The sequence below is a fragment of the Notechis scutatus genome, chromosome 1, assembly GCF_049901735.1.
Source record: "Notechis scutatus isolate UNSWTSFEM ecotype Mainland chromosome 1, rNotScu1.2, whole genome shotgun sequence".
Lineage (NCBI taxonomy): Eukaryota > Metazoa > Chordata > Lepidosauria > Squamata > Elapidae > Notechis > Notechis scutatus.
Window position 1 is genome coordinate 41761979 of NC_142009.1, and position 60638 is coordinate 41822616.

The 60638-nt window shown below is 38.4% G+C and overlaps 1 protein-coding gene across 3 annotated transcripts; it reads right to left on the minus strand.

Annotated features, from left to right (window-relative positions):
* Positions 1-9896: 9896 nt before the first annotated feature.
* Positions 9897-39812, minus strand: MAL (mal, T cell differentiation protein (MAL blood group)). Of its 3 annotated transcripts, none has more exons than XM_026684271.2 (4): positions 39620-39812; positions 16647-16814; positions 12598-12723; positions 9897-10265 (listed from the first exon to the last, which is right to left on the minus strand). In XM_026684271.2, exons 1-4 carry the CDS (start codon positions 39704-39706, stop codon positions 10191-10193), a joined length of 456 nt encoding a protein of 151 aa, XP_026540056.1. In that variant the 5' UTR covers positions 39707-39812; the 3' UTR covers positions 9897-10190. The 3 variants fall into 3 exon arrangements, with proteins under 3 accessions (XP_026540056.1, XP_087818098.1, XP_087818092.1); XM_087961972.1 differs by lacking the exon at positions 39620-39812 and adding an exon at positions 26329-26440; XM_087961966.1 differs by lacking the exon at positions 39620-39812 and adding an exon at positions 21679-21752.
* Between the last annotated feature and the right edge of the window lie 20826 nt (positions 39813-60638).

Below are 60638 nucleotides of genomic sequence, written 5' to 3' on the forward strand. Positions count from 1 at the left end.
AGAATCCAGATAATGAAAATGCCGTCACTGAATATCAAACAAAGGACGGATTTAAGAGGGTAAAAGGTAAGAAAGCTGCTACGTCAATATGATGATTTCTAGTATATGTTGTTGCCAAAAATAATGTAGTTATGGGTTCAGTGCAAAATCAAAAGAACTGATGGAAAGATATGCTATATGGACAGCCCTGATTATATTTCTAATGGCTTAAAAGAGAAGTTGCTGTACAGTAGGTCAAAATACATAGTAGCTAAAATGGTATGATCAGATAAGACTGCCAATTAATTCCAGTTTTTTTAGGAAGTCTGTGGTATCTTCTATGTAGCTGAGAGTGCTCCTGGCATAAAGTGACTCCTTTTATGTATAAATGTGACTAAAGTATTTAATAAGTTAATGTTATACCCTGAATAAATTTCAAACATTTAGTACAATATAGTTAACTCCTATTGCATAGCCATCTGAGAAATGATGCATTTTTAAAAACTGCATTGAGAAGGTATTTTCTGGTTAAGGAAAAATATTGATGTACTGAGGAGATAAATGACTAATAATTTACCATTAGCTAACATAAAATTCATTTGTATTTATATGTATGTATGTATGTATGTATGGTATGTATGGTATTCCGCTTTGTTCGGGTATTTTCCCACGTCATTATAGTTGTGCTTTTAAAGTTGTAGCAACATTTTTGCAGAATCTCATCTGCCATCATCAGGCTCCTGTATAGTATTTGTCTGTGAGTCAGACTTTTACAGTTGTTTCAGTTTTAAATTTGGGGCTAGCCTACTGCTGTGCCAGAATGGTTTTTTCTTCATCCTGATTGGTTGGGAGTCTTGGTCTGTGTTTATTGGTCTTGGAGTTTGCTATGTTCTGCTTGATTGGTGTTACACAGCAAACTCCAAGACCAATAAACACAGACCAAGACTCCCAACCAATCAGGATGAAGAAAAACCATTCTGGCACAGCAATAGGCTAGCCCCAATTTAAAACTGAAACAACTGTAAAAATCTGACTCACAGACGAACACAATACAGAAGCCTGATGATGGCAGATGAGAGATTCTGCCGAAACATTGCTACAACTTTAAAAGCACAACTATAATGACGTGGAAAATACCGAACAAAGCTGAATACCGTACATATAAATACCCGTGAAAACTTAAGAAAACAAAGATAGATAGATAGATAGATAGATAGATAGATAGATAGATAGATAGATAGATAGATAGATAGATAGATGATAGATATACAGACAGACACATTCAAAGGAAAATCTAAACATTTGCTGTATCTAAAGAAGCATGCTTCCACTTTTAATGACAACAATTTGATTGAGAATTCTCTTCCATTAGCCCAATAAAAAGTCATGTTTTTTTTCTTAGAGGACACAGTGTGTGTGTGTGTGTGTGCTTGTAATTGGTTTATCTGGCTTTAAAAGCTAAAAGCAACCCTTTCGTTCTTCCCCTTTCCCCATTTATTTTAGCTGAAGCAAAGCTGTTTTAAATATGTCATTAAAACAGTGAATGCTTTAGGATGTTACTTGGAAAATGCAGAGCTTTATACCAGATTTGGAAATAAATTCATCAAAGTTACCAGCCTGCCCAAATTCATTAGTCTTAACAAGCAGAGATGAACCCCAGTTCTCTTGCTACATTCTGTTATATTTCTTTGCTAGACTCAGAAGAGACAGGTTCTCTCTCATTCATAGCCTGCTTCTTCAGCATTCATGCAAAAGCTTCAGGCTTATGACTAGTATTGATCCCACCATATTGGCCTTCTCTCTGTGAAGATTTGAGAGGTGCAATAGAGATACTGGTGAACACTCCCCCTCTCACCTGCACATACACACACAAAAGCTCTTGGTTTTTCCTACTTTGAAGATGATAATACCTCTTATGAACCAATGCTTTCCTCTAGTATCATATGTTCATATCCTGAGCTTCAGATACTCCTTGAAAGCCTTGAGTGCAAACCCACCCCCTGCAAATTACTCTTTAATAAAATACAAGAGGAATTTGTTCATACATGAACATTGATCATATTTAATTAAAATTCTCCCCCCAGCCGCATTTTACTTACATAAGAGAATGTTCAGGAATACCATTTTTCCATCTGTCATCTAACTCTGTTCAATCCATTTTAGCAATCCATTCGTTTCTCATTCAGTTGCAGGGTTAGGGCACCCCAAATCCTTGAGTGAAAGCAAGTGTGTCTGTGTTAACTATATTTCAGAATCGTGTGCCTGGCATTTTTGGTTGCAGGAGATATTTATATTTAAATACTCAGTTTCCCTTTACTGTAAGCTGCCAAGAGGACTTTGATTGTAAGTTGTCATATAAACATAATAAAATAAGTAAACTTTTAAAAATACAACTGATACACATTTCAAGTTACCATAATTGCTTTTGTTACATAATTTATTGCAAGTCCTTTCTGTTTTAATGGGAGGGGAGGGCATTTCCAATCGTGCTCACAGTACACAAGGCAGAAGAATTTTAACTTTCTTCCTGGTGGATCCTGAGAAAAGGTGCCTTGTCCAGGAACTGCCATGAATTGAGGAAGAAAACACTCATTGCATGATGGGCCACTCCACATTTAGCCAGTACAAAAAAACTTAATTATGGAAATTATAAAAAAAACAGGAAATGGTGTTGTTTCACAGACAAAGAGGCATGACTTTCTCAATTACCAAACAGTTTGGTTAACCTTGAGGTTTTTATGATCTTAATTGCAGGAAGGGGTTAAAATGCTTTTATGGATGCATATCTTATCCAAGCTCTACACTAGAAATTCTGAAAGACACATATTATAAATCTAAAAAAAACAAGAAGACATCTAATTACACCTTCCCTTTAATCTGTGTTAGTAGTTATGTGGATATTCTTAGAATGCTGTTCCCATCAACTCCAGCCTACATAAGTCAAGGTCTGTACAACAGATTCTAGAGATCTACAAATCTCTACCAACTCAGCTGTAGGCCAACTATGTCCAGAAGGTGTCAGCCTACCCTTTCTCAAAATTGTGGACGAGAAAATCAAGCACAATGAAGCTCACTGTTTTTTCTTTCCCAAACTGAAATGTTAGAATTGGTTATCCTTAAATTATGTTCATAAATGCTACTTTTGTAAGTACAGTTACAGGTTTAATGGGAATAAGTGTGCACTTACAAAATTCAATTGGGTTAAGTATTCTTGGAAAAGTATTATTTTCCAAGAAAAATGTGGAAAGGACCTACTTTCTTCTCATTTTTTAAAAACTAGATATAAGTGAGTTGTCCTCTATCAGAGATTCTATAACTATCTCTCAAATTCTTTAAAAATCTTTAATTTGAAAAATAGATTGCCAGCCTCCAAACTTTTATTTATTCAAAAACTCTTCCTCTGACTAGATATCCAAAGCAAGCAAGAAAATCGTAATGAGATCAATATATTAACTCAAATACATTTCCCAGCTTGAACGCATAACACCTTTTTCCAAAATGTTGCATTTTTCCTGCACGTCTAATATTGTTTCCCTGAATTACAAACCTGCCTTTTTAATGGTGCAGGTTTCTCAGCAAGTACTTTGGCCATTTGTTAATTGATTTTGATGGTAGTTGAATTGGCAACAGCATGATAGATCTATGTAGTGCTAGTCTAATTGGATCTGTTTTCTGCTGGTTTTCTTCATCGCAAAAGTTTGACAGTTCCCAATGCCCAACCCTGGAAGGTTTCGATGCAGGGGAATGTATGTTACAACATACAGTAGTGCTTATTCTCAAGCAATGCCAAACCCATAATGCAAAAATATGTGACAGCTGCCCAGTTATGACTTCTCTTCCTGAGGAGCAGCATTCCTACGCTATGGTCATCGGACTCTAGTTACATCATATCAAGGAGGAAAGTCTTGCGGGGAGGGTAGAGCAAGAGAGTCTGATTCAATCAATCAAAATTGGTTGGCGTGACACAGAAAGGTGAGGCAGGTAAAAAGCTAATCATAGAAGCCCGGTCCCCAAATCCAAATTATCAGCGTTCCACAGGTCCACTGAACTTTTCCTGTTGTATAACATATAATGACAAATACAGCATATTTGATGAATCTCTAGTAATGCACACTATCATCTACAGAACAATATTCCCTATCCCTCGCCATATTTTGTTGTTGGGAAAGACTTAAATCCAGTCTGAGCTGCTGGAGGAAATACGGGAAATGTTGTAAATGAAGGATTGTTTACAGCACAGGGCTTTTAAATGTTGGTTGGGCAAAAATGGAGGTTTCCTGTGATTTAAGGAAATCAATGTTGGCCATAGAGTCACATTTAATACTTTGCATATTCAAATGAATGAAACTCACTCTGGGTGAAAAACAAAGAAAAAGAATGCTTAAAACGGAAAGTCAAAACAAGCAAAGGAAGAGAAAATACCTTCATGTGAAAGAGAAAATACTTGTCTTAAAACATTAAGGTAGATACTTCAAACACAGCTGGCAGTCTAGCAACTTTCTATCTTACCTGTTCTCTCCTTTTTGACCCTTCCACCAATGAATGATTGCCATATATGGTGCGAAGCTCCCACCATTCATATTTATCCATTTTCAAAGCTGTATTTGGAATTTTAAAAAATAAAAATGAGGCACATGTTCTATTAATATACAAAAACGCAACATACCCTGCCAAGATATTCAATGACTGTTTCCAATCAACACAGGTGTAATAATCTAAATATGACTTTAGCCACGGCATAATTGCTTTTGAAAAAGATGTAGTGGAAAAGTAGACCGATCCCTCAAGCCCCCAGTCTGTTTTATGCAGCTCCCCAAATCATACAATTCAAATTCAGCTGCAAATTGTGTGTTTTCAACAGACATTTTGCTGTTGGGAACACCAAATGGAATAAAACACGTGTTCTAAGCCTTTCCAAAGCTTAATAAACCTATTTTCCACAGCCCTTCTCCCAAAGCTGAATTTTATTTTTACCCCGCCTCCATCACCCCAAAAAGTGAATCGGCCTGTATCTACTCAAAATCTGTCCAAAGCATCAACTGAGTCTTCAGGACTGCTTTGATGCATATTGATTACACACAGCATTGAAAAATTCCTTTGACTTAGTAGAGGAACACAAATATTTCTTCATAGGATTGTTCTATTTATGAAATGTAGGCGCTATTTTCTTGAATAACTACTTTCCTGAGGCACCTGAATGGTCTCTGCTGGACAAGCTGATGATGAGTCCTAGATAGGAGGACAAATCATATGGCTACATCTTCTCATTTTTATACAGAACTAATCGCTGTGTTCTGAAAGTCCAGGTCTATCCTTTCAGCACATTTGGAATGGATTTCAATAAGGTAGGATAAGGGAAGCTACCGTATGGCCTTCTAGATGTTTTTTAAACTAATTCCCAGCAGCCTAAAACAGCATGATCAGTGGTGGGGAATTATAGCTCATCAATATCCAGAACCCAGCGTTTCCCTACCAAGCATTATAACAAACTCACAGTGTATCCTTATGAGACCACTAGCTAATATATCATTGCTTGCTTGCTTGGATGCTGGCATTAGCTTAGCTTACTCTACTACTTAATGGTTGTAATTTTAGTAGCTAGGTTCACATACAGGTTTAACCATGACAGTGAGACCTCATAGCTGCACTTGGGTAAATATGCTAAACTTGGTTAATTTTAACTTTGATTGGATTTTATGGCCTGGTTTTGAATACAAAACCATCTATTTTTGTTAACATAGCACATTGTGTCAGTCTAAACCAGGGGTGTCAAAGTCAATTTCATTGAGGGCTGCATCAGCTTTGTGTTTGATCTCGTGTCGCCTGGGTGAGCGTGGCCAGCATGACATCACTTGTGCTGCAGGGCACCTGTGGTGGCCCGAGTGCTCTGCCAGCAAAAATGGGCTCCCAAGCTCCGTTTTTAGCTGCGATGGCCTCCTGCAATCCTCTGCCAGTGAAAACAGAGCTTGGGAGGGGCTGTTCACAGGCCGTTCCTTCGCTATTTCCAGGCAGCCCCCTGGACCAGATCTAAGCACCCCACAGGCCAGATCTGGTCCCCAGGCCTTGAGTTTGACACCCCTGAACTAAACAATTGCTTAACTTGGAAATTAACCTCTTGTATTTTATTGTTGGCTTTGACTCTCTTTATTATTATACTAATTCTGTTTTTCTTATCTGGGTACATTTTGATCTCAAACAGACTTGAAACATTATCCAGTCGAATTATAATACTTAGTAATATAAAAGTGATGTTGCTACAGTATCCACAATAGGAAGTCATCCACAAAACTGTTCTTAAAAACAATGCTCCTAATTATAGAGAACCTGCTGCCTCAAAAAACTTATATTGTAGTAAATTCATGTCAGATATCCTTTAGTTCCTGCTTCATGAAAATATTGGTTCATGCCTATCTGCCAGAGCAACCGAGATCAAATTTACTTTACCATCTACGTATCAGTCTTTCAATCATCACAATAAAAAGTTACAGAAGAAAGCCTGAATAAAATCAAATTCTATACTGGTTTATCATTAAACTGCAACTGCATTCAAGGCATTTCCCTGATCATCTGCTTTAATCATATTCTCTACCTTTCCCATATTTTATAACAAATAGCGGCTTATTAAAACAGAATGTCAGAGGAACTGCATGTTACTGGTACAAACCTGTTCTTAAAATTATTTACCAGCCCTAGACACACCTTGCTACGGAACCACTCATCATTATTCTTCACCTGCCTCTGCCCCTTTACCTCTGAACAAGTACCTGTGCAGAGCAGGTATTGAGGTCCTGGACCTAAATGAAGTATTTTCTCTCACCAATGCTGCTTTATTTCTCGTTGTTCATAAGAACAGCTAGCAGTATAGCAAATATATCATGTACTTCTATTGAACAATTTAGGACCATATATCTCAACTTGGCAACTTTTGTTGAAGTCCACAACCTTCAAATTGCCAAAATTGAGAAACACAGATTTAGGAAAATAAGTATATGTGTGATATACACTTACTTCAACTACAGATGCTGCAATATCCTTTGTCCCACCAATTTCCCACCATTGTCTCTGCAACGATATATCTATAGTCATTTCCTAACAGAGGCTATCATATAAAAGAGACATCCCCTTCCAGGCTTATTAAAAATTCTGTCACATTCATGATGGGTAAGATATACAACTCAGCTAATAAATTCCACATAGAAGTCCTTCCCACAACAGGAACAATGTGACAAAATATGGGCTGCCAAATATAGTCCTCAGAATGTAAAATCATAGCATCATGGAGTCTGGATGCTGAGTGCAAGAATCAGATTAAAAGTCTTCTGGCTGTCCACAGTTTATAAGAATGCATCCATTGTAGCAGAGACCATCCTTCTCCGATAACTAGTTTCATAGTAAAACTACTTTTACTGTTTGGAAGTTTTTCCTAATATTCAAACATTATCTTCCTGTAATTTAAACTTATCATTCCATGTGCTGAATTAGTGGAGAACATTCTTGGCCTTTTTCGGTGAAGATCTTCAAATACTTGCAGTCCTGTTCCTTCAATTTCCTTTCTTAATAATAAATAGAGCTTTCAATCTTTCATTGAAGACTTAATTTCTAGTCCCCTGATCAACTGTTTGCATTTTTCTGAATGTGTTCCAGTGTCTCTGAATTAAAGTGTGATGCCTAGAACTGGAGACCATTATCATGGTGTATGAGCCATAAACCAGAAAATCAACCACACAGGTTTTTAAAGGAAATAAATATTTGGGTCCCTTTTTTTCAGAATTCAGGCTCCAATACATGAGGGAAACAGCATTGACCACTCATGGATATTCTGTTAGGATCTTTCCTACTGAGCCTGTCAGTGGCATACAGTACCACATTGGCTGTAGAATTATTATTTCTCAGATTGGAAGAGATTTCAGTTTGAAAGTGTCTGTTTACTATCCTGAGTCATTTGATTGATTTGTTATAAATAAATAAACTAAAGAAGACTTAAAAATTACACAGAGCCTAAAATTGCATTGACTTTGTTGTGACTATATCATATTAATAACTGATATTGTCATTTCAAGATGTTTTTCACAATTACCATTAACCAAACATGTAATTTCTGCTTCCTAAAGTGAAAAGCTTTGCATCTGTCCTTGTAATTAGGACTTTTCTAGCTATTATCTATCCCATCCATTTCTCAATGACAGGTAGCTTGTTAGGCCATTTGCTCATCCAAGTCATTAATAAAAAAAATTCTCAATGTTGAATGGAGAACTTGACACATCTGAAGAAGTTATCTCCTTCCAGTATATTGGAGAACTTTAAAGGATTATTGATATCAATTCATTTAACTCTTATACTATCTAGGCCTGACTCAAATAGAGTAGTAATCAGAATGTCATGGGATACTTGCTCCCCCCGTGCCCCATTTTGGCCAGCAGGGTGCTGCAGGAAGCATCTGGCCCATCTCACCTCCACCCCCACACCCCGGTTGGCCTATGGAGGAGAACTACAATGCTGATCCAGCCCTCGAAGAAATCCAATTTGACACCCCTGGCCTGGAGACTATGAAGAACGGGTGCAGATTTTGGATCTGACTAGTCTAAAGAAAAGAAGAATTAGTGGGGACATGATAGCACTATTTCAGTATTTGAGGGGCTACCGCAAAGAAGAGGGGGTCAAATTATTCTCCAAAGCACCAGAGGGCAGGACAAGAAATAATGGATGGAGAGGAGCAACCTGAAATTAAGGAGAAGCTTTCTAACAGTAAGGACAATTAATCAATGGAACAGCTTGTCTTCAAAAATCATGGGCACTCCATCATTGGAGGTTTTTAAGAAGAGACTGGATAGCCACTTGTCTGAAATGGTATAGGTTCTTCTGTTTGAACAAGATCTCCAAGGTCCCTTCTAATTCTATTCTATTCATTATCTCAATTCAAAATAAAGGAGTATTTATCAAAGTAACCTGCTCCTATTCTGAGCCTTTATAGTTGTGCAGTGCAATGTATGTTCTGTGGCTGGTGAAGACTTTTTTCTATGTTCTCACTGAATAAATGATTCACTGATTTATTTTGTCATTAACTATTTTCACTATACACTAACACAAGTTATAATCAGGAATTTTCTTTTAAAAAAATATTTTTTGTGTGTGATGTGTGTGGTTTTTTAAAAAAATAACAATTTCTAAGATTTCCCCAGAAAGCCATTGTTACTAATTTCCTTTGGGAGGAACCATAAAGAAACAATCTGGCTGAACAGGCTCCAAGGTTGGTCATCACCTCTTTGAGTTCCTCCCTCTTTTGTACTTTTGTATCTCTTTTTGTCTGCCCTAAATCTCCATGTGTTCAGCCTACCCTGGTATATTTCATCCTAAATTCTAATGACAAACACACACACACACAAATCTTCCTGTATTTCTCCTTTCTTTTACTGGCAGCTTTATTTTTATTTTTACATTTAACAATCCCTAACATAGAATTAGTGGGTGTAGATCGTTTCCAACAAGTACACCGCCATAGCTGTTACTTCTGCTTTTAGACCAGTCATTATCAGTTCGGACCACCAAGTGATGTTACAATTTGAAAAAAATGATTATTTACTACTTCATTTATGCCTTGCTTAGAATAAATGAATTTTTCTCACACAGATATGCATCGCTACCTTTCCCAATCCTTTTTGAAGTACCAGTATTTGAAATCATTTTAATCACTCAAAGTAATGTAGTGTTCCAGAAGAGAACACTACAGCTCAACATTGAATGTGAAGTTCTTCGCTCTCTCTGAGATTTGCTCATAAATGTTTGCTCATAAATGTTTCATTACCCAACTAGATAACATCATCAATCTGATTTTGTGATGTCAACAAACTTAGCCACTTCATTATTCATGTTGCTAGATTACTCCACTGAAGAAAATGAAAAAAAAAAACACCTCCATCTAAAAGTCGAACTTGAAGCTTTTTATTGTACAATTTACATAATTGTAAAATACAATCTATTGTACATTTACATAAAAGACATTGTAATACAAATATATTTTAAGGTAGATAATCAGTTTTCTTTACTCTCTTCTAACAAGAACTTGGAACAAGGGTCAAAAATTAGGGGGTAAATATTGATAAAGAAATTTACTGTTGACATGTAATAAAGTACATTATCAGTTATATAAGATTTCTAAAGGAAGTTCTTTACAAAATAACAAATACGTCTGTAAAATCCATAAAACATTGGGTTTAAGAAGATTTCCATCTCAGGAGGGAGAACACCATATGGATTACATAAGTCAGCGTGACTGCAAATGCAAAAACCTACAAGAGGAGAGAAGAGAAGAGAATTTAGCCTGGGAGCTTGGCCAGCCAGTCTAAGTCATGTGCTCTGGTGGTCGTTTTCTAATTTTCTTCTGGCTTTTCCTAACTGACCTTTTCCCAAAGCAGTAGCCTTGTGGTGCATCGTTTTTTCTTGCCTTTGCTATTAACTTTCAGTCCCAGCACAGAAACATTTTGTTTAGCCTCTTCTCTCTTTTTACTTTAGTACAATCAGATTTGGAATGCATCACAGGCACGTTGTATGCTGATTTTATAAACACACACACATCATCATGGCATAATTATCAGCTGATCCACCACACTCAGATGATATTACTATTGCAAAATATCAACAAGCACTTCTAGCTATGGGGACTTGCTCTTCTAATGTCTGTGTAGGTTGTTCATAGAGCCACTGTATCCATGTTGCTTTGCAGATGTCCTCTAAGATTGCAATATTAAATATTATTAACATTTAAAGATTAAGAGCGCTTCTACTACCAGATTCTCCATCTCCCAATATCTCTGATTCCAGGTTCAAATGTTCCCCCAATTTATCTAGACTATTTGAATAGCTTCCACGATCACGTGCTATGCTCATGGACACATTTGTGAGTCTGGGAGTTCACAGAGGATCAATAGCTAATCAGTGCTCACTTTTCTGGCTTACTTTCTACCCACTTGCTTTTGTAAGAATAAAATTAAAGGAGACCCTCAAGTAAGCTGCCTTGAGATCTTAGAGAAAGTCTAACCTGAAGAGCAGAATTAAGTAGGTGTGACTATTCCATTAAAATTAATCGAACTTTGTTTAATTTTAGCTGGCCATACTTTGGGGATTTTATGAGATTTGTCACAGGGCAAATGTTTATACTAGTGAAATAAATGTGAAACTCAGCTGAGTATCTTATAAGGTATCTTATAATCTAATCTTATTAACACCTTTGGAATCAGTATTAACTGTGGTTCTCACTAGTACGATAAGTAGACGAGGAATTTCAGGTTATACATATAGTGGACTCCCTAGCCATGTTCAACTGAATGCATATGTTAGAGGTGCCCCAATCCCTATGGAACCAGAATTTATTACCAAGGCCAAAGTTGTGGTTCCTAAAAGTATCATAAGTTAATTAGCATCAATAAGGAACAAAAACAAAGGCTGAGCAATAAAGACTTGTCTTCAAACGCACCTAGTCATCACTCTTAATCTCACTGTTAACTCCTCATAAGAATCTGGTTTTTGTTTATTAATGAAAAATGCAAGAAGCCATGACTGTTATTACTGTAATAAGTTATGTCCAGTACTATGTTTTCCTCTATATAACAATCTGTCCTAAGATTTATATACTGCAATTCCTAATATAATCTCTAACTCTTAACTGTTTGTTTTCCACAGTGTCTTGTACTGTACTATTATTGTATTTTTCAGAGAGTGAAGGAAGGGAAAAGTTATCCTTGGCTTTATACAATAATCCATTTATATTCTTATAGTTGACAGATTCACCCATGCATACCTTAAAAGTACCTGATTGTGTTCACATTCCGTTTGAGTCTTTTTAGTTAAAGACATTTTCTATGTATACAATCTATAGGATCACCCGGAAATAAGGATGAATTCAACACAGGATATACATAGTTTTGTTTGGGGTCTTGAATTAAGCCCCAATTACTCCCAAACCATGCCAAAAGGTGTTTTATATTTGCAATAAACTTCAAGTCCCAGCCAAAGAACAAGCGGTTCTTAAATTTCTAATGTTCATAATGTCATTAAGCCAATTTATTTTATAACTATATATGCCTATCATTTGAGGAGAACCATAATTCAGAGACACAGCACATTCTGATCTCAAAAAGCTCCAGACTCAACCCTGAGAACTAATCGTCCATGAAAAAAAATAGATAAGCAAACACGACTGGGATAAAGACACAAATAACCTCACTCATTATAAAACACCTGTTTAACAAAATTCTTCATTGTAAGAGCTGTCATCCAATCAGAGATATATCAACCTTATATGTGTTACTCCATTAGCTGAATTTGCATATTTAAAATAGCTCTGAAGGAGCCCCCAAGTATATGAGAAACTGGGTTAGTTTAAGACAGTAATTGTCTTAAAGCTATTTTTATATTTTAATAATAGAATAAGAAATTGCTACCAAATTAATCAAAAAATGTGTATCAAAACAATTTTGTCAAAAAAAAAATCCAGTTCACCTTGATTTGTAAAGTAAACCCAATTTTCTTTCAGTTGCCCAGTGCATCTGGAAAGCAGCAGATTGAAGAAGACCGGCCTAATTAATGAGTCATTTCAAATCTAGCTGAAGGACATATACTCACCACAGCTGCTATATCTATTTGGTATTCCTTGAATAGCGTAGTACCCCTAAGTCCTATTGTAGTGCTGGCTAGCAAAACCGCTGCACTCAAATAGAAAAGTGATGCAATTATCTGGTAGAAAGCATCCTGGAGGTGAAAAAAAAGTATATCAGGAAAAAAAGTCTTAAAAACTCTGCAGATTCTGCTATTTATAGGAAGCCACCAACATTCCCACCTCACCCTTGTGCCACTATAAGCATCAAATATGAGCAGATGGTTCATTTTGCATTCCTTTTCAACAATGACCATTTATAAAATGCTGTAACATCAGTAATGACTATTTGCGCCAAACATGTCATTACAATACCGCAGCCTCCTTTTGTGTATGCAATGTTCTCAAGTTGTTGCCTTCAACTCATTCATAAGCCATCCTGAATCAGCTTGAACTCAACTCAGAAAAACGTTAAGAAGAATGCTGTAGCTGAATAACTCACTATGCCCAAAAGTTATAATAGGGAAAATTTGTTTTCTGAGCCTCTGTCTGAATTATTTCATTGATGGACTGCTGACACGTGATTGTAAGTAGTGGTACAAATGGCCAAAGCATGACCAGATTGATTATGAGAACTTCAAGAGTTGTGCAAGTTAAAAATGAAAAATGTAATAATAGAACCTATTTAATGATTTTTAAAATTATGATATTATTGAGTTTTGCTGCCTGTACATTACAGAAAATTCATGGCTTATCTTGCTGTTATTGTATTTTTCAGAAGGTGAAGGAAGGCAAAAGAGGATCAACTATCCTTGACTTAATACTAAACAAGAGGAAAGATTTACTTAAGGAAGTTGGAGTAGCAGAAAGAATAGGGAAAGCAACTATCTGACTTCTTGAGAATTTTTGATTTGAACAGAAAATAAATGTGTATTTTGGACTTTAGAAAAAGAAACTGTGAACAACAATGAGTAGGTATCTATGGAGATTCAAATGACCAACTGTCTGCAAGGAGTATAAATCCTTCCATTCCCCACCATCCAGTCAGAGCTGAAGAAGCTTCTTGGTTGAGAAGCGAAATGTCTTCAAAGAAAAACCAGAACGTCTAGTTGCCTCTTGAAAAAGCACCTTTGGGACAACAATGTGTAGAATTTCATAGCAGGAAAAGAAGTTCAAGATGGGTGGGAGGGCCTAAAAAAGGAATACTAAAAGCATAATAGCAAACAAGCAATTCCACTGGATGAAGAAGAAAATAGCGGACAATAAAAGAAGCAAATGTAGCTACTTTAAAAAAATTATTGAAGAAATGAAATTATTGAAGAAAGAATGCTTGGAGGAGTTGCAAAAAGGACCAGGTAACTAAGGAGAGTACAGGTTGATAGCTTGGATTAGTAAGAATAACTTCAGGCAAGCTAACATTCAGGAAGAACTAAATATTTTTAAACTTATTTTTATTTATTTATTAAGTTTATATGCCATCCATCTCACTGATAAAGTGACTCTTTGAGGCTTACAAAATGATTAAAAAGATAAATATGAAAGCAGTTAAAATTAATAAGAACTAAAACCAAGGGGCTAGATACAGTGGTGGGATTCAAATAATTTAACCACCGGTTCTCTGCCCTAATGACTGACTGTGTGGGCATGTGGCTGGGCATGGCCAACGTGATTGGTCTCACCTTTAGAAAATTTCTCCTTAATCTAATTCACAATAAAACAGTACAATAAAATAGCACTGTTCCAATGTTTAGAATAGAATAGAATAGCAGAGTTGGAAGGGACCTTGGAGGTCTTCTAGTCCACCCTCCTGCTTAGGCAGGAAACCCTACACCCCTTCAGACAAATGGTTATCCAAACTTCTTTAAAACTTCCACTATTGGAGCATTCACAACTTCTGGAGACAAGTTATTCTACTGATGAATTATTCTGTCAGGAAATTTGAGGGGCTCCTACAAAAATGAGGGCCTCCATCTATTTTCCAAAGCACAAGAAACAATGGATGGAAACTAACCAAAGAGAGAAGCAACCTAGGACTAAGAAGAAATTTCCTAAGGGAGAGACCAATCAACCAATGGAATAGCTTGCCTTCAGAAGTTGTGGGTACTCCATCACATACAAGCAACAGTTACAAGATAATTTGAAATCTTTACAGTCTAATACTGTAAGCTAACTCTTAAATACTGAAAATGCAGGATCAAAATATATAAACATAGATACAGCATTGCAACCTTATTCCAAATTAATAAAATCAATTTTGCTAATTAGAATTTAAAGTGTATTTTAAAAAACATAAGATCTCTGTCAAGAAACTCCTGCTCTGTATTAACATTTTTAAAACTCCTTCCCTGGCCTAATCCTGTCAAGAACAAGGAGAGATTCAACCTGGAAATAAACTTTCTGACAGTGAGAACAATCAACCAATGGAACACCTTGCCCTTGGAAGTTGTGGGAGTTTCATCACTGGAGGCTTTCATGAAGAGATTGGACTGCCATTTGTCAGAAATGGTGTAGGGTCTCCTTCTTGGGCAGGGGTGGGTTGGACTAGATTATCTACAAGGTCTCTTCCAACTCTGTTAATCTGTATGATCTGTAAGTTTCTATTGTTTCTGTGCTGACTGCATTCCTGTGGTTTTGCGACTAAGTAGTTGCCTGTTAAATGGTTCTTGGCTGTCTACCCGGAGCTATTAACTGAAGGGAGAGAAGAAGAAGAAAAACCTCTCTTTCACTTTATTTTCCCCTTTGAGTTTTAAAGGGGCTAGAATTTTTCTGCTGAGGAAATGGCTATGTGGTTATTTCTTCTTTTTCTTTTCCCTTCTTTTGGTTAATTACAAACGAGCAGGAATGAGCTACTGGAATAATCAGGCAGGCAGGCAGCCTTGACTATTCAGCTGGTTTGCAGAACTCCACACAGAGTTAACAAACGGTTCTTCTGAACAGGCTGAATCCCACCACTGGCTAGATAACATGGGGATGAGATCATCTCTCTTATCCCATCAATCACCTGCAGAGAAGAGCACCCCCATCAGGGTTCAAGCTACTCAGCAAAACCAGGTTTTAAGGCTCTTGGGGAAGTTAATGAAAGATTTGAAATAACAAAAATGGAATATGAAACTGGAAAAAAAAAAGTCATGGGAATATTTCCGAGGCTGAGGAATTGCATCCTAGCATATCTGAAGAAATTAAGTGAATTAATGATCTGATCAATGCTTCATTTATTGACTTGAGAATTCTGGAGAACTTATGAAATATCAGATGTATGGAGAAGGAGAATATTGTCCCTATATTCAAAATTAGAGAAAAGGAGGATTGTTTGACTATTATAATGCTAATAGTGGGGAGATTCTAGGAAATTGTAATGATGTCCAGATTTGGACTTACTAGAAATTACTATTCAGAGGCCATCACATTGTTTTGGTAAGCAGTGGGAGAGAGAGAAGAAAAAAGGCTAGTTGATTCAATTCATTAATATAGCTCTTTACTCAATATTCTCACTAGCCAAGAACTATTGTTACTAACATCTTCCCACAGGCTTACATCTCATTGGTCAAAAAGATGACTGGTTATCAGTCCTTCTCATACTGTATAGACACCTAAGGAAAAATTACTTTATATAGTCAGTTTTCTTGATTAGGAAGGAAATTCAGAATTATAAGTAAGTTTTTCTTGTGTGTATAACTAGGGGCTGAAAAATTGTTAAATTGTGGTCAGTATTATAATTTATCACTTGGTGGTATGTATGTTGCATATGATACATAAATGAGAACTGATGTAGAGAATGGAACTTACAAGGATGAATGAGCTGGATACATCTATGAATACCAATGTTAGAATTTCTAACACATACTTATCATAAGAAGTTGTGACAAGGGGACAAAGTGACTATACTGACATCATCTGAAGCCATTTGCTTCAATACTTTGAGGATGCATCTTTCTTTTGTATAGCTCACCAGTTTATTCACATTGTGTGAGTTAAACTTAGGAGTAAGGAGGGGTATGATGTACTGCTGTAAGATCTGGTAATTTGGAAAAAGGTGAGATTTAACATATGCAGTATTAGTCTCTCTGAAGTGACTTACCAAAGCAACCCAAGCACTTTTTCCACCATGAGCTCCACACAAATATAAGAGGAAAAGAAGTGTAGAAATTACAAAGCAAAACACAGAGACAAACATCACCCAGCCTTGATTCATGGGAAAAATAACTTTGGTAGAAGCCACAAGGATCCAGACCAGGCCACCAAAGATCTACAAGAAAATATAAAAATAAGTTATCAGTAATAAAAACATGTTGGCTAGGTTTTCACAGTATGAGAGAGTATGCTAAGTACGGATAGCTTGTGGTTAAGCAAGTTATAGAAATCTAGACATGGTATCTTCACAAGACAGATTTAGAAGAATGCAGTTAATTTTTTAAAAAAATCATTTATATCAATTTATTCCCCAAAAGTACTATAGTGTACAAGATTTCCACCATCCTGCTTTATCCTTATAATCAAATACTGAGAGGGACTACCTACCTCAGTGTCACTCTCTTTTTTTTTTTTTAAACAAGTTTTATTAATTTTTTTCAAAACACACAAGTCGTCATTATCCATTACATATTTAAACCTTTTTCCATTATAAATTTAACAAGTCAGATAAACTATAATTCTGTTTTAAACCATTTCCATATAAACATACAAAAACCTCTTATCCATTTTCTCTTTCTTTCTCTTTACTCTTATTCCATTTTATTATTATTATTTCATCTATTTCTTTCTGACTTAGTTACCATTATTCTCATTCTATATTTCTGCAAGGTTTCATTAATTCTCCCCCAAAAAAAAACATATATACACAACACACAAAACATAAAAAAGATCTTTTTGGAAAGTAACTTGGACCCAGGTATTTCTTTCTTCATGGACTTCAACTGTATTCATACTCATCTTACATATCATTACTTATTTTATTTACCATTCTAAATCTTCTATATTAACTTCTCCCCATATTTCACTCTTTTTAATTCTATCTTAATTAATCATCTTAATTTGAGTCATTATATTTGTATCTTTTGTCCATTCTTTATTGTACCTTTGTCTCATTCCTTATAAAAAAAAAAGAAATTTCTCCTGAAATCACTAATCAGAGTATGATGCCTTTCTATCTCCCGACTAAATTAATCAAATTAATCTTTAGAATACCCAATCCGATTTTGCTTGGTACATTCTAACTGAATAATACATCCAAAATAATTAAATACATAGTTAAACAATAGATCTAAATATTAAAAACAAATACTATAATGAAAATTTTATAATAACATCAATCCCATAATCTTATTAAACTCTTTAATTAAAGCTCAATATTCTAAATCTCCCCTCATATTATATTTTAAAACCAATCATTATTAACATTTCAACATTTTAATCTCTTATCAACTCTTAAGCCATTTAAGTTTTCTATTTCTAATACAATACTACCATATCATCTTATGTACCTTGCAAAATCTCTTTGAAGAAATTATACTTATCCTTTATCCCTAAAAAAAATTCCTTTTTTCCCATTTAATTTCAAAACTTTGTAGCTTTTCTCCACCTTTTCCCTTTCTTTCTTCTCCCAACAAACCTTTCTACCCCCCCTTCTTCTAGCCTCTGCCTTACTGGCTTCCCTTCTCTGTCGTATTCCTCTTCCCTTTTGTTTACCATCCTTATATTGATTTTGCACCTTGTTTTTCCCTTTCTTAAATGTTTTTTTTAAATCTTAAGTCCTTTATTTCTCTTCTCTTCCCTCTTCCTTCCCTCTTGGTCGAGTTCTGAGATTTATTAAAGATGGTTTCCTCTCCTTCTTCTTCTTCTTCTGCTGTCTTCATCTGCTGCAATGTTTGTTGATAGTTAATAAGCGCCATTTCTAAAAAAAGGAAGGCTTCTTTCAAACCAGCTTTACCATTTTTTTTTTGCTTGCTCATAATCTTTTCTCAGTTCCTCAATAGAAGGAGCCATTATAAATCTTTTCTTTTCTTTTCTCTTACAACAGTCAGAATATTCCAAAGGAAAAATAAGACAATCCCAAAGTTATCAGTCAGTCCAAATCAAGACAGAGTTCCCACTCTCTCCTCCTAGGGTAGTATCAATCAGAGAAAAAGAAAGTCCAAATCTGTTTCTTAAAATCTTATTGCAATATATTTTAGTCTTTCAATCCTTAAGGCATCTCCTCCAACAAAGTCTTAGCATACAAATATTTTTTTTTAGTCCTCTCTTTTCCCACTCATCGCTTAAAGCCAGTTTTCACCTAAAAAAATAGATTTCTTAATATTCACTTTTTATTCCGTAGAAAAAAAGGGTAAGCTATCCTTTCAGCACCATTAAACTGCCGCTTTTTTCCTCTTCTCGAAGGTATCATTCAGAAAGTCATACTTTTCAGGAATTTTGTTAAATATGTCTTAGAGTCCTAGGAGCCAAGAAAAACTTTCTCCTTTCAAGCACTTTCTCCACTTCCTCCTGCGCATTCTTACCCGGCTGCCAGCTTCTTTGTGGCGGCCATTACGGACCGCCGCTGCACCGTCCTGGGAAAAGGGGGTTCTGCCGGCCAGGGAGGGGGTCTGCAAAACCCCCAAACCCTTCTCCGGATCCCCCTACCTTCAGCTGCCCCTGCAGGGCAGCCTAGCTCCGTACCCGTCTGGGTCGGAGCCCCAAAAACGGCTAGCGCGGCAGGGATCGCACAGCTTCGCAAATCCCTGCCGCTCGCGAAGCCAACAAACCGGAAGTCCCTCAGTGTCACTCTCTTGAATTCATAATAGAATGGAAAAAAAATTCTGATTTAGGTTTATATCAACCCCAATGCCATACTGACCTTAATGTGGCTTGAAATTTACAATAAGAGGTAGTTTTGTTTGTCTCTGGTTAATGTGGTGCCTTTGGCAAAAAATAACAGAATTGGAAGGGACCTTGGAGGTCTTCTACTCCAACGCTCCTGCCAGTTTGGTGTCATCTGCAAATGTGATGAATTCCCCTTCTATAACCTTGCCTAAATCATTGAGGAAGATATTGAAGAGTACTGGGCCTCAGAGAGAGCCTTGGAGTACCCACTGCATATTTCCCTTGAGGGAGTTACATTGAGGACTACACGTTGAGTGCAGTTGGTCAGCCAGTTACAAATCACCTAGTGGTGATGCTGTCTAACCTATACTTTTTGTGATGACCCAGGGCATGGCACAACAACATAAACAACACATCCAGAGAACAGTTCTCCCGCTTGGGTGGGGGGTTGGACTAGATGACCTACAAGATCCCTTCCAACTCTGATTATCTGTTATCTGTTATACCTTGCTACAACTTACTACTGATAGATCTACACTTAGAGCCTAAAAATGGCAGATTTGTACCCTGTGTTTCCCATCAGACACCTTGCTACAACTTACTACTATAGAGCTACAGTTTTCAGGAGAACTAATAAGGTACCACATTTGTTGTTTACATTTTCCTTTCATACCAAAGGCACAATGGCCCTAATTATCAGTTGCAATTGAATCACGAGTGTGAGATGGGTGACTATATAAATTTAATACAGAAATACAATCATTTGTTACACAGTAATTCTGCATTGACTGCCAAAGCAAACACAGGCTTTGTTCACACAACACCCAACTCTAGTTGTAATTAATCTCTTTTCCAACCCTCATTGTAATTATAGCAGTCAGCTATAATTCAACCCTTCCCAAGAAAGGAAGGTCTTTGGGTTCAAGGACACCTTGCATTTTTGTCATGGGCAGATACACAATATTTCATAGTTTATAAACATTCCCAATAAGTAGCTACATTGCCACAGCATCAATCTTCCCTTATGCAGTTCATTGACTGTGTTTATTGCTTAGAAGGCCTTCTACTTTGCGTTAATATTTGTCGAACAGCAAACAAGAGAGAGGCAACCAGTGACAGACAATTCTAGGATAGGAAAATAGGCTGCATGTACTTAGCTATCACATGCTTTATTTGAATCTGCATGATTCAGCTTTGACAATCAGGATTTGGGACTTTTAAGATATGAGAACCCAGTCAACTGTGATTCAGTAAATCCTTTTAAACAAACCATGATTTCGTGTGGTGTGTTAATTGGTCAATACATTATCAACTCCCCGCTTGGGACAGCTTCCTTGTTCCTTGGTTTCCCAACCTTGAAAACATTTTCATTTGCCCTTCTCAGCTCGTTTTGGTTGCTTGTGAGCGAGCTTGTTGGTAGTGTAAGTTCTTTCAAATCATCTTGCTTGAATGGATAGAAATTCCTCTTAAAGTACAAACACATGGCTGAAACTCTTCCTTCTAATGGCAACTGTGACAGACAAGCAATGCTAAATCCAATAAGGGTTCTTGTTCATACTAGTTAGAACCAAAACTCTACCGTTAAGAACCAGAGCCAAAGAGGCTGATTAGATGCTATATCCTCTTCCACCTCCCCTAGGTTTACATCTTAATAATTTACTCTGCAGTTATCTGATAAATTGTTCTGTTGGGATGACTGAAATTTGATTTGGGGAGGATTTCTAGCAGAGTGCAGGAATTTATCACCCAAGGATTTTGTGAAGACAAAATAGGGAGAGAAAATTCCACTTAAATTTTCTCATCTTGAATTACTCAGAATAAGGGCATTAAATGTACAGCATTGCTATTTTCCTGACCTATGATTTCTATCCTGCTTCAGTTGGGCCAAGCAACTTACAAAGTCATACAAAACAAAGAAGCAACATACTTAAAGCCATCATCATAAACAAATTTTCTCTAAATTCTGTACTACCTCTTACTCTGCAATTATGTAGTCGGTGAGAAAATCTGACCACTGTAGCCCCAATACACCTAAAGGCAACAGCTTTAGAAAAGGCTGCACTATATACCCACATTCCAGACCCCACCTTTCTCCTAGGAAGAAATATTTTCAGTTCCTGGAGCTCCGCTTGTTTGTGGAGAAACAGAAAATGGTGATGCCCAAGTGAGGCCAAGCAAAGGAGCCCCAGGTAATGCAGGTTTTACATTTTTCCCCTAGGTAGAAATATTTATTTTAAAGCAACACAATAACAATGCATTATTAGCACTGCTAACATGTACTGTTTAGTTTCCTTGTACTAAATTATAATCACCAAATCTTGAAGTTTCTGGTCCATTATTTGGACATCTATGGGCTCTGCCACAAAGGAGCTTTCTATTGCTTCAGAAGCAACTCTGGACCTGGATGTTCCTAGGATATGAGATAAAGATACTGTAGATAATGGGTGTGAGGGGGGAGGGTGAAGTAGAGAGAAAGAGAGAGGGGGGAGCGGGAGGGAGAGAAGGCGTAGAGAGGAAGAGGAAGATGATAGATAGATAGATAGATAGATAGATAGATAGATAGATAGATAGATAGATAGATAGATAGATAGATAGATAGATAGATAGATAGATAGATAGATAGATAGAGACAGACAGACAGACAGACAATGGACAGACAATTAGGAGAGAGAGAGACAGATTATAGATAGACAGACAATTAGTATAGAGATAGTTAGAAAGGGGTGGGGGCAGGCAGGCAGGCAGGCAGATGCTGGTTTTGGAAGCCAGACCATTTTTAGTGTGGCTCAACTACAACTCATGTACCAGCAAAGCAAGGGTGTTTCCTTCTTTGCATTATAATGAAGTTGATAAGTGGCTTGTTTTGCCAGGGGTGTACTCTTGCCTCAGCCCACACCCCAAATTCAAGGCAGCCAGAATCTTTCCTATCTGCTTCCCCACAAACCCATTTGTATAGTCTGTAAAAAAAAAAGCTTTGATCCCACTCACACCAGTGGGAAAACATGTAACCACTATTGAGAGAAAGCCCACATATTACCTTCACCAATTCAAGTTGCTGGATGCAGCTAAGGAAGTAGAGCTTAACAGCTTTGCATCTATTTCTTTTACTTAACTGCTCAGGTTTTCTGGTGAACTGATTAATATATGTATGTGCTGAAAGCCTGACTGATACACAGTTATTTCATTTCATTTCAGGGTTGTGGGCTAAGGAGATTTTGTAAATTCAAGAGCTGCAGCACTTCAGGGAGCAAACATTTATTATATTTTATCCTGATAGCTGAGCTTTACCAATGGGTAGCTATTCCCAGCAATTAGAGATCAATGGAAGTGCAGAATATTGTTCTGAATTGTTGGAGAAGAAATGGAGGTGGAAAATAATTGACAGTGCCTTATAACTGTGGGTAGAATTGCTTGCAGAGGTCCAGCAAATATTTCCACTGCCCATGTTCTAATCATTATTTCACTCATTCCACTTCTCCAGATGGCAAGAAATTCTAGGAGCAAAGATTCTCTGGATGATGAAAGATTACAAAGTTCTTTCTACCAAGTGCAAAACTGGTGTTTTGTAATATTTGCATCTATTTGCCCATAAGCAACTTCAAATCTGCCACACTATGAGTCCAAATTTGTCTTGTCTTTCTTTGCTTATACTTAAACTGTTGGTTATGCAATTGCCCTGCTTGGTTTGCAGAAAACAATGTCTTCTCATTTGTAAACTTGTGTTGCATCCTACACCTGGTGCACATAAAAAAAGAGTAGGCAATGCTTCAATTGTACTGTTGCAGCTGCAATTTTAACCTCCTCTGCCCCACAGACATTTCTGGAGAAGGAGAAATTCTAGGAATACAAATTAGGGCAAGGAAAGTTCAAAATGCAGAGCCAGCTTGTCATTGCTTTGCTTCTGACCAATGAAGCCAAGCATTCCTTTTCCACTGGTCACACCATTATAGCTGTAGCTTTACAGTATATTGTGAAGAAAAGGACACAATCAGTGAGCATCTTAATTCAGCCAGTAGTTGTGTTTGCAGGACATAGGTATTCCTACATAACTGAACTCAAGTCAATTTTCAGTGTCTGCACAACAAGATGACCCATCAGCTCACCATGGGAGCCTGAATTTCCACAGCACACCAGCCTAAAATCACGGGGCTTCTGGTTCAGTATACCATGCAAACAGGATGGAGGTTCTACACCAGGGGTGTCAACCTCAATTTCATTGAGGGTCGCATCAGGATTGTGTTTGACCTTGGAGGGCTGGGGAGGGTAGCCAGGAGTAGCTGGGGTAGGAGGGTCATGGTGGGTGTAGCTGGGGTGGGCATGACACGGCCCATTTTTGGCCAGCAGAGTGCTGCTGGAGACTAGGGAGGCTCAAACCAGGACATGCGGGAGCCCTGCAGGGCCTCTATGGGGCCCGTTTTCAGATGGCAGAGTGCTACAAGAGGACGGGAAGGCTGAAAACGGGCCATGGGAGGCAGCCCATTTTGCCCTGCAGAGGCACTGTGGTCTGGTCCTTTTATTCCCAGGCCAGCCTCGCAGGCCAGATTTAAGCACCCCATGGGCTGAATCCAGCCGGTGGGTCTTGAGTTTGACCCGCCTGTTCTACACCATGGCTTGGACTTGATACCTATCACATGACTTAACTGCAACCAAACTCCACTGTTAGGCAAGACTTCATGCACAAACTGGATTTCTCTGCCACATCCTGCAACTTGCAATGTGGTGGGACAAGAATAACTGCTGCTGAACGCAAGATTGGCTTTCTTAGATACAGTAAAAGAAGTTGTTTTAAAATATTTGTTGCGAGGTGTGTCACCAGATTGCACAATTCCTTTTGACCAGCTCCTACTCGATGCTTAACAGCAGCTCACTAGCTTCCCTTAGAAAGGGGTTGAAACTGTTTAGACCAGGGGTGTCAAACACAAGGTCCAGGGCCTGGATCCAGCCCATGCTGTGTTTAGATCTAGCCCACGGGGCTGCCCTGAAAATAGCAAAGGACTGGCCTGTGGTGCCTCTGCCAGTGAAAACAGAGCTTGTGAAGGCTGCATGTGGTCCTCCCTAGCTCCATTTTTACTGGCAGAGGGTTGCAGGATGCCATTGCAGCCAAAAATGGAGCATGAGAGCCTGTTTTCACTGGCAGAGTGCTCAGGCTGCCACAGGCACCCCCCAACATGAGTGGTGTCGAGCTGGCCATGCCCACTCCAGCCCACTGAGGTCAAACACAACCCTGATGTGGCCATCAATGAAATCAAGTTTGCCACCCTACTGTAAAATCTCCAGTCAGAGGTGGTATTTGCCGGTTCTCCAAACTACTCAAAATTTCTGCTACTGGTTCTCCAGAACTGGTCAGAACCTGCTGAATACCATCTCTGAGTCTACCCAGTTTACATCTGTTAATTCACTGAGTTATTCTACCACTATCTCCTAGACATTTGGGAAGAGTACATTCAGGTCAGAATTATATAGCTTAAGACAAACAAGAGATTTTCAGCTTAAATTCAGCTTAAATACCCAAATGAGTGCAGGAATGAAAAGTGAATGCAAGGTGACATTTAAATATTCCCTACCAACACTCTTCCTCAAGTCCTGCTGTTGCCGACTTTTTTCCAGCTAACTCCAAACTCAGAGAAAATGTTTCCTAGACCCCCTTCTTCCACTAGCATCTCACCTCTTGTCCCATATCTTTGTCTACTGCCAAGTTGAAGTGCTATCCATCCATCCTTGAGTTAGTGAAAAAAATGACATCAGTTTGAAACATTCTATTCCTCACATCTGATTTTTATCCTACTTTAAGTCACTGGAGTTACCTAACTTCCTTCCAAGATAATGGGTAACAAAACTCTAACACAATGCCCCCTCCCCAACCTTTTGGGCACTAGGGACCGGTTCTGTGTAAATAGATTTTTCTGCGGACCAGAGGGAACATGGTCCCATGTGCCGCCTGCATCCCATGGATGGGGCATCACTTGTTTGTGCGACCCGGTTTCTGGCATGCCATGAACCTGTGCCAGTCCACAGCCCAGCAGTTGGGGACCCCTTCCCTAACAGATTTGTATAAAAGTTGTGGCTGTCTTTTTAGTCTGCCATGATAATCTGCTTTATGAACAACGTAACTCAGAACAGTGTTGTAACTGTTTCATTGACATGCGCTGGGGATGAAATGAAGGCAAGACTGCAAGTACAATCAGACAAATACGTTTATAGGACATGTTTATGCTGTAATTAGTTATAAGTGGGGGAAAGCCATTAAAGAAGTCTTGAGAGTCTTAAAAAGCCCAGCTGATGCATCAAATTCAATCAATATCTTGTTTCTTACTATGGTTGACCAGACACCTTTGAGACAACCATAGGCTGTGCAAAAGCTGAGCAACACTATCACACCTTGCAGTAGCAGATTCGATTGTTTTAATTATTCATTTGCTGAAAGGACACCATTTGGAGTCCACAGACTATATGTGACCTTCGGTTAATAAGTTGAATGCTACATTCCAAAAAGTTGCTATAAACAGGATAAAAAGTTAATGGGATTTAGACAAAATCTAACATTGATTTGATGTAAAGTTAAACATGGTTACATAATATTACTTAAATACAATAAGATCATCACATATTTAATGACTTATTCCTTATTTCACATTGAAAATTACAATTTGGACATGATTTTGGAAGTGTTAGAGATCATATCCAAATACTTAGTTGCCTTGGCACTTCAGAGTGCACATAAATACCCCGTTTTATGCTGTTTGGTAAATCCTTTACTTCCCTGAGCTATTTGTAACCATTACTTCCAGGTTCCATCCTGTCCAGTCATCTCCAGCTCAGAAGCTTCACGTGTGTATAATTCCCACCCCACCCCAATGTGCTCACTTTATATTTCTTATATTTCATATATATGTCACAGTGGAAAGAGTTAATATAGTAAATGGATCGATCTGTCCTGAAGAAAACGAATGAAATTTCCTCACATCATTCATATTATTCCAAAACCATCTGATATCCAAAATTGGGTGGAACAGCTAACATACGTTATCCTCAGAGCTTCAAAACAGCAGCACTTAAATGGCTTTGTCTTTGACTGGGCTAAAAGTTCACCAAAGCAGTACACAAAAGTAAATAAATTGCTTTCTTGTGAAATCGGCTAGTGGAGGATAATGTCAACTGAACCTAACTTAGATGTTTGCTCAAACTACTCCAACAGATTAAAAAGCCAGAGAATGATGCAAACATGACTGTAAGGCCGTAACTTTGTCGCTTGTATCCTTACGATTTATATCGACTGTTTCCTAGTATGATTTGATTGCTTATTGAACTATATGACTATCATTAAGTGTTGTACCTTATGATTCTTGACTCTTGACAAAAGTATCTTTTCTTTTGTATACACTAAGAGTATTTGCACCAAGACAAATTCCTTGTGTGTCCAACCACACTTGGCCAATAAAGAATTCTATTCTATTCTATATTCTATTCTTATACTGGTAGTCCTCAACTTACAACAGTTCATTTAGTTCAAAGTTACATCATTGAAAAAAGTGACCATTTTTCACCCTTACAATTGTTACAGCATCCCCGTGGTCACGTAATCAAAATTCATATGCTTGACAACGGACTCATACTTATGACAGTTGCAGTGCCCCAGGATCACATGATCTGACAAGCAAAAGTCAATGGGGAAGCCAGATTCATTTAACCAACATATTATTAATTGCAGAGGATTCATTTAACAACTGTGGCAAAAAAAGATCGTAAAATGGGACAAAACTCACTTAACAAATGTCTCACTTAGCAACACAAATTTTGGGCTCAATTGAGGCCTCGTAAGTCAAGGACTACATGTCCTGAACTACTGGCCATTTTACTACCATCCTTCCATTCTGGAGAGGTGCTGTTGGAACCCCTCACTGCCCCCTTTTAACCTTCTAAAGGATGTATTAGCAGTAACAAACTTGACTACTTCAGCTGTCACCTTACTTTTTGTTTATCCTATAGGGTAAAACAACACCAAGGCTACCCAATTAGATTTTCTTGAATGAACAAAGTTCAATCAATCTACATCTTAGCCAGGCAGAACCATGAAATCATTTTTAGTGGTGGCGAATACAGAAAAATAGCAAGATGATCAGTGGTGGGATTCAATTTTTTTTTTACTACCGGTTCTGTGGGCATGGCTTGGTGGGCGTGACAAGGGAAGGATACTGCAAAATCTCCAGTCAGAGGTGGTATTTGCCGGTTCTCTGAACTACTCAAAATTTCTGCTACCGGTTCTCCAGAACCGGTCAGAACCTGCCTGAATACCACCTCTGAAGTTGATTAAGATCAACCCTGGCCTATGTATCTTTGCCCATAAAAAGTGTAAGAATACAGAATTCTTGAGATGTTCAAGCCATCTGGAAAACAAGGATCTCTTTTCGAACAGGTTTTCTGAAGAAGAAGGACTTCAAATCATGCATGCAGCATCCTTCATATCCACAATGGTATATTCCAGGTACATTATAATGCAACCCATTCTTCCCTTACCAGGTACATTTTAGATGCATTGACATTATAATTCTATAGTTCCTAACCAGCATGAGTCATTGGATATTCTTGATGGGAATTCAGGGGAGCCATTGTCTCAACACATCCTGAGGGCAGTAGATTTGGAAAGGCCATATTTATTAGATGCATACAAGTAAAAAGACATAACTCGCTTTAACCTAACGCCATATTCCACCTTATGAATATTATGAAGGATATTGAATGTCCCAAATTCAAACATGATGGGAGTCAATATTTCTCAAGTGGCTATGTGAATTTTAAAAGGGCAGACACGGGAGGAAGAGGGGGAGGGGGAGGAGAGAGAGCTTTGCAAATCAGTAGACTAGACTTTGCAGATTCATGGCATAGGAGCATGCCTCTGTATTCTTGTTAGCTGTTCTACAAATGCTCTCAACAAAGTTTGGTCTTTTTTTTAAAGACAGCCTGCATCAGTCTATCACAGGCTACCTGGTTTAACAGGTTTTGAGCAGCTGCTCCACAGAAAAATGCAATGGGCCATTAATTCTTTTTCCCCTTTCCTTCTTCCCAGCACTGGAGCCATAAGTCTGCCTTCCCCTCCCTCTTCTTTATCTTTGCTCACTATCAGGTTTTCTGCTATTGTATCAGATGTGTGGGAAGCCAATTTTAAACAACCAAACTATGTACCCATTCGCTAATCTTTCACTGAGTGGGCACCACCTCTATAAGCCTTACTATTTGCTATTTCCCCATGCCTGCAGTTTATTATCAGTTTGTTTAAAGGTGAAAATAAAGCTGGGTGTGTTGGGATCTTGGGCTTTCGCAACAGGTACACACCATGACCACCTCTTTCCTGCTACCCTTAAGCTTTTGGGATAGCCCAAACACATCAGCTATTGGGTGAAAGTAATGTCAAAGTACATTGCGTTTATGCACAGCAGCTTCTAAACTATACTCAGGCAACATACTCATTGCTCATTTCAAAGTGATAGGACTCCCATTAAGAAAGTATCCCATGATACTTACCCATTAGGAGTAATAAACTATAAGGAGTCCAGAAAATTTCTTCATGGTGGCCAAGCATGGAAGCCTTCAGGTATGAAACCAAGGCCAGAGCACTGTCCCACTTTGTCCCTTAGTACCTGATATCGAGAGAGTCAGTATGTCTCTATCAGTAGCAGAGACAGAATACTTGCATTTTGTAATCTCCCTTTGAGTCCTGTATCAGTACATTATGTTCCATTTTTTAACTGTTCCTGTCCTTCCTTTCTCAAATACTTACCTTCTGCTGCAATTGCAGAAACTCCAATGGAATACATTTCTGCAACCCAGTACTTATACATGGTTAACTTTTCTGTTGTTTGAGACATTTAAATAATTTAAAAAACTCTTTTCTTGAGAGGCAAACATAAATGCACAAAGGGTGGATACTTCTGATAAAATGGGTTAAAGTGTGCCTGTAAAACCTGTGTTATAAGGCTTACCTGTTAAGTTTTAAAGTCCCGCCTAAATTTGTTTCCAAGAATTATAAAAGTTCCTCCTCACACTCTTCTTGCCTTCACCGAAAAATATAATTAACCTTCTGTTGAGGGCATACATGCTATCTCCTTCCTAGGTGGCCCACCATAAAGGCAATTTCCATCCATAATTTGTTGTTTTGTTACAAAAACAGTGTTTTTCAACTTCTGACAGCACTAGCCATTCCAAATGGCTAGGCTTCAATGAACTATCCCAAAATAAACTGACCTCTCTTACTGCCCACCTGAAGCTACTGCAGGCACATTCCCTTCCCTGGTTACTGGCTACTTGTTTTCAGAGCTGCTCATTGTTAGCAGGATTGTCTCACTGTACCAAAGATCTCTGTTGCCTCTCTTGCCAATCTAGACAAGGCGGGAAATATGGGGAGAGAAGGAAGTGAACCGGATGTTTTGATTGCCAGTTCTCCCATCACCACAAAGACTCTCTTCTTCCTACAAACTGTAGAAGAGGAATGCAGGTTTTCTCCTGTCAATTCCTTAATTTTTGTGGTGTTAGAGAACTGGTAGCAAAGAGGAATTCCCCACTCTCACTCTTCCCTCAATACACAAACTTTTGATGTAGACAGAATCTCTGTCCAGGCAGAATAAAGGTTGGAAGTGCAGCTATGGCTTTTTTTTAAGGCAGCATAGTATTTTTGTCTGTTCCTTTACATCAGAGGAAATTATTATGCTATACTGTGGAAGAGCTTAGTTTGTATTATAAGGCTCAGAAATTTAAGTACAAATCAGGAAATTCCTGATTCTGCTGAACCCTCACAAGGTACAGGTAAGTAAGCCAGTCCTTAGAATATGGAGGATACTTCCCATTTAAACTAAAATAACAAAGGCCCTAGGGGTACCACCAGAGGCTGTGATTTTAAAATACACATAATTTTTGAACTTTGTACATTATGCTAATGCTCACTATAGTCAGAATTTTTACACGCTGTAACATGGCCCCCAACTTTACACACTCCAATTTAGACATATTGCAACTGTTGTAAATGTTGGAAAAATAAAATTGTGTAGGTTAGAGGTCTATGGAGATTCTCAATCATCCAGCTCATGGTTGTCCGAAAGGTGTTTTTCAAAAGGCAACTAAATTTTTGTGTGTTTTTCTCCCCCTTGAAGATGTTTTGCTTCTCATCCAAGAACTGAAGAAGCTTCTTGGATGAGAAATAAAACGTCTTCAAGGAAAAAAAAAACCAAGAAAATCCAGTTGCCTTTTGAAAAGCACCTTTGGGACAGTGTAGGTTAAAAGTAAATTGAATTGTGTTGTTTTCATGTTTGTTTGTTTGCTGTTTTTGTGGACTGGGTTCCCTGAAACCTAAAAATTATAGGGTGTACAAGCTGCCTTAGAGAATCAAGAAAATTGCAGACAGATCAAGCACTGGTGGGATTCAATTTTTTTTTACTACCGGTTCTGTGGGCGTGGCTTGGTGGGCATAGCAGGGGAAGGATACTGTAAAATCTCCAGTCAGAGGTGGTATTTGCCTCTACCGGTTCTCCAGAACTGGTCAGAACTGGTCAGAACCTGTTGAATACCACCTTTGAGATCAAGAGCATTAATGGAAAATAAAATAATATGTCATCAATCAACTTAGTCTGCTGTCTTATCCAAAGGCTATTTTGTTTGAAGAAGGACTTAAATCTGGATTCAAGTTGGAGAAATTTCTTGCTTGTCAAAAAATTTTGAGTTTGGAAAGGGGAATAATCTTGCTACATTCATTAAATGTGATTCAAAAAATGATCAACTCCATCTTATATATCAACTTTTTCCAGCCTATCATTTTCTACATCTTGGGACCACAGATCCCAACCCCAACCCCCATATACTTAATAAACACCTATTAATTCTAGTCTCAACATATCTGGAAGGAACCAGGTTAGGAAATGATAACGTGGAGCTGTGACTGATCAGGTGTAAATTGATATTCACATATTTTAATCTTTCAGTAGGTATTATTGTGTGAAAATGGATCATATAACTTTGCTGCTTCAGTATTCACTCTATTCAGAAGTCTCTTATTTACTTACATATCCACAGTAGTTTATAGGCAAATACAAAGTCTTCCATTTGCTTTTAAAAACCTATTAAAACTAGGATTCCCAGATTACTGGGAACAGATTACTGTTGGTTTGTTTTTCCCTCCATAAACATGCCATGAATTTTACTTTCATTTCTGGATTTCTCACACATCATGGTATTTGTTTAAAAAATGCAATCACATCTGTTGCATGAAATGTTTCTTACATGCAACGATAATTTTAAAAATGATGATTTAAAAATGCAATCATATCTATTGCAAGGAATGTGCAATCTATTCCTTTCAAGAGTCAAAGGACAAGAGATGGTGCTATTCCTGTTGTATAGCAATACAAAAAAACTGACTATTTCAGCAAAAGTATAAAACATGTTTCAATTTAAGCAACTTAAATTCCACCACCACCACCCCAAAAAAACAGGCATGCAGTACAAGCTATATTTGATCTCTCCAACCATCCCCTTAGTGTTCTTCTTGACCAAGAATTGGATTTAGTATAAGCATATTCACAGTATAAGCATATTGCTAGATTTCAGGCTCCCAAGAAGTTTGGAGCCCATCAAAATATTTTAATTGTACAGGGTTAACTTGACTCGTAAGCTAGGAATTGGTAGAAATCTTATAGGCATGGCACAGATATATTGATCATTTATTTATTGAATTCTATAGGAATTATTGGAATTATCCAACTCAAACAGTGTGATTCTGAGCAGTGTGCAACAGAAGAGTAACTATAAACTTAAAGAACCATGTGACATTCAAGCCACGTAACATTACAATAATCATACAAGAATAACCTCAAATGAAACTTTAGACTGTTTTTGACTTTCAGTGTACAAGTGTCTCTTTATACAACTGGTAGTTCAAATCGTTAGCATTTTCTTCTTACTCTTTTCATAAATATTGGCCTTTGGGTAGCACTGGATAATATTGAGGCTGAGCAGTGTTGAGGTTTCACGGAACTGTCAAATCTAGCCTAAGAATCACTGGTACTTAGCTTCTCACGTGCAGTCACACCTCACATGTGCAGATTCCAGTGGAGTGTACCAAGTACTTTTACTGACATTTCTTTCCACTCTTATCTTTCTATCCACATAGCTTTGGAATAACAAGAAAAAGCTAACTGGAAAGTTTGAATGAAGTCAAAAAATACCAAATTTTCTAAGTGTGATCTATCCAATTCTCTCAGTATTTGAAAATGACAACTTAGTAATTATTAACCTGTTGTGGCTCTGAGGTTTGAGCCTGCTTTGTTAGAGGATGAAGACTCGGAAAATGGGGAAGAGGAGGTTTTGGAAATGCCTTCCTCCCCAGGACCTTCCTCTTCGGCAATGCTTTCCTCCCTGATTGTGCCTCAGGTGTCGGCAGATAACCAGGAGGGAAGACCTGAGGCTAATCAGGAAAAGGAGGAGGGCGTATCAGAGTCTCTGACTGAAAATCAAGCAGAGGAATGCTGGCTTGATGTGAGGCAACATCGCAGGCAAAAGTGTGAGCTGCAACTCACGCCCCACAGGGAATAAAAGTGGGTGTGTTCGCTCTGGGAACTTGTTCGGGACAATGTGTTACTTATTCAGAGGAGCTCCGGATTATTCTGTGTGATTTATATTCCTGCTTTCTTGTCGGACTTGGCAGACAGCATGTGAGAGACTGCCAAGAACTTTATCGGCTCAAGGAGTTAACTCTATAATTACTGGATTTGCTTGCTTGTTTGTATTCAGTTGGAAATTTGGACTTCTCACCTCTTTTGTACAGGTGAGACATAACATTAACCATTGCAGAACCCTTTATGAAATAAAATACCTGAAAGCAAGTATTCCATGTCTCAACTTACTTCCCACAGAAAAGGTTATATGTCATCCAGTTTCACCTCTACTATTACCTAAATAACCTCATGACAAAACATGGGGGCATCCAGCGTGAGTCATGGCTGACTGAAGACATCTCACTGAACAAATGGAGACAACAACCACTGTGAAGAATTCAAGTCCTTTGAATTTCTTCAGAGAAGGGGTGGTTGTGAGATTGACCATGAGTGCTCTCCATCTAAATCTCCAGGGGATTTTGTTTCATTAGGCAGGCACTGCTACTGAAAAGAAAAACTTAGGGATTCCACAAGATTGCATTATCTGATAGCAATAGGAACAGTACTTGGACTTACATACTGCTTTATAGTGCTTTGTAGCCCCCTCTAAGCAGTTTAAAAGTCATATTGCCCCCAACAATCTGGGTCCTCACCTTACCGACCACAGAAGGATGGAAGGCTGAGTCAACCTTGAGCCATTCATAATCAAACTCCTGGAGTGAACAGTGAGTTAGTCTGCAGTACCATCATGGCTCAGTGATAGAAGGGATCCTGAGCATGGCTTTTCTACTAGATCTGCTGGGGAAAGCAGAAACAATGGGAGAAAAATGGTTCTGCAGGTACTCTTCAGGCCCTATGCTATGTAGAGCTTTACAAGTGATAACCATCATCTTGAATTGAGTTGAACCCAGAAGCCTACTCAGAACTAGTGAGCTCCTGGAGCAGTGATGATATTCTGAAATAATAAGAGAAGCCAATAACTACTCACAAAACTACATTCTGCACCAATTGCTGCTTTGAAGTGCCCTTCAACAGTAGCTTCATGTACTACAAAGCATATTACAGTAATTCAAATAGGAGGTGATTAAGGCAAGATTCCCCAAGAATAAGGACTCCAGATCCAAGTATGGGTGGAACTAGCATGTGCAAGATGAACTTGTGCAAAAGCCCCCTTGGCCATGGCTGCCATTTGATCTTTGCACAGAGGCTGAAGAGGACCCCTAAACCAGGCACCAACTTTAACTGGGAAGGGCACCACCATTCAGAATTAAGATGCAAAGTCCCCCAAAATGGGATGCTCTAAAACCCACATCCATTCAATCTTGCCAGGGTTGAGCCAAAAGCTGTTTTTCTCTTCCAGACCATCATAGCCTCCAAGCAATGGTAAAGGTCTTTGACTATTGCCTGATTGGCTCAGAGTAGAGAAGTACACTGGATATCACCAGCACACTGATGATAATGCACCCCATGTTGATGATTACCTTGCCCAATGGGTTCTTGTAGATGTTAAACAGAATGAGGGGAAAAGGTAGAGACCTTAGGCTCAACTTGCTTCCCTTCACCTAACATTGACTGGAATCAGTTCTGGAGAAAGGAGAAGAACCACTGTAACACAGTGCCTCCCTTGCCCAACCTACTGAACTGGTGCAGACTGATTCATGATCAATTATATCAAAAGTCACAGTGAGATCAAGAAGGACCAGGATGGATGCACTATCCCAATTTCAAATCCAACAGAGGTCATCGCCAAGCACAATCAATGTTGTCTCAATGGAATATTCAGTCCTGAATTTTAACTGAAAAGATCCCAGATAATTTGCATCTTTCAGTGCCTTCTGCAGCTATAATCCAACTACCTTCAGTAAAAATTGTCCAACATTGGATCCAGTATAGTTCTGTTAAGGAGAGGCAAACAACTGCCTCCTTCAAGAGACATATAGCCACCCCATTCCCATAGAGAAGTATTCACTTCTGCACAAGCCCAGCCACTTCCATCTCCCAGGAGACCTTAATCAACCAGGAAGGACAGAGATCTAAAATACAGTTGGGTGAATTCACCACTCCAAGGAACTTTCCAGTTCATTAGAACCAACAGAACTCTTAGCATTCTTTCCAGTTAACCAGGTAAGACTGTCCCTCAGGCAACTCCGCAGAACCTGTACAACTGGATTCCAACTCTGAATAACTTTATCCAGTAAATGATCTAGAATAATCTTCTCAGTGGCCCTACAAGTGTTCCTATGTCTCCTCATTGCCTAGAAGGGACTGGATCACCTTAAACAAGGCTACTGGCCAGCTCTCTCAGGACATCATAAAGGTAAAGAAATAACTATTCTTCATGAAAGATATCACATGAAGTAGACCTTAAGGAAGGATTGTAACATGTCAATCAAATTCACCCTTTGTTTTTCTTTATTTCACATACTGTCATCTGGACCAAAAGAAAACATGTCTTGGACACCTTCTGTGTACCATCTTTCTGGAAAGCTGTGTTGCCATTTCCCCCATCAGTCTTCTCTTAAGGCTAGGGGTAGCAGATTTCTCCTTAGATAATTTTTTTTCTTATTCTTTTGGCCCTTCAATTTGGCCTAGAGACACCATTTTCACAACTGAGGAACATTGGGTTTGGTTCAGTGGTGGATGTAGCTTTAGGATACAGGTTTATTGTTTAACAAGTTGGAATAACTAATTCTCACTTACTGTTTCTTTCAACAAAACATTCTTTTCTGCTCCTGAAACCTGTATCATGATCAACTTCTTAGAGATCAGAAAGAATTCCAGTGGATAATGAGATATCAATAACATTCAGGTGCATTAACCAAAAAAATGGGACAGAAATCTGGAACATCATTCAACAGATAAGCAGAAAGGCAGCTCTTTTGGTTTAACCCACTTTGAAGAATTTGAAGCAATTCAAAATATATATTTTAAAAACTCATTAGATTTAGAATCTAAAATAGTCTCACTGCTGTATTTATCAGATAACCCAACCAGCGGGAGGCTAAAATGGTAACCATTAAGGCAAAGTCACTGTTATTCATCATGTAATCCTTTAGATTTAAAAGCAAGATTGCAGCATAATACTTTTCCTTATAATTTGTATTAAAGTTTTAATAAACATAGTAAAAACATAATATAAACTAAACTAAAAGAAAACAATTTTAAAAATTCAGAAAGTGCAGTGGGGAAAAAGAGGGAGGAAAAAATAGAAGAAGGAAAAAGTCCAATTGAAAAGACATAAATCTCTGGTAGCTGTTACTGGACTTTTTGCTTAGGACTGAATGAGGATTTGTTTGTAGGTTCAATATGGGAAGAAGAGGTTTTTTTTCTCCACTACATTTGAATTTTTTCTTTCATAACATAATGGGTTTCTTAGACTAAGTATGTACCTCACACTCTCACCTTACAACATAGCTGGGGATTATAGTTATGGCATGCTGTACATTTGTATTTTTGATAAATACATAATGAAGGTGGAATTCACCATATTACATAGTCCAATCGGAAAAGATGTCACCCAGTCCATCTATGAATGGTATGAATTCAAATGTTAAAGGTATTGCTCCATCCAGAGATTAGACTCTTAATTGACTAATATAGTGACCTGCCTCAGTCCCTAGAAACACCAGAACTAATGCAGCAAAGGTTTTGGAATTTCCCCATAGTCTGTCCTGTTCAGAAGTAAGTAAGCAGGTCTATGTCAACAACTCCTAAAACAGAAGGAATTGGTAAAAAGTAGCTGATTTAATGTGGCTTGCATGTGAAAGCTGAGATGTGTGTTGAAGGTTAGCATCCCTCCCCCTAGAAGAATGAAACACTTTGAGAAATATTAAAAGGCAGTATATTATATTTCCCTAAAGGAAGAAATATGCTCTTGGAGACAGAAAATAGCCCCTGACTTTCTCATCAGATGCCAGCACTTAAGAGATAAAAGATAAATAGCTCTATTCATAAGCAAATACCCTCTCCCAAGATCCAACACAGGAAAAAGCCATTAAGCCACAATAGGAATTGCCCAAAACCCTTTCAGAACACAAGCCTCTTCATTGCATCATCTCAGCAGTTCAAACTTTAACCAAATCTGGGAGCTCAGACAACCTCAGCTATGACCTCTACATAACCCCTACTTGGCACCATGGGAATCTGACAACAGCCAATACATGTTCTTGCACAGGAACAGGTAGTTCAAGTGCAAAGCCCAAGAGAAGGTATAAAAACCCCTTACTTTCCACTCCATGTGGTCAACTTCCCAGGACCTTAAACCCATGTGGTTCTGCTTCATCATTAAACCATCTTTCCAATCAGCCTCCATGTTTCCAGTCTTTTTCCCGGCTTGGAATTGAACCAGGTGGATATTTCTCCCAACATGTGACACAATAATTCCTTTATTGGAACTGGAGATTCTTCTCAAGATGCGTTTTATTCAATATATGACAGCTAAGGACATATTTTTCAAAATATGCTTTCAGTTAGCATACATTTTTGATGAACACCCTGGAAAAATAGTATTTTGTAACAGGTTGAAATTTTCTATTCATCTAAGCATAGATGAGTTATTTAGTCTCTGTTATTGTATTTGTCATGCTATTTTTATTTTGATTATTAAAATATTTACACTTTGTAGTTAATCCTTATTTTCTGGAAAAGAAAAGAAGGTTTGTGTGCCTTCTGTTATGAATGAGAGGTTTAGAAAAAGATGGTTTGAAGGCCAAATTGTACATGAGAATAATCATGCCACTGGCATTTTTTAATTACTGGATACAGAAGTCCATAGAATAACGTGTCTTTTTCTTCTCCTTGATAAATCAGTAACTAATGGCCCCTCCAGGGTGTGAAGAGAGAATTTTGAAAGTCTTTTAGGGAAACTGTAGGACTAGAGTGGAAATTCCCCCTTTCTGCTGACTCTCTACTTGGCTACAGTTAAAATGTTAGAAGACAAAAACTGAATCCATTCAACACCCAAAATTACGCTCAGATGGGGTTGGGTATTTTGCCATTCAGTGTGTTGTGAAATCTTTTTCTTAGGATGTATAAACTAGGCTATTACACTCAGGAATAAAATGCTTCTCAATTTGAGCAGAACTTCTTAGAAGAATATAGCAATTGGGTTTTGATTACCTGGGATTAGGGTATTGTTTGAACTCAGTCACAGAGGCTCAACCAGTATTCATAAGGAAATGACCTGATGTTTTCAAATAATTGCTAGGACATGTGTAGAGATTAAAGCTGTGCAAAGCATTCAGTGCAGCACCCATACAGTAATAAACATTTGAAACCCTTTAACTGAAAATATCCATAACTGAACCACACCCTGCTAAGTCACTGGACTTGATTAATCTGTACAATCTTGTACTTATTATGAGCATTTAACATTTGGAGAGGGTATCAAGTCTCCCGTTGAAGAAGGAGATACTATCTTTCTGGGTAGCTCTTTAATAACTCCACTCTTAAGTCTTAAAAAAATAATAAGTAGACCTGCAATATTAAAGCAGACATAGGTAAGAGAATCTACAGGCTCTTTTAGCATGCAGATCTAAAAGGTAACTCAAGGCTGTTGTTGCCAATTAGCAGGGTTCCTATAGAGATGACAGTCACTAAGCTATCATATTTTCAGGTATTTCCCTGGGAAACCACCTGTTGAATACCTTGAGGATAAATATGTCTCCTTGTTTCACTGTAAATTCATAGAATATTGGAAGCTCAAGTTCAAAACTTCACTCATTCTTGAAGTTCAGGAATGGAACCTCAATGGCTCTCTCTGCCTTATCTGTCTTACAGAGTTGTTCTACCCCTCCAAGCACCCTGAAAAAAAATGAAAGCAATAGTTTCCCGGGATGCATGAGAAAAGCTATGAGCTATGAGAATAGAATTCTCCACTAAATTTTATCAACTCAAAAACCTGGGGGCTGCATTGGACACAAGACTGTCAATCTCTCTTAGTCTTTACAATCACTGCAACTGTTGCTACTCCTCTAGTCATTCACATCCCAAGCATGTGTTCTACATAATCTAATGTCTATTACAGGATCCAAGCACCTCCACATACAAGAATGGTATGGCTTGTTTCTCCAAAAAACAGCAAACTCAATAGACCTTGAAGATTGGTTTTCAGTACACAGGTCACCCGTTCAGCCAAATAATTAGCTACTTGAGTGCTGCACACCTGCACAATGTGGACCTGCTATGTGCATGAATTAGCAGAGTATAACCTTGAAAGTCAACTAAACATGCTCTTGGAATTTAAAAATAGAGATTTTTGAAGCCCGTCAATGTGGGGTGGAGGAGTGGGGCCATGTTACTTCCTTGCTAGTCTAGTTCTGTTAAAAAAAAAAAAGCCTTGCTACCCAGCCTTACATTATTATTTTCAAAATCTAATTTATTCCAGTAAACTATAGCTTATTCCACTAAAAATGTATTTGATATTGGAAGAAAAGGTATTAGCAAAACTGGAAAATCTAGATACTTTGCTTTCAGAATCCCTATGAAACTAATCTGAAGGCATCTAATCAGGGCTTTTTAGATACAGGCCAACTTTCAGAATAAAGATAAACAGTTTTTATACTGTGTTCTCTAGTAACTAAGCTAGATTTTTAAAAGAAGAAAAAGCTATACTCACAAATTCAGGAACAACAAGAATGTCAGGAAATGAAGCCAGAACTGAAGCACCACTGGGTAAAGCCGCTGTGGCGGTCGCTGAAGACATTGTGCTGTTTCCTTTTCAAAATCACACACAAAAGTCCTCACTCTACACAGCTAGATTCTAGTTTCCCTTCTTCCTCTTGGGTATGTGAGATCTTAACTGTTCAGCTACCTTAAAGTTGCCTGCCCTCCAGGGATGGAGCTCAGTATAGGTGTGGCTAACCAACCTATGTACTTGCCCATACTCTTTACGTGACCTTAGGAAAGTAAAATGACTGTTCCAGAGGATAGGTCTAATTTTTGCTGTCTCATAATTCTGCAAGCACTTTTGAATGATCATATGCAAGAGGGCAAATGTAATTAGAATAATGGGCAACTAGCTCTGAACTTAAGAAGATCAGTCCTTAGATAGCATCACTGGAACTATGTTGTTTCATTATTCTGGTACATTCTGGTATGAGTTTTAATTTCATATTTTTAAGTAATCTTATTGTGCTGGGATACAGAGCTAAATAATAGAAGCCAAAATAACAAATAATTTTATGGAAACAGCAGAAATCATGTCTCTGGCTCATTCATGAGAGATGATGCCTCAATCAGAAAAGGTGGTACAACACAGAATGCCCAGTTAGTCTGGGAACCAAGATTCAAATCTTCATGCTACAATGAAGTTTAGTGAGGTAGGGATAATGGAGAAATCAATGTGATTTGCTTGTTTTATACAAACGTAATTTACTCCTCCTTAACTAGGCATGAACAAGCAGTCTGAAAATTCAGGTTAGTGTGATTATGTACGGTTATTATTTCATTTACATTACCGTCAATATAAAAGACTTTACTAAATGCCAGACTGTTTTTCAAAGTATTCCCAACCTATAATTTAATGCAAGAACTCAGTAGAGGAAAGGAAGCAGTAAAAAGGCAAAGTGGAATGCAATAGGTAGCTGTTCACTAGCAAGGAATTGAAATGCTTCCCCAAAAATGTGAGCTTTAAAGAGTGATTTGAGGGAAGAAATGTGAAATCAGTCAGATTTAGTAGAGAGGCACTTTTCAGGTAAATAGAACAGGAATGGGGAACAAAGAAAACATTGACATGGAACTAGAATAAAAAAATTGTGACCAGGGATCAATTGGGATATAAGAACAGAGTGGTAAGATGCAGCAAAATTATGGATGACTTCAACAAAAAATATAAGAAATTTATGTTAGAACCTGATTTGGGTAGGAATCCAGTCCCAGATTTAAGGAGACATTTGTGATCTGATTGAAGAGAAAAGTGGGTGATGTTGTAATACAAATCACCCACCTCTGGGTGATGGAAGCCAAGATGGGACAAACAGAAGACCTGTCAGTATAGGAGAATTCTGGTATCTATTTTATTTATCAAATTTATATGCCACTCATCTCGCAGTGCAAGATGACGCTGAGTTATTATAACATATAATAAAACGTATTTTATTCCCAATGATTGCAGAAACTGGGTGTTCTAGTCCAGTGAAAAGAAGAACTAGGGTGACATGATAGCATTGTTCCAATATTTGAGGGGCTGCCAGAAAGATAAGGCGGTCAACCTATTTTCTAAATCACCAGAAGGCAAGATGAGAAACAATGGATGGAAACAAATCAAGGAGAGAAGCAACCTAGAACTAAAGAGAAATATCCTAAAAGTGAGAACAATTAACGAGTGGAAAGGCTTGCCTTCAGAAGTTGTGGTTGTTCCATCCCTGGAGAGCTTTAAAGAAGAGGCGAGAAAAACCAGTTGTCTGGAATGGTATAGGGCAGTGGTCCCCAACCTTTTTTGTACCAGGGACCAGTTTCACGCAGAAACATTTTTTCAAGGACCGGGTAGGGGCGTGAAGGTTCCAATAACCTTAATCAATGCTGGGTGTTTTGTCTCCATGTAGCGGCGCAGTTTTGATGGTTTCATGGCTTCATCGTTGTCTCGTTTACCCTTTCCAAAAAAACTCTCCAGTGAACTCTGTTTCTGGCTCATTTTGCGAGGGCTAGCTTGCATTGCTGATGCAGGATAAATACGCGCCAAAGAGTCAAGCGCGGAAGTTAGGCGAGGGCGGAAGTGGTTGTCTTTCAAAATAAGACACCCGGAAGCAAAAACATATTTTTATATATATTTTAATCACGATTATTCATTTTTTGTGGCCCGGTACAAAATGATCCATGGACCGGGACCGGTCCAGGGCCCGGTGGTTGGGGACCCCTGGTATAGGGTCTCCTGCTTGAGCAGAGGTTTGGACTAGGTCTTGTCCAACTCTGTTATTCTGTTATATGGAAGTAAAGTAATTATAAATACAAAAACATATTAAAATGGCAAGAAATTAAACCAAACTAAAAATGCATTTAGAGCAGAGAGATGGTGGTGGTTATGTTTTACAGAACAATATTTTATTTAAAACAGCAAATTTCGTGGAAGCAGCCTTTATTGGTCAGATTGAGTGTCTAATCCAAGTCCAGTCAAAAAGACAACAAATAAATCCTAAAAAGGGAAAATGGAGAGTTTGATATTATTCATCAAGAATTAGCATCCAAGCAACATCCACATCTAGCCACAGTTTTCCTCCATCTGGTGAATTCTATTTAAATTATACTATTTTTATGGTTCATCTTTCTGTAAAAATTAGTATATGCAGGATTCTGGCAAAATAGAATTCTTCTTTCTCCTTTTTTTCAAAAATGCACAAATGATCATTTATAGTAATGCTTTGAATGAAAGATGATTAAGGAACAAACCAACGCATCCTCCAAGATGAAAATGGGGGAGTGATCTTTTTGTGGGGGTTGGGATATAGATTGTATCCTTCACATGGAAATGAATTATTTAAACTCCATACCAATTGATAAATAAAACAAAAATCATGATAATTTCACAAGCTCGGATATATGCTAACTGCCTTTTCACCCTTCTTACTTTCTTAACCGTTTACCTACTCTATTAATAAATGCAGTATTCACTTTCTGTGAGTTCTCCCAACACATGAATTTGAATTTTCGCACAGATAATTTGCACATTGTGAAATTTGTTTCTTTCACCCAAAAGATATTTGGCTCTAAAACTTACACTCCACAAGCGAAGGTCATTAATATGTTAGATGCCAATCAGTCAAACTGACTCCCAGCAATTGCCATTTTGGCATATCTTTAATAATTTACCAATTTATATGCTGCTCATCTCATTAATCCATTATACCTCTTCCAAGGGTACACTGAAAACTACTCAATCCCTCTACCAAATTTTTTGTCTTCTTTTACTTCCCCTGAATCCTTGACAAATATATTTGCCTTATCAGTGAGATGGATGGCTTATAACTTGAATAAATATTTTTTTTCCTAGGCTGTTGTCTGCTTGCAACATATGTCCAAAGAACATGGGTTTGCACTGAATGTCACTTCAGGGGAGGACTCTGTCTTTATTTGAACAAGAGGGAGTGGTTGGTTCTTCTTGCAATCCATGATAACCATCTCCAGATCCATATTTAGAAGGAATTTAATGTAAATTATCATTGAAAAGATCTTTAACTATTATGATCTCAAAAATCTTCATTTGTAGAAATATCCTTATACTTCAGGATCATGTCTAAGTTTGTCATTGCCAATCTCTCCAACATTAATTTTCCTTTTATTTCTCCAGCACGTTATTTTTACATTCATCTATTCTAGAGCTCAAGAAATCTAAAATATGTTTATCTTTGTTTCCAAGATTGATGAAAAATGGTGGTCATAAACAAGTCCCCACTATTTTTTTATGCATGTCAAAAAAAGTCAAGGTGGTGGCTACAACCACACAGTCATAGTCCTGTTCCTTTTTTATCTACAGCAATGAAGGTAAAATAAAGATAAAAGCTGTCACCACGTGGTTGTGATCAGAGGTGGTATTCAGCTGGTTCAGACTGGTTCTGGCATACCAGTAACAAAAATTTTGACTGGTTCAGAGACTGGCAAATACCACCTCTAGCTGGCCTCGCCCACCCACCCCTGCTCTTACCTCTCCTATATTCTGTTCTTTATTAGTTCAGCTGATTCGTACAGCAGAGCAGATTCTGCACCTCAGCCAAGCTAAAAAAACAGCACAGCTCACCAGCGTTGATACAGAGGGTGGTCTTTGAGTCCTGCACATACACGCGCATGAAATGTGCGTTTGGCATTAACTGTACCTGCACAGCTCACCAGCATTGATACAAAGGGTGATCTTTGTGGACCTTTGCACGTGTGCGCACAAAGCCGCTCTCCAAACCGGTAGGAAATTTTTTTGAAACCCACTACTGGTTGTGATATTTTTGATGTACACTCCTCAAGGACACCACTTCTTTGCTCTTAATTGTATCTTCACTAAGCATGTTGGTTAATACTATTTTTAGGCAGTTGTGCATTGTGACTTAAGCTTTACATCTGCCATATATAAATCAGCTTCAGAAATTCCTTTCCAGATTTTAAGTGCTTTCTCCATTGTGGCTAGTGATTGCAAGTTGTGTTATCAGACTGTGGTCAACATTGTGCACAATGTTTTTAATAGTAACTCAGATTTTTTGCTATCCCTATTTATTTTCATAATGAGCTATTCCCATTCTATTTTCCATTTGTCAGATTATGCATCTTTTGGCTTCCTGTTTTGCCTTCACCTCTTCTAGCCTTGCCATTTTTGTAGTACATTTGCTGCATATGTTAAAAGAGATATGAGAACAATTTATTGTGATGACCCGGGGTGTGGCACAAAGGCAACACAGTCACATAAATAAGAAGAGTCTCTGTAGTACCTCCAACTTTGCCCCCAATGTTCAGGTTACCTTTGGCTGGAGAAAAAAACTCTCCCAAGAACAGTCTTTAAGTGGAGGAAATTCAGTCCAAAAACAAAGTACATACAAACTGTAAATAAAATCCCACACAAACCATGTTGATTATTACTTCGTTTCAGATGTTTCACAAGTCCTATTGTTGGTCTGAAGACAATACAGGTGGAAGGCAAATATAGGCATTCTTTGATGTCATACATGAAGTCAGAATTAAAATAATTTGAAATATGGGCACTTCTCAAGATTTGGTTCTTTAGGACAGGAAATGAGTTGCAGAAAGCATATTAACTTTTATCATATACATATGAATTTGGCAAGTGGGTCTCTTACTCTCCTCCCATAATTAAGAAAAAAAAACTTTAAATGATGAAAACATTCAGTAAAAATTAAATATAGTTAGATGATTTTAGTATTTATATTTTAAAATTCCATAAAAATTGGAGATAGAAGTGAATTTGCCCACCGTGGGGATTGTTAACTAATAAAGTATAAGAGGATTAATTTATAATAGTAACTGGATCTAGTTTTTCAGATAGTGGAAACAGGTATTGAGCTCACATATAACCCATCATGCATAGGTTCTGAGAATGTAGGGGTGTCTACAAGAAGGGTTAAAGGGTCAAGATGGCAAAGGGTCAGTTGTGCAATCAAAACCCTGCCCCTTTTGTAAACTTCTTTCCGAAGAAACCTGATGGTTGAATAGTTCTAAAGCTTTTACTCGCCATGCTGTTGTCATGGAAATAAGCTAAAGTTGAATGTAAAGACAGCATTCCGATCTCTTGCCTAATACTACAAACAACATAATCTTATAAGTCTTGGCAGAGATACATTTAGCGATTGGAGCCTGATTTCTGGCAAAAGAGATACCTGATGATTACTTCAATGCCATTTTCTTCCATGTGAAAAGGACTTGGACACATTTCTAAACTAGGGTTCAACTAACCAAATTAAGCCAAGCAATAACCATCCTTAAAACAAGGCATGTAAAATAGTTGGCTTTGCCTGACATAATTCTTGGATTGGGTTCATCCAATCACATTGGAAGTATAAAAGTATAAAGTATAAAATTTTTCTCCATTCTGTTCTCAAATAATATTTTGTTAGGGTTTTGCAGGATTAGTAACTTTACTCTAGACAAGAAATACAATGCTTTGTACGGGGATCCTTTTTAAAAAATTGTTTACCTGTGAAAAAGGATTATGAGGAGTCACTTGAAATATTTGATTGGATCATTTTTGTAGGTCTCAAATAAAATAGAAATATATGTACAAATTTTTAAGCATGGATTGATTTAAAGTAGGTATTACAATTGTTATTGCTTCTTTTTTAAGTGAGAGCTTGATCGTTATGGTGGTCAATTTCAATTTTCAAGAATTTGATTTGGAAATGGAATAATTCTGTACTGGATTTAAAGAGACGGTGTGGCTGTCACACAAATAACCAAATACCAAATTTGTCAGAAAGCAGAGACCAAGGATGAATTCAAAAGACATAATCCAATATAGCACTAAAATAGCTTTGATTACTCTCCTTTCTTAGATAAGGGATGAAGTAACACAACTTTTAAATTCTCTTGATATTCCTATATCCTTTAGCACCAAAGGCCACAGTGTCATTCTATATCAACTATGTGAGTTAGATATGAAAAACACTGTGATGAAGTAATTTCCTTTCTACATAAAAAGTTACAGAAACATATTGGGGGGTTTCTGATAGCAACTGGACTGTATTGCTTTCCTTCTGTTGTTCTATCATCTGTCTGTCTGTCTGTCTATCATCTATCTATCTGTCTGTCTGTCTGTCTGTCTGTCTGTCTGTCTGTCTAATGGCACTGTCATCCTGGAAATTTAAATAATAGTTTTGATAACACACAATTTTGTCATTTTGCTCTTCCTGAATCAGAGGAACTATGTAGGTACACGGAAGCTAACTTAAATCATTGGAGGCTAAATGGCAGCCCGTATTGAGTTATTATTGTACATGCCATTAAGTTGGTTTCTATTCTTAATAACCACATAGATAGATTTCTTCCTTGATGATCTGTCCTATTTTGGTCCTTTGGACCTTCCAATAGTGCACCCTCACTACTGTCATTGAGTTGGTCTATCTACTTTGCTACTGATCATCTTCTCTTTCCTTCCACTTTTCCCACCAATATAGCCTTCTCCTGAGAGCCAGATGGTCACATAATGTATCCAAATCAGGATAATTTGAGTCTGGTCATTTATGACTTGAGTGAGACTCCAGGTTGATTTGTTCATCAAGAATGCATTTAAAGCTATTCTCTGCCCTCACCTTAACTCTTCTGACCATCTCTCTGTGCTGCTTATCATGGCATATAAGCCTCTGTTACTTAGAGAGAAACCAACTGTGAAGCAAGTGAGGGTTTGAGCACACAGAGCTATAGAAGCATTACAAGATTGCTTTGAGTACATGGGTTGGGGCTTGTTTTAAAAAGCTGCAAAGAATAACAACATATTAATGTAGACAAGTATGCCACCACTGTATCTGCACACATTCAGGTGCATTGTCTGTGTCCTTAAAAACATTGTTGTGCAGGCTCATGAAAAACCCTGGATGACACATGAGGTTTGCAAAGATGTAGAAATCACAGAATGTGACTTTTAAATCCAATGATACGCTGGCGCTTAGAACAGCTAGAGCCAATTTGAAAAGTGCCATAAAAACAGCAAAGCAAGCCCATTTTCAGAAAGTTCAGAACTTTTTTCAGGACTCTACAAACACCAGATGTATTTGGCATAGCATCCAGGCCATTATAAACTATAAGGTGGTTCCATTGTCTTGTAAGGGCAACATGTACTTTTTAAATGAGCTGGACACATTTTTTTGATGATTTGAGGCATCAAATAGTACTTCGTGAGGAAAACTATGCCTCATCCTGATAAGCAAGTGCATAGGATGCGAGAAGTGGGTAGATGAGTTGGCTTGTGTTCTTACAGATATTTTCAGTCTTTCATTGCAGCAGGCAGTTGTCCCTTCATGTTTTAAGACTGCAATTGTTTTGCCAGTACCTAAAAATTTACAATCATGGTTCTTAATGATTAGCATCTAGTTGCACTTATGTCCATCATTATGAATGTTTTTCAAAGGATCATAAAGGATTTTATTGTGTCCTCCTTTCTCCAGCACTTGATTCACTTCAGTTTGCTTACTGGGTGAATTGCTCTGCAGAGGATGCCATTTACTCTGTTCTCCATCTGAACTTGGTGCACTTAGAGGAAAGAAATACATGTGAATACTATTTGTTAACTTTAGTTCAGCATTTAATACAATCATTCCTCAGTATTTAGTAGACAAACTAGGCCTTTTAGGCTTTAATACTCCTTTGTGCAAGTGGACTCTTGATTTTCTCACTGATAGGCCCCAGTATGTGTAACTTAGGACAAATATTTCACCATTTTCTTGAGCACAGGTTCAATTCAGGGCTGTGTCCTAACTCCACTATTGTTCACCCTGTTGACCAATGACTGTTGTGCAAGGTTTGCTATCAACATATGGTGAAGTATGTGGATGATACAACATCCGTAGTGGGCCTCATTCGGGATGACAATGAGGGTACTTACAGGGAGGAAGTAGAGGGTTTGGTGGACTGGTATAAAAAAACAGCTTGGTTCTAAATGTAGGAAAAACAAAAGAGATCATTATCTATTTCAGAAAAGGTAGGCACAGCCATATACCCCTGTATATTAATGATTCAGCTGTGAAGGTACTTAGTAGTATTAAGTTTCTGGCTGTGCAGCTAACAGGTAGGTTAGCTTGATCACTCAACAGTGAGACACTGGTGAAGCGGGCACAGCAGTGCCTGCATTTTCTGCATTGTATGACAAAAACACATCTTCCTTTCCCTGTCCTTACCACTTTCTGTAGAGGACCAATTGAAAGCATCCTGTCATATTACTATTTGGTTTGGAAGTATTGCTGTTTCAGACAGGAAGGCTGTGCAGACAGTGATGAGGACAGCAGAAAAGATAATTGGAAGTTTACTTCCTTCAATCCAGGACATGGCATATAAATGCTGCTTGACCAAGAAGTATTGTCAGGGACACAACACATCTTCACCATGATCATTTTTCTTTGTAACCTTCTGGGAGGAGGCTTCACAATAGAAACAGAACTACTAGATTCTGCAATAGATTTGTACCATACAATATCAATATTGTTAACTCTCAAGACATTTTTTTCGCTATGTATTCAAAATAGATTGTGATTAGTGTGTGTGTGCAATGAGGTGTACACACACATACACAATGCATTTAGAAAGTATTCAGATCCCCTTCACTTTTGTCAATTCTGTTATGCTGCAGCCTGATTCTACAGTTGTTGAAATTCATTTTGTTCTCATTAATTTACACGCAGCACCTTATAATGACAAAATGAAAACAGAATTATACAAATCTCTGTAAATTTATTAAAAAGAAAAAAACTGAAATATTGTATTGGCATAGGTATTCAGAACCTTTGCAACAACACTAGAAATTTAGCTTAGGTTCCTCCCATTTCTCTTAATTATTGCTGACATGTTTCTGCACCTTGATTGGAGTTGACTGTGGTAAATTAAATTGATTGGGCATGATTTGGAAAGCATACACCTCTCTATAGAAGACCTCACAACTGGCATATATACTGTAGCAGAGAAAAGGCCATGAGGACAAAGGAACTGCTGCAGAGCTGAGAGATAGAATTATTGCAAAGCACAGATCTGGAAAAGGCTACAGTAAAATTCTTGCTGCACTGAGGGTTCCTAAGAGTACAGTGGCCTCCATAATAATTCTCAAATGGAAGAAGTTTGGTACAACCAGAAATCTTCCAAGAGCTGGTTGCCTGGTCAAAGTGAGCAATCAGGGGGGAAGGGCCTTAGGTGACCAAGAAACTGATGGTCATTCTGACTGGACTCCAGAGTTCTTGCATAGAGATGGGACAGAGTTCCAGAAGGACAACCATCACTTTAGCCCTCCACTGATCTGATCTTTATAGCAGAGTGGCTAGACGAAAGCCTCTCCTCAGTGCAAAACACATGAAAACCCACTTGAATTGCAAAAAAACCCACCTGAAGACTCCCAGACTGTGAGTCAGTGGTGGGATTCAATTTTTTTTACTACCAGTTCTAGGGTGTAGCTTGGTGGGCGTGGCAGGGGATGGATACTGTAAAATCTCCAGTCAGAGGTAGTATTTGCCGGTTCTCTGAACTACTCAAAATTTCCACTACCGGTTCTCCAGAACTGGTCAGAACCTGCTGAATACCACCTCTGCTGTGAGTTATAAGATTCTCAGGTCTGATGAAACCAAGATTGAACTGTTTGCCTCAATTCTAAATGTTATGTCTGGAGGATACCAGGCACCACTCATCACCTGCCCAATATCACCCCGACAGTGAAGCATGGTAGTGGCAGCATCATGCTGTTGGGGTGTTTTGCAGCAGCAGAGAATGGGGGACTGGTTAGGATTGAAGGAAAGCTGAATGGAGCAAAGTACAGGAACATCCTCAATGAAAACCTATTCGAGAGTGCTCAGGATCTCAGAGTGGGCCAAAGGTTCACTTTCCAACATGACAATGATCCTAAGCATACAGCCAAGACAACACAGGAGTGGCTTAGGGACAACTCTGTGAATGTCCTAGAGTGGCACAGCCAGAGCCCTGACTTGAAACCTATTAAACATCTCTGGAAGCACCTGAAAATGACTGTCCACCAATGGTTGCCATCCAACCTGACTGAGCTTGAAAGGATTTGCAAAGAAGGATGGCAGAAAATCCCCCAATCAGGTGTGCAAAGCTTGTCGCGTCATATCCCAAAAGATTTGAGGCTGTAATTGCTGCAAAAGATGGTTCAACAAGGTAGTGAGTGAAGGATCTGAATACTTATACCAATGTGATATTTCAGTTTTTTTTCTTTTTAATGAATTTACAAACATTTCTAAAATTCTGTTTTTTCTTTGTCATTATGGGGTACTGAGTGTAGATTGATGAGAAAAAAATGAATTTCAACAAGTGTAGAATCAGACTGCGGCATAACAAAACTGACAAAAGTGAAGGGGATCTGAATACTTTCTGAATGCACCGTGTTTATGTGTATGTTCTTCTTTTGAGAGCGAGCATTGGAATTTCATTTTAATGTTTGTCATTGTGTACACAGAAAAGTAACAATAAAAGTTATCTTATCTTATTTCTTATTTCAATGAGCCACCTATTTGTTTTCTTGGCAGTTCATGGTATTCAGCAACCCATAGAGTTTAAGGACTGCAGATGTGGATAAACACTTTCAGGTGTTCTGGTCAAGTTGCATCCCCTGAAGGAACATATATGGAATTTCAAGTTCTTGCTTGATTCAAAGCAGAGGTTCAGAGGGTATCAATAGCAAGGCTTGTTTCTGCCAGTTTATTTATATTTTCCCTAGACCAGGATTTTAGTTATCCATGGTTTTAATTGTCTTTAATTATTCATGGCCAATATTATTCACAATTAGATTGCTAGAAGTCACAGCCAGTACAAAATACAATTATGTATTCTGTATCATGTTGGACAACTACAATCATATCAGACAGACTTGTTTATCTGAGCTATAGTCAAAGTCAAGATGTTGTAGTATATATAAAGACATATAGCAGGAATGAGAAATGTATTAATGCCATACTCTGCTTTGAACTTTGCACAGGCTTCCAGAAAACCCTTCCTAATTTGCATTTGAACATTAGCAGTGATTTGGATTTCAGCAACAAACCACTAGGAAATACTTTCTGTAATGTTTAGAATTCATGAGTTACTTATCTAATAGACTGAATGGTCTATTAGATACAGGGAAAAGCAACATTAATGCATAAAAACTATTAGTTATTTCACATGATAGCAAAATGGGTGGATGCTTGCTTTCTTTGTTATATACCCATGGCCATGTGCATGTATAGCTTTGTTTTGCTTTGAAACATTTATTTTTAATTTTTAGAAAAAGTGAGCTATGCAGACACCATTTTATATTGAAATAAATTGTCCTATCATCCCATTTTTTTCATGCCTGTCTTCTAGAAAGCAGTTGCCTTGCCATTTCCAAAAGTAAAATATGTATTTCAATTCTTCACATACTTAATTTAATTATCCATTACTATTTTAATTAATTATAATCCCAACACACTTAACTTTATATTACATTTCCATCCCTGGTAACCCTAACCCTAACCCTAACCCTGCTCCACATCCATTATTCAGTTTAATATTTTTTTATTTTTTTTATTTGATTTGTCAATCACTTACAAGATAATAGGCATAAGTATAAACATGAGTAAGAATATAGGAAATAGTTACAAATAAATAGGGACAATAGGACAGGGACAGTAGGCACGATTGTGTACTTATGCACACCCCTTACAGACCTCTTAGGAATGGAGTGAAGGCAATAGTGGATAGTACAGGACTAAGAAAGACAGAGTACACATTGAGGGCCAATGTGGTATAGGAGTTAACTAGGATTTAAGACAGGAAGACAGAAGTTCAAGTCCATCCTCAACCACAGAAAGACATAGGATGATTCTTGGACAGCTACTGGGCTGGCCCCGGTGCACACTTAGTGGACCAATGATGGAGACATGTTGTTGCAGTCAAAAAAAATTTGTTAAAAACAGATCTAGGATAGAGGATAGGGTATTTTGCTACTAGCCCTTCAAGCCACATCTATTACTGAACTGCCTCCCTGTTCAGTAGGGAAGAACCTAATGATATGATGAACTTTGCTAATAGTTTTCTGGCACAAGTGCTTATGGTATAGCAGGAAATTCAGTGGAGAATTTGCATTCCTTCAAACAAAGACTTTTGACCCAGTTAGTATGATTGAAGACTACCTGAACTGCTGGTAAGAAGATGTGACTAGGTTAAGTATGTGAATGGGACAGGGCCACCAGCTTTCAATCCAACCCCAACACAGCTCATGGGGTTATTCTTGTGGAGAAAAATTGAAGAAGGGAGCATTATAAATAGCTCCTTGGGCTTCTGTAAGAAAGGCAGCTTTCTGTAAGAAAGGCAATGTAGAAATCTAATATTTAAAAGAATAGATAACAGAAGGAAATAACAAAGGACTGCTGGAAGGATTCAAATGGGAGGAACCATATGCCATGGTCTTGATCCACTGGCCCACATTTACAATTTCCTATATGATTTAGAAGCTATTTTAAGGCAGAAACCAAGGTTAGATTTAGATTTGTTTAAAGAAGGGACTCTCTCTTTCTTACATCTACCCAATGAACACTGAAACACATTTTTTACATCTGATAAAATAACTGTCATGCAATCTTATGAGAAAATGGCCATTTGTCACCAAGAGACCAAAGGTCATATTAAGATGCTGTAATCCTGTGATTTCTTTCTAGCTTGCAAGATACTTTATTTTTCAAAATTCTGTAAGAGAAATGGAATTGTCAGTATGGCATAGCTTAAAGAGAACTGCCCTTAGGTTGGAGAAACTTGGAATACTTCCAGGGAAATAATTTATTACTCAGTTGCCTTTCCTTGTATACACATTTTTGTACAGAACTTAGACAACTTTCTCTTACATTTGTTACATGTCACGTTTTTTCCATCAAGATATTGGTCTTTTCCTTTACCAACAAAATAGCATAAGGAAGTAAATAGTTGTCAATACAAAGAGCCATCTGCTTGGAAGCAGCACCTAACTTCAATTCTCTATCCTATTCCTTTTAGCCTAATTCGAAGGACACAAAGGCATGTTATGAAAAGACATATGGATCAGATGCTCCAGGTACATCCATGTCTACCAAATAACTGTCTCAGGTGCAGAGGTAATCTAAAGAAGGAGCTTCTCCTTCAAGAAACAGTACGGTTAATCTGAAATGTATTTGTAAATAGATGAACTTGGTTTTTTTGCAAAGACTACTTACCCCCTTTAGCCCCACTTATTTCTAGAGACATTTCCCACCCACTTTAGTAATACTATTGCTAAATTTGCAGATGATACAACAGTGGTGGGACTTACTCTGGGGGAGATGAGTCTGCCTACCGAGATGAGGTGGACCAGTTGCTTTCATGGTGTGGAGACAACAACTTGGTCCTCAACACCAATAAGACCAAGGAGCTTATAGTGGATTATAGAAGGAACAGATCAGACATCCAGCCCTTGCTTATCAATGGAGACCGAGTGGAGCAAGTGGCCAGTTTTAAGTTTCTGGGTGTTACCCGAAAAGAGGACCTGACCTGGGGTGCCCACATTGCAGCCTTGGTCAAAAGGGCCCAACAGAGATTATACTACCTGAGGCTTCTCAGAAAGCAACAACTGAATGAGAAACTGCTGGTGACCTTCTATTGCTACACCATAGAAAGCATTTTAACATACTGCACCTCTGTATGGTTTGCCAATTGCACAGTGGCAGATAGGAAAGCACTCCAGAGGGTTAATGACATTGCCCAGAAGATCATGGGTTGCCCTCTCCCCTCTTTGGAAGAGCTTTATAGCTCCCGCTGCCTTAAGAAAGTTCAAAACATTCTCAAAGATCCATCTAATCCTGGGAACCCTTTTTTTGAACTATTACCATCTGGCAGATGGTACAGAATAATAAAAACAAGGACAAATAGGCTGAAAAACAGCTTCTATCCCAGGGCAAGTAGCTCTTTTGAATTCTGCTGTATAGTGCAGTGCTGGTATGATGTCGAGGGTTTTCGGTTCAATGTGTGAAAGGTGAAGGATGTGTGTTTGTGTTTATTTTCATGGTCATGATGTACACTGAAGATGGTGTTTGATTTCGTTGTACGAAGTGCAATGACAATAAAGTAAAACTAAACTAAACTAAATTTCTGCTAGATATTCAGGAATAGCTCCAAATCATAGGCAGGTGGGTTGATGGAAGGAGAGGTTTGACTTTTTCAGAAGAACTGCATCAAGAGAGAGTTACAGCTGAGCAGAAAAGAAAAAGTATGCTGTATTCTGCAGTCTTCCAGCAGAGCATTGTGGACACCTGGTGGCTAATCATACAATTACATGTGGCAGAATAAAACTATTTCATATTCATCTACTGTATATTTTGAATTAATACTGGTAGCTAGATTAAAACAGGTGGGTTAGGTCTCCCAAAGATGGCAAGGTTGCCATCTAGCTAAATAAAATGTGTCCATACTGATTTCCACTTCTGGATCAGAACATAGATTTAAGAAAATCAATAGGGGATATTCTTCATGGTTAGGGCTATGCATGCCTCCTGCCAATTGTTGAAGTGCCAATTCCTAGTAAAGAGCAAAGAGCTACCAGGGCCCCATCTCTAACATTTAGCTTCCTTTTCTTTAAGAGTTCTCTGGTTTTGGTTTCTTGCAAAGATACATAAAGAAATATGTAGTTCACGCCAGGGATGGGATTCAACCGGTGTTACTACCGGTTTGGTGACTACATTTTGCATGTGCATGCACGCCAGATGCACACTGTATGCGCATGCTAAAAACCTTAAGCTATGCCGACCGGACAGCTGGAAAGCACTGCACGCAGCTGTGCAGCATTTGAAAAGCCACTTTTTCCCGCTTTTTCAACCTCAGCTGAGCCACGCAAAGCAGCTGAGGTTGAAAAAGCAGGAAATAAAGGACAGGTAAGAGCCCGGGCGGGCGGTGGACCAAATAGCAGCAAACACAGAATCGATTCAGTATCTGCTGTTCTTCAGAGCTACCGGTTCCATAGAGCTGGGCAGAACCGGTAGCATCCCACCCCTGGTTCATGCTCTATTGAGATGCTCAATAAGGAACAATTTTCTTATGGTTGCTTTATAAGGGTTTGCCATTTTTCAAACATTTCATCTATTCTGATATAATAAACTTGGTAATGTCTGAGCAGGGTTTTATTCATTTATTTATTTTATCAAATTTTGAAACCACCCATCTCTTACACAGAGGGAGTCTGGGCGGTCTATATGGACTGAATTGAGTTTTGTGCCCTTTTTGCTTTGAAGGGGACTGTTTATCAATTACCTCTTTCCCTCCCATCATCTCGGTCCACACCTCCCTCTTTCTCTCTCCCCCCCCACTCCTCTCTCTCTCCCTTCCCAGGGCACCTCCCCCTCCATTTTAATCCTGGGATGATTCTTCTTTCTTTTTTGTTGGGAAAAGGTGTATGTAGATATATGTGTGTATGCGTGTGCACTTGTCTATGCAGTTTGTGTGCGTGTGTGCATGTGCATAGTTGGGGGTTATTATTTTATTATTTTATTATTTTTCTTTTTATTCTTTTTATTTCTTTTATATGAAGTTTTCATATCATTGTAAGCCACCTTGAGACACCATGTGCAAGTAGGCAGCAATATAAATTTTCTAAATAAATAAACCATGATACCGGTAGTCTTCATAATTGGGCCCAAATGTTCTGTGGTAAGTGAGACAGTTAAGTGAGTTTTGCCCTTTTTTATGCCCCTTCTTGCCACATCTGTTAAGTGAATCACTGCAGTTGTTAAGTTAGTAACACAGTTGTTAAAATAATCTGGTTTTCCTATTGACTTTGCTTGTCAGAAGGTGACAAAATGACCCTGGAACACTACAACCATCATAAATCTGAGCCAGTTGCCAAGCCTCTGAATTTTGATTATGGGACCCAGTGGTGGGATTTAAATTGTTTTACCACCGGTTTGGTGGGTGTGGCTTGGTGGGCGTGGCTTGGTGGGCGTGCTTTGCCTAACACTGTGTGCAGCTTTTCACACACCAGCTGAGATCTGCAGGGCCAATCAGCTGAGAGGATAAAGAAGAGAAAAGCGCAGGGCCGGAGGTCGGAGGGCGGAGGGCGGATCCTGAGCTTTTCTCTTCTTTTACCTCTCAGCTGATTGTTGGAGGATTTTTTTTTCCTTCTCTCAGCTGATTTTTGGCTTTTTTTTAACTACCAGTTCGGCCGAACTGGTCCAAACCAGTAACATACCACCACTGATGTGACCACAAGGATGCTGCAATGGTTGTGAGAAAAATGGCCATAAGTCACTTTTTTTCAATGCTGTTGTAACTTTGAACGGTCACTAAAAGAAAGATTGTAAGTTGAGAATTATCTGTATCCATTCACATTTACATGCTTTTTAAGAGTGGGGAATGTTCAGTTCATAAGTGAAGTTTTGTATTATATAGAATTTCTAGCTGAGTTTATATATATATATACATACATATACATATACATATACATATACACACACACACACAACACACACATATATGTATGTATGTATGTTTGTTTGTTTTCTTAAGTTTTCGCGGGTACTTACATGAATGGTATTCAGCTTTGTTCGGGTATTTTCCCATGTCATTATAGTTGCGCTTTTAAAGATGTAGCAACGTTTCGGCAGATTCTCATCTGCCATCATCAGGCTTCTGTGTTGTGTTCGTCTGTGAGTCAGACTTTTACAGTTGTTTCAGTTTTAAATTTGGGGCTAGCCTACTGCTGTGCCAGAATGGTTTTTTCTTCATCCTGATTGGTTGGGAGACTTGGTCTGTGTTTATTGGTCTTGGAGTTTGCTGTGTTCTGCTTGATTGGTGTTTCTAATATCTTCTGTCTGTTTTGTGGCTTTTTTGTGTGTCTTGATTGGCTGGCAACATTGTGTTCCTGTATTGGAGGCTTTTGGACGGCTATTATTTGTTAGAAGCTAGGTTTCATCTGGGTGCCTGGTTGGGTGTGTTTGAGCTGGAGGTATCAGGGGATCTGTTTGTGCCCAGGTGTTTGCCTGGCTTGTGGTGTGGAGATTTTTTTGTTTGTGAGTGCAGGCTTCCAAATAATTGACAGTCTGATGGAATCATCTCTTCTATTCATGCTTTCAGGTCTTTTTCAATCTCTATGGCTTCTCTGATAATTCTGTGGCTGGGGTTTCTATAGTGGCTAGGGTTTTGGTGCCATTGAAGTTGATGCTATGACCTGTGGCTTTCATGTGTTGGACTAGTGAGGAAGTGTGTTCCAGCTTTTTTACTGCATTTTTGTGTTCATCCAGGCAGATACTTATTCTTCTTTTGATCTGTCCAATGTATGTGGCAGGGCATGATGCACAGGGGACTTCATATATGCCTTGGTGTTCCAGGTCAATTTTATCTTTGGGGTTTCTAAGGATGGCTGCTATTTTTCTGTCTGTTTTGAAGGCAGTCTTGATGTGATGCTTGTGTAGTATTTTACCGATTTTGTCTGTAGTACCTCTTATGTAGGGCAGGACAGCTGTTCCATAGTCTGTTCATCTTCTAGGTCTCCATTACGTCTCAGTGTGTTTTTTGTGTGAATCAAGCCAGTGATTTTGCTTTTGTGGAAGCCGTTGGCTGTCAGTACTTTAGTCAGGGTGCATAGTTCAGTCTTTATGTGTGTCTTGTCTGCCAGGCGTTTGGTTCTAGCAATTAGTGTTTTGGCCACAGAGTTTATCTGTGCTGGGTGGTGGTGGGATTGGGTGTTGAGGTAGCGGTTGGTGTGTCTTTTCTTCTGGTATATGGTGTGTCCTAGTGTGCCATCTGTTTTTTTGTAGATTGGTACATCTAGGAATGGTACAAAAAGCCACAAAACAAAAAGCCACAAAACTCTGAAAGCATGAATAGAAGAGATGACTCCACCAGACTGTCAATTATCTGGAAGCCTGCACTCTCAAACAAAAAAATCTCCACACCACAAGCCAGGCAAACACCTGGGCACAAACAGACTCCCCCTGATACCTCCAGCTCAAACACACCCCAACCAGGGACCCAGATGAAACCTAGCTTCCTAATAAATGATAGCTGTCTGTTTACTCAGAGCCAAGCCACACTAAAAGCCTCCAATACAAGAAACACAATGTTGCCAGCCAATCAAGACAAAAAAAGCTACAAAACAGACAGAAGATATTAGAAACACCAATCAAGCAGAACACAGCAAACTCCAAGACCAATAAACACAGACCAAAACTCCCAACCAATCAGGATGAAGAAAAAACCATTCTGGCACAGCAGTCGGCTAGCACCAAATTTAAAACAGAAAAGGCTGTGAAAGTCTGACTCACAGACGAACACTATACAGAAGCCTGATGATGGCAGATGAGATTCTGCCGAAACGTTGCTACATCTTTAAAAGCACAACTATAATGATGTGGGAAAATACCTGAACAAAGTTGAATACCATACATATAAATGCCTGCAAAAACTTAAGAAAACAAATATATATATATATACACTGTATATATTACCCATTCATTTCAGGATCTTAAAATTAGGCTTCACTTCTCTTTTGTATGACATATTATGAACTACTTAATAGGTTACTTACTAATTAATTACTTTCTAATGTATTCTGTGTTGGTGAAAATGGCTCTTTGGGATCTTATCCAATTCTATAATTGCTAATTTTGTTATTTCTGTGTTTCTTGCTCTTTTCTAATGTTGATTCTCTGATGAGGGACATGCTCTGAACCCTTTATCTTAAAAATACATCTAGCAGATAATTAAGCAGCTCATTGCAAAAATATCAAATCCCTTCTAAAGGAATTGAACAATGCAACCGACAGCATTCTGATGATCTTGTCTTAGCACCTAACCAGAGTGAGAAAAGGTTAACCTTTAGATGGGAGACTACCAAGGATTACCAGCCCTTCAGGTAATACAGTATTAGGAAGTGAAAAAAACTTTCCAGAAGAAAGGAATGGTAAATGTTACCTTTGTTATCAGGAAACCCACCTGTGTTTCCCGAAAAATAAGAACTTGCCTTATACAAAAAAGGCACCAGGTCTTATTTTTTGGGGGGTGTCATCCACTGTCTCACGTCACTTGCACGCATTGCCCCAGCCTCCTTTTCACTGTCAGAAGTCTTCAGGAATTTCTTCTGCAGCCAGCAAGGCCTGCAAGACTTTTCTGAAGGCCTCTGTAGCCAATAACAGAGCTCTGAAGCTTTGTTAACAGCTGCAGAAGCCTCCAGGAAAGCCTTGCTGGCTGCAGAAGAAGTGGGCTGGCAAGGGAGGTGTTGGGAGTGTGCGAGGCCTGGCTGCAACTATCCAAAGGTGAGTAGTAGGGCAGATCCACCCACCCCCATTTCCACCCTAGCTTTTCCTGTGTACCCTGGAGTGGGGTGGGGTCTTAATTAGGGCTTATTTTGTGGGGGCAGGGCTTATATTGGGTGCATGTGTAAAAATCAAGCTAGGACGTACTTTCAGGGTAGGTTGTATTTTCAGGAAAACACGATATATGGATGTGGATGTGAAGTCACCAAGCATCAAACTCAATCAGGAGGAGTATTACCCCATGTTATGACCTTTCTTGCCATAGTAAAGTGAAACACTGCTCCCGTTAAATTAGTAAAACAGTTATGTGAATCTGGTTTTCCCATTGTCTTTGCTTGTCAAAAAGTCACAAAGGGTAATTACATGGATACTGCATGTCAAGTGTTTCAACTAACCATACCAATAAACTCCAAGACAATCAGTTCCTCAAGTTCCATTTTATTAGAGTTGTCATATTGGCACATTTGGGAAAACCCGAATCTGAAAGTTCCAAGTTTTCCCTTCCCAAAAAAGAAATCAAAGATCCATCCCCTGCACCGATCAGTCCATCACATGGCTCAATCAAATCTTCGTCCCAACTGGAGACATCCACCCAGTCACTCCTGTGCAAGTGCAGGGCAATATGTCCTTGACTCTCTGAGAAAGAATGTTGTTATGTCTAATCTTCTATCCTATTATGAAATCCTCCCTCCCAAATTTTCAGGGACTGAATGTAGCAGCCTCAAAGCTCCCAAGTAAAAAATGGCTTCCAAGGCCGGCACTGCAACTATCATAAATACATCCAAGTTTTCATCGTATGATCATAGGAATGCTGCAATGGTTGTAAGTGTGAAAAATATTTATAAGTCACTTTTTCAGTGCTGTTGTAACTTTGAATGGTCACTAAATGGATGGTTGTAAGTCAATGACTACCTGTAATGACATCAACATATATGCATGCATACTAAAACAGTAGCATTTGGGTTTCCGGTTTGCTAGCTTTCGGTGGCGGCAGGGATTTGCCACTGTGCGATCCCTGCTGCGTTCACTGCCAAGGTTCCCCCGATCCATTTGAATCTGGGGGATACAGCTGCCCTGTAGAGGCAGCGGAAGATAGGGGATCCAGCAAGGGGTTTGGGGTGCCACAAACCCCTCCCCAGCCGGCTAAACTCCCTTTTCCCGAGGCGGAGGAACGGCGGTCAGCAATGGCTGCCACAAAGAAAGCTGCAGCCGGGTAAGCAGGAGCAGGAG

Bases quoted from the DNA above. Each gene is read 5' to 3' on its own strand.
- MAL (XM_026684271.2), bottom strand. From the start codon at position 39,706: ATGTCTTCAGCGACCGCCACAGCGGCTTTACCCAGTGGTGCTTCAGTT. The intron at 16,815-39,619 runs GTGAGTATAGCT...ATTTTCTTGTAG, and splicing joins TTCTTGTTGTTCCTGAATTT to ATCTTTGGTGGCCTGGTCTG. The intron at 10,266-12,597 runs GTGAGTATATGT...CTCCTCTTGTAG, and splicing joins AAATAGATATAGCAGCTGTG to GTTTTTGCATTTGCAGTCAC.